This window comes from Hemiscyllium ocellatum, chromosome 1 (assembly GCF_020745735.1).
Source record: "Hemiscyllium ocellatum isolate sHemOce1 chromosome 1, sHemOce1.pat.X.cur, whole genome shotgun sequence".
NCBI lineage: Eukaryota > Metazoa > Chordata > Chondrichthyes > Orectolobiformes > Hemiscylliidae > Hemiscyllium > Hemiscyllium ocellatum.
Window position 1 is genome coordinate 40,078,117 of NC_083401.1, and position 72,089 is coordinate 40,150,205.

At 42.3% G+C, this 72,089-nt stretch overlaps 1 protein-coding gene and 1 non-coding gene across 2 annotated transcripts; both read right to left on the reverse strand.

Annotated features, from left to right (window-relative positions):
- Positions 1-14,674: 14,674 nt before the first annotated feature.
- On the reverse strand, positions 14,675-59,536 carry smad7 (SMAD family member 7). The gene is made up of 4 exons (XM_060849101.1): positions 58,223-59,536; positions 56,971-57,024; positions 47,851-47,925; positions 14,675-15,536 (listed from the first exon to the last, which is right to left on the reverse strand). Exons 1-4 carry the CDS (start codon positions 58,869-58,871, stop codon positions 14,998-15,000), a joined length of 1,317 nt encoding a protein of 438 aa, XP_060705084.1. The 5' UTR covers positions 58,872-59,536; the 3' UTR covers positions 14,675-14,997.
- On the reverse strand, positions 32,072-32,142 carry trnav-cac (transfer RNA valine (anticodon CAC)). Its single transcript has one exon. It is a non-coding gene; the product is annotated as a tRNA-Val (tRNA).
- Positions 59,537-72,089: the final 12,553 nt, after the last annotated feature.

The following is a 72,089-nucleotide window of genomic DNA, read 5'->3' on the forward strand; positions in this document are numbered from 1 at the left end:
GTTTTAAGACATCCAGCACTTCCTCCTCTGTAATCTGGTCATTTTTCAAGATGTCACCAATTATTTCCCTACATTCTATACCTTCCATGTCTTTTTCCACAGTAAATGCTATGCAAAACACTCTTTTAGTATCTCCCCCCAGCTCCTGCGGCCCCCCACATAGGCCGCCTTGCTGATTTTTGACGGGCCCTATTCTCTGCCTAGTTACTCCTTTGCCCTTAATGTATTTTTAAAAACCCTTTGGAGTCTCCTTAATTCTATTTGCCAAAGCTATCTCATGCCCCCCTTTTGCCCTCCTGATTTCTCTCTTAAGTGTTCTCCTACTGCCTTTATACTCTTCTAATGATTCACTCAATCTATCCTGTTATACTGACATATTCTTCCTTCTTTTTCTTAACCAAACCCTCAATTTCTTTAGTCATCCAGCATTCCCTACATCCTAACAGGAATATACTTTCTCTGGATTCTCATTATCTCATTTCTGAAGGCTACCTATTTTCCAGTTGTCCCTTTCTTTACCTGCGAACGTCTGCACCCAATCAGTTTTTGCCCAGAATAATTTTCTAAAGGACCAACACTCACTATGTTATGCCAATCGCATAACTAGGGCTGTGGACAGAGCTTTAAACTAAATGAGGGGAGAGGGTTCAGTTATAGGGGAAATTAGAAAATCCGAATTAAAGGAGGAGGTAAGAGTGCAGAACTCAGGAGAGGTTATTCAGCACAGGCACAAATAGGACAGAGGGTTTGGAAAGTGTTAGCAATCAAATTTCAAGCACACCGAAAATACAAATGACAATATGAAGAGAGATGGTTAATGTGGGACAGAAGCTGATATATCTGAATGCACGCAATATAAGAGAATAAGGTAAATGAGCTTAATCGAAATTGGCAAGTATGATGTGGTGGGCATCACAGAGCTGTGGCTGCAGGAGGATCAGAATTGGGAACCAAATGTTCAAGGATATATACCCTATCGAAAAGATCAGCAGGTGGGCAGAGCAGGTGGGGTTGCCTTAGTAAGAACAAAAATTAAATCAGTGGTAAGAAACAAGGTAGGGTCAGATCGTGTAGAATCTGTTTGGGTAGGATTGACGAACCGCAAAGGTGAAAAAAAAACCATAGTTGGAGTTATGTACAAGCCTCGAAACAGTAGTCATGAGCTGAGACACAAGGTAGACCAGGAGATAGAAAAGATGTGTAGGAAAGGCAAAGTTACAGTGATCACGAGGGATTTCAATATGCAGGTGGACTGGGAAAATCAGGTTGGTACAGGAGTGCCAGAAAAGGAATTTGTGGAGTGTCTGTGAGATGGCTTTCTGGAGCAGCTTGTGGTGGAGCCCACTCGGGAACAGGCAATACTGGATTTTGTGTTGTGCAATGAGACGGACTTGATAAGGGAGCTTAAGGTAAAGGAACCCTTAGGAAGCAGTGATCATAACATGATCGAATTTACTCTACAATTTGAGAAGGAGAAGAGGTAACGGTAGTACAGCTGAATAAAGGCAGTTACAGAGGCATGAGGGAGGAGCTAGGTAGAATTGACTGAGGGAGGAGCCCAGCAGGAAAGGTAGTGGAACAGCAACAGCACAAGGTTCAGGGAGTAATTTAGGAGACAGAGCAGAGATTCATCCTGAGGAAAATGAGGCATGATACAGGAAGGATGAGGCAACCATGGCTGACTAGGGACATCAGGGGTAGCATGAAAGCTAAAGAGAAAGCACATAATGTGATGAAAGGCAATGGAAAACCAGAGGATTGGGAAGCTGACAACAGAGGGCAACAAAGAAAGAAATAAGGAGGAAAAGATTAAATATGAGGGTAAGCTAGCCAGTAATATAAAAGCAGACTGTAAGATTATTTTTAGATGTATGAGGGACAAAAGAAAGGCAAAAGTGGACATTGAGTTGCTGAAAAATGACACTGGAAAGACAGTGGTGGGGAACAAGGTTGAGGTGGCTGAGGAACTGAATAATTTCTTTGCAGCAGTCCTCACAGTGGAAGACACGAGTAATATCCCAAACATTCAAGGGAGTGAGGGGGCAGAGCTGAATATGGCAGCCATCAGCAAGGAGAAGGTGCTAGAAAAACTGAATGGCCTGAAGGTGGATAAATCACCTGAACAAAATGAACTATGGTCCCAAAGTTCTAAGGGAGATAGCTGAAGAGATAGTGAAGGCATTAATGGTAATCTTTCAGGAATCGCTAGAGTCAACGAGGGTCCCAGAGGACTGGAAAATTGCTAACATGACTGAAAAATCACTGAGGAAGTAAGTAAAGATGGAAAATCACACATTGATTAGCCTAACCTTGGTGATGGGTAAGATACTAGAATCCAATATGAAGGATGAGATTTCTGAATACTTGGAAGTGTATGGTAAAATAGGGCGACGTTAGCTAGGTTTCATCAAGAGGAGGTCATGCCTGACAAGCCTTCTAGAATTCTTTGAGGAAGTAATGAGCAGGTTAGACCAAGGAGAGCCAGTGGATGCTATCTCTCTGGACTTTAAGAAGGTTTTTGACAAGGCGCGGACAGGAGTAAGATAAGGGCCCATGGCTTTAGAGGCAAGGTGCTAGCATGGATTGAAGCTTGGCTTCTGGCAGAAAGCAGAGGGTAGGCATAAAAGGGTTCATTTCAGGATGACAATCGGTGACAAGTGGTGTTCTGCAAGACTCTGTTGGGACCACAGATTTTCACTTTATACATTAACAATCTGGATGAAGGAACTGAGGCCATTCTGGCTAGGTTTGCAGATGATACAAAGATTGGTAGAGGGACAGGTAGCATTGAGAAGGCAGGGGGGCTGCAGAATGATTCCTGATGAAGGACTCTGGCCCGAAACGTCGAATTTCCTGCTCCTTGGATGCTGCCTGACCTGCTGTGCTTTAACCAGCAACACATTTTCAGCTCTGATCTCCAGCATCTGCAGACCTCACTTTTTGCTTGCAGAATGATTTAGACAGGTTAGGAGAGTGGGCAAAGAAGTGGCCAAGAGAGTACAGTGTGGGAAAGTGTGAGGTCATGCACTTTGGTAAGGAGGAGAAGCATGGACTGTTTTCTAAATGGGGAGAAAATTCAGAAATCTGAAGGATTCTGGCAAGGTAAACTTTCGGAATGAGTCAGTAGTTAGGAAGACAAATGTGATGATGCCATTTCTTTTGAGAGGATTTGAATGTAAAAGCAGGGATGTACATCTGAGGATATATAAAGCTCTAGTCAGATGATTTTTGGAATACTGTACACAGTTTTGGGCCCCATATCTCAGGAAGGATGTACTGGCCTTGACCGTGTTCAGAGGAGGTTCACAAGAATGGCTCCAGGAATGAAAAGCTTAACATATGAGGAACATTTGAGGACTCTGGGTCTATATTCAATGGAGTTTAGCAGGATGAGTGGGGATCTAATTGAAACTTACAGAATACTGAATGACCTGGACAGGGTGGATATTGGGAAGGAGAGATTAGGACATGAAGGCATGGCCTTAGATAAAGGGAAGACCTCTTAGAATGGAGGTAAGGAGAAACTTCTTCAGCTAGAGAGTGGTGAATCTATGGAATTCATTGCCACAGAAGATTGTGAACTTCAGGCCATTGAGTATATTTAAGGCTGAGATAGAGAGGTTTTTGATTGTTAAGGGCATCAACGATTACGGGGAGAAAGTGGGAGAATGAGGTTGAGAAACTTATCAGCCATGATTAAATGGTGGAGCAGACTCGATGGGCTGAATGGCCTAACTTCTGCTTCTATGTCTTATGGTCTTATGTTACCTTGCTTTTTGATACACGTATAGAAACATGCCATTTTTACGATGTAATTGCAATTCAGGATAATAAGTGTACTTACAGTTGGAGGGAAGCATGGAAGTGTTGGTGTTACCATGTCGCTGTTATCCTTGACCTTCTAGTTGGCTGAATCTGGAAACTGCTTTTGAAGGAGGCATGGTGAGTTGCTGTCGGCCAACTTTTAGGTGTTTCTCACTGCTGCTAATGTGCGGTGATGATGGAGGCAACGGGTGCTCAAGCTTGTGGCTGCACTGTTGATTGTGAGCGTCTGTGTTTTACATGATATCAAGTTCATTGAGTGTTCTTAGAGCTGCTCTTTACCAGGAAAATGGAGAGCATTTCCCTCCCATTCCTGACTTGTGCCTTGCAGTTTAGAAGGATGAGAGTGGATCTGACTGAAACTTTAAATTCTAGCAGAGCTGGACAGACCAGATGCAGAAGTGATGTTTTCCCTGGTTGAGGGGTGTAAAAGCAGGACCAGTCTCAGGACACAGAGTAGAGTGTTTAAGACTGCAATGACGAAATATTTCTTCACTCAAAGGGAAACTATGGAACTCTCAATAGAGCAGTTTGTGGAAGCTAAGTCACTGAATATAGTCAATACATTTTTAAATTTTAAAGATGTCACGGTGTATGGAAAAAAAGTGGGAATATGAAATTGAGATAGAGGATCAGCCACTATCATATTGAAGGGAGGAGCAGGTTAAAAGGGCCAAATGGCCTACTCCCGCTTTCCATGTTTTTTATCAACCTGGCTACAAGAGTGTTACTGCGCAAAAATGAGGACTGCAGATGCTGGAAACCAGAGTTTAGATCAGCGTGGTGCTGGAAAAGCACACCAGGTCAGGCAGCATCTGAGGAGCAGGAAAATCGACATTTAGGGAAAAAGCCCTTCATTATTGTTTACCCAATGGCCAGTGTGAACATCCACTTATTGTTCAATGGAGGACTATCACATACGAGAAAACCTTCAATTGGTTGAACACATTCACCTTTGCTCAGCAACAGCAAAAACAAAGACAAAAAGCAAATCTTAGCAGGATTTATACACTTAATGGTAAGGTCCTAGGGAGTGTTGCTGAATAAAGAGACCTTGGAGTGCAGGTTCATAGCTCCTTGAAAGTGGATTCGCAGGTAGATAGGATAGTGAAGCGTTTGGTATGCTTTCCTTTATTGGTCAGAGTATTGAGTACAGGAGTAGGGTGGTCATGTTGTGGCTGTACAGGACATTGGTTAGGCCACTGTTGGAATATTGCGTGCAATTCTGGTCCCCTTCCTATTGGAAAGATGTTGTGAAACTTGAAAGAGTTCAGAAAAGATTTACAAGGATGTTGCCAGGGTTGGAGGATCTGAGCTACAGGGAGATGTAACGAGGGAAATGGGCCGGGTGCTGGCAGGTGGGACTAGATTGGGTTGGGATATCTGGTCGGCATGGACAGGTTGGACCGAAGGGTCTGTTTCCATGCTGCACATCTCTGTGACCCTATGACTCTAAAAACAAATGGAAGATGCATTTGTACTGGGACTGCCTGCTTTTCGAGCAGCAACAAATTTACGGGCAACGAATGACCACTGCACCCAGCTCATATAGAGTCATAGAGATGTACAGCATGGAAACAGACCCATCAATGCCGACCAGACATCCCAACCCTCCACTCTAGTCCCACCTGCCAGCACCTGGCCCATATCCCTCCAAACCCTTCCTATTCATATACTCATCCAAATGCCTCTTAAATGTTGCAGTTATACCAATTATACCACCACTTCCTCTGGCAGCTCATTGCGTACACATACCACTCTCTGTGTGAAAAAAATTGCCCCACAGGTCTCTTTTATATCTTTCCCCTCTCACCCTAAACCTATGCCCTCTAGTTCTGGACTCCACGACCCCAGGGAAAAGATTTTGCCTATTTACCCTATCCATGCCCCTCATTATTTTGTAAACCTCTATAAGGTCACCCCTCAGCCGTCAACGCTCCAGGGAAAACAGCCCCAGCCAGTTAAGCCTCTCCCTATAGCTGGAACTTGGTGTCAATTAAAGCCTGCCTGGTTTGTAGCAACTGATACTGAAGCCATGTCAAATTAAGAGTGGTGTTCTTCCTGCTCCATGTCCTTATCTTCCCCCTCAGGAGATTGCTGCTGCTCTCCTGGCAGTTCAGGGAAAAAAATCACATCCCCCCACTACCTGCTCCAGTTGTACAGAGCACACTGTGTACGCAGCATACTCTGCCTGGCCTGGACAGCAGGACATATAAACACTAGAAAGAAACATTGCCTCAGTAGGTCAGGCAGCATTTATCAAGAAAACACCAACCAGTTGGATGGTTCAGATCATCAAAGCTTACAAATATCATAGATGAAGAGCATTTAAAAATAAATAGAAACAAAAATAAAGTTAATAACAAGAAATAAATGAAGAAAAAGCACAACTCATTTAGGTCTCTTACACAAATTGAGTGGACTTTTCACCTGCTGATTTGGAGTATTCAAAAAGCTTTATCCCAAACTGATGTACCATCCATCCTTCAAATATTTCCATTCATTTTTAATCTTTTTTCCATCTTTTCTTGTGTGTTATTTGGTGATATGCAATTGATCTAATTTTTATGGCGAAAATAAAGTTACTGTGACTTACACATATAAAAACTGAACAATAGTGAGTTCAATCCCACTTTTCTGAAATAAAATTAAAATATTACTGCTACAAAATTGGATTACGTGCAGGAAAAATAATGTAATCACTAAAGGCTGCTTTTGGCTCAATCACCATGTAGGCCTCGTAACCATGGTTATATCCTAATAAGCTTTGGAAAACCTGAAAAGCAAACTGGATGAATTTCTGACTCTAATTAAGAACAGCTCTAAGTAAGTCTTGGTCAAATACATTGACACTTAACTCAAAGTTGCATCAGCAGTTGCTACCCTGCAGATTTCACATTCCTTTCAGATCAGGACAAGCCCTCAGAGTCTGTTTGCAAAATGCTCTCAGCCATGCTCTGGGGTAATTACTAAATGACCTGCTTAGAATGAGAAATCCAAACTGAATCAAAAGAATTCATTCAGTTTTAATCCCAAACATTTTTTCCCAGTTTCTCTCTCTTCTCCGCCAAATACATTGGACTGCTTTCCTGGCTTTCGTACCAAACAAGTTGATGACTCTCCCCTACACCATGCAATGGGCAAATATTCATGGGTGAACCTTGAGAATGTACACCAAGTCCTTAGAATAACAGGGACATGACAATCAATACCCATTCTGTCCTTGCCAACTGTTCCCAAGGTGATATTGCAAAGTGATCCAGTTTGGGACCAATTATTTCCTCTCAACTCACTAGAATGAATCTACCTTATGTCAATCTTCATTCTGCTTTGGGTCAGCAAGCACAATGGCACATATTTGAGTCTGGGACATCACTTCCACAATTAACCCTTTTGTAATTAGACTTAATTAAAATATCTCGTCAACCCTGGAAGTTGTATCTCTCCCCAAACTTTGACATTCTATTTGAGGATCTCATTTTAGTTCAGTAGGACATTGCAACATTTAGTAAAGCATGGTCATAGCAAAGTGGTCAGTTGTGTTGTCCACCATTTGAATTCTCTCCTACAGCAAGTTCAGTGTCAATGCAGAGATTAGGGAAATTAGTTAAGTAGAATTATTCTGTGCACTTCCGGGTTGAAAGACTAACATTGGTGTTGCCATGACATTTCACTGGATAAAGACACCATTTGATATGTTACCAGTGGGGTAAGAAACCATACACACCAGGGAAATAATATGTCCAAAGTGAAATCCATAGAAGCAGCATCAGAGGTCAATCTTAGATAGGAAAGGATAAATTAACTCGACTCCTTGTTCATGATTCCCTATTCAGATGCCTTTGATGGAAAGCATGTATGGATGTTGAGGGGACAATTTGCTTTATTATGCCTCTGTCAATCATTTGGTCAAATCCACATTAAGTTCTGCTTAATTTAGGTAAATGTGAGGTGCTGCATTTTGGGAAAGCAAATCTTAGTAGGACTTATACACTTAATGGTAAGGTCCTCTGGAGTGCTACTGAACAAACAGATCTTGGAGTGCAAGTTCATAGCTCCTTGAAAGTAGAGTCGCAGGTTGGTAGGATAGTGAAGGCATTTGGTATGCTTTCCTTTATTCGTGAGAGTATTGAGCACAAGAGTTGGGAGGTCATGTTGCGGCTATACAGGATATTGGTTAGGCCACTGTTGGAATATTGCATGCAATTCTGGTCTCCTTCCTATCGGAAAGATGTTGCGATGTTGAAAGTGTTCAGAAAAGATTTACAAGGATGTTGCCAGGATTGGAGGATTTTAGCTATAGGGAGAGGTTGAATAGGCTAGGGCTGTTTTCCCTGGAATGTCGGAGGCTGAGGAGCTGACCTTATAGAGATTTACAAAATCGTGAGGGGCATGGATAGGATAAATAGACAATGTCTTTTCACTGGGGTGGGGGAGTCCAGAATTAGAGGGCATAGATTTAGGGTGAGAGGGGAAAGATATAAAAGAGACCTATGGGGCAACTTTTGCATGCAGAGGGTGGTACGTGTATAAAATGAGCTGCCCGAGGAAGCTGTGGAGGCTAGTACAATTGCAACATTTAAAATGCATCGGGGGGGTGGAATCTAAGATGGCAGCGATCTGAGAAGATCACACTGCAGAGCTTCGCATCACAGCAGGAGCAGGACAGTCCTTTAACCCACCCAGCCCAGGGCATCAGGATTTCTTGGGGTGTTGGAAAGATTGTGGAGCCCCAAGAAACATTTAAAAATTGACTTACCTATATTTTCAGCTGCCTAGAAATGCCTAAAAAGGGAGGAGGAGCATCTGAGGCCTGGCCTGCAGCTCAGCCTGCAGCAGCCTCGGAGCCGATTACTCTCCAGGACCTGGTGAACCAGCTCTCGCAATCTCACGAGATGTTGGGGAAACAGATTGAAGAGAAGCTGGCTCCAGTCTCTCTCATGCTGCAGAAGCATGAACAGCAGCTAGGAGACCTGGAGAAGAGGATGGATGATGTGGAGCACAGGGTCACAGTGGTGGACGCTGATGCCAGTTCATTCAAGGAAGAGATCCAAGCCCTGAAGACGCAGGTTCGTAATTTTCGTGACCAAGTGGATGATCTTGAAAACAGGGGCAGGAGAAAAAACATTTGGATCATCGGTCTACCTGAGGGTAAGGAAGGTGAGCGGCCTGCGGAATTTGTTGAAGATTGGCTTCCGAAATTCCTTGACTTGGAGACTGGCATGAGAGGATTGAAGATAGAGAGGGCTCACCGGGTCGCAGCACGGAGGTCGGGTCTGGGTCAACGTCCTCAGGCTTTCCTAGTGCGGTTCCATCATTACTGGGATAAGGAGAGAGTCCTGTAGGCTTCCAGACTCCAGGGGACGGATCGAAAGGCCCTAATTTACGAGGGGTCTAAGATCATGTTTTTTTCAGGACTTTTCAGCGGCAGTGATCCAGAAACGAAAATCGTATGATGGTGTCAAGAGAAGATTGAAGGAGCTTGGGATTCAGTACTCCCTGAGATATCCGGCAGTGCTTCGGATCACCTTAAATGGATCCATGCATCTCTTTGACACATCAGAGAAGGCAAGAGACTTTGTGGACAAACTAACCTAAGTTAAACAATTGTAGTATGTATAAATATCATTGCTTGGGTATGCGTTTATCATTCTGCAAAAGAAATGGAGGAAATCCGGTTGGAGCTTTGTTTATCCCCTTTTTGTTCCTCTATTGATAAATTTGGTTCAATTTATGTCTGACGGTGGTTAAGATGTACATTTTAAATTTCTAAGTTAGGACATACTAAAGGATGGGTGGGGTATTTATTCCCCTTTTTTTATAAAATAATTTTTTTTATTCATATTGATATTCTATGGGGTGTTTATTCTTTTTAGATTGTGCTTGTGATGCAGCTCTAGCTGGGAGAAGTGAAGGTGGTTGAGATGTTTAGATGCCTATTTATGGGCAGTTCGGGATGGGTAGTTGCCCCCTCTGGGCAGGAGGCGAGTTCCCCTACTCAGCGCTATTGCTGCATTATATGTTGGTTTGTTTTCTGGTTTTTGTTGTTTTTTTATTTTTAATAATTTTGTATGTTTGTTAAATGTAGTGGTTTTAGTTTATATAGTTTTTATATTTGGTGGATCATGTGACACTAAGGCTCAGCAATTTGTGGTTCGGGTTCCTCCTCTCTGGAATTTAAATGTAATTGCAGAAGATTATGGCTAATGATTTGATTAAATAGTGTACCTGGACTATCAAGGGAAGTCACTCACCAATTAAGAGGAAGAAGGTACTCTTGAGTCTTAGAAAAGAGAAGGTGGATATTTCTTTGTTACAGGAGACACATTTGGATGACAAGGAGCATCTGAAATTACAGCAGAATGGCTTTGACTGAGTTTATTTTTCATCATTTAATAACAGAAGTAGGGGAGTGGCTATATTGGTAATAAAAATCTCTCATTTAAATTGTTGGAATGTATTAAAGTCACATACAGGAGGCTTGTAATTCTTAAAACCTTGATAAATGGGGAAGGATATGGTATTTTAAATGTTTATTGTCCCCCAGCTCATCCTCTTAAATTCTTGGTAGATGATTTTTCTAAACTGATAAGTCTCAAGTCTCAGCACATCATTGTAGGGGGAGATTTTAACTGCCTCATGGACCCCACAGTAGACAAGTTGCCTAAAGGTCCCTCGATACCCTCTGCACAAACTAAACAGTTATTAGGTTTGCATGGGGAATTAGAGTTGGTGGACTCCCTACAGGTAGGGATTTCACGTTTTTCTCCAATCCGCACTGATGTCACACGAGGATTGATATTTTTCTGACTCCTGCGGTAACCCTGGATGATTGATAATATTGCCATCTCTGATCATGCTCCAGTGTACCTCATGGTTAAAATTAAGGATGTTACAGTGGATTCAAGGTACTGGCGAATGGACCCCTTTTTTCTCATGGACAGCAAGTTTGTGGAGTATTTCTCTAGGAAATTTCGGGCATTCCTAGACATCAACATGGGCTCAGTTGATAGCTCATCTATTCTCTGGGAAACTGCCAAAGCTTATGCCAGAGGGTTAGTTATTTCATATTCCACAAGTAGGAAGCAGCAGAAGGGTGAGCAGCAATGTCTCCTTGAAGCACGGTTGAAGGCAGCCGAGAAGGCTTATTTTGACAGATCTCGTTGGTCAAACTACAGAGGATTAGGACGCTGCGGTCTGCACTAAATTCCGTGCTCACGCAGACGGCAAAGAAGGAGCTGGCTTTTGCAAAGCAAAGGTTATACGAGCATGGTGACAAGCCAGGCAAATACTTAGCATACCTTGCCAGAAAGAGAAGTGCCCCACAAATCATTACAACGATCAGAGAAGGGTCTGGGAACCTAACATGTGATTCTAAAAAGATTAATGTGGTGTTCCAGAGATTCTACTCTAAATTATATCAGTCTGAGAATTGTGAGGCGGGGGAGGCCAAAATGGAATCCTTTTTTAGAGATCTGAAGCTCCTGGGTGTGACTCCCGAACAACAGTCCTTTCTCAATGCCCCATTATCAGAGCAAGAAGTGCATGAAGCTGTGAGGCAGCTTCAGAGTGGAAAGGCGCCCAGTCCTGATGGACCTCCCAGTGAATTCTAGAAGGAGTTTATAAGTATACTGTCAGGCCCGATGCTGAATATGTTTAATGATTCATACAGTCATGTTTGTCTCCCACCATCTCTGAGAGAGGCCAATATTTCACTTATCCTTAAAAAAAGGGAAGGATCCGGAAGACTGTGATTCATACAGGCCCATCTCGGTCTTAAATATGGATTTTAAGATCCTTTCTAAGGCTCTTGCATTAAGGCTGGAGACTGTTACCTTCTATTATTAAAGACGATCAGACGGGCTTCATAAAGGGTCGCAGATCCTCCAATAACGTTAGGAGGTTGCTTAACGTAATTCAAGCATGCCAACAGCAGTCAATACAGGGATTGGTGATTTCTTTAGATGCAGAGATGGCATTTGACCGAGTTGAGTGGCCATACCTTTTCTATACTCTAGACCGGTTTGGTCTGGGCGAAGTTTTCATAAGATGGGTAAAGGTTTTCTACAGTGTACCTCTCGCTGCGGTCATTACCAACGGGGTACGATCAAGCAATTTTAATATTTCTAGGGGCAGCCGGCAGAGCTGTCCCCTTTCACCATTACTTTTTACGTTGGTGATTGAACCGTTGGCAGAGGCCATTCGTGGGGATCTCAATATATCAGCTCCAGAAGTGGGGTCAAGATTACATAAGATCTCGCTGTATGCAGATGATGTTCTAATTTTCTTGACAAATCCAGCAGTCTCAGTGCCTTGCCTGATACAATGCATTTACACGTTTGGCACTTTTTCAGGGTATAAGATTAATTTTGCTAAATCAGAGGCTATGCCTATGGATGGTCTTACGAAAGAGTTGGCTCTTGAGATTGACTATAGATTCCCATTTAGGTGGTCACAGGGGGGTTTTGTGTATTTGGGCATATTCATTACTCCAGTTCTGGATTGGCTGTTCAAAGCCAATTTTACTCAATTATTTGAAAAAATTAAACAAGATCTCCAAAGATGGGAGGCACTTCCAGTCTCATGATTGGGTCGGATAGCGCTTATTAAGATGAATATTCTCCCTCGTTTGCTATACCCTATACGGATGCTCCCCCTGACTTTCAATAAACAAACACTCAGGAGACTGAACAGTTGGTTCAGCTCCTTTATCTGGCACCATAAATGGCCCCTCATTAAATTAGCCAAACTGCAGTTGCCTCACAAATTGGGGGGAGTATACCTTCCGGACATTAAAAATTACCAATTAAGCTCGCTTTTGATCTACCGAAGTGATTGAGTTTGTGGGAACCCTCTTTCAATATGGCTAGATATCGAGGTCTCCCAGGCAAGGTGACCCCTTACCAGTTTGCTGTTTTTGGACAAGGTGAGGACAGTTTGGGAATATTGCCATAACCCAATAGTCATCAATATTGTTCAAGCATGGCGGGCAATTCGGCAGAGGGAAGGTAATATTGGCAAAAGGTTTTTGTTTACACCTTTAGTGGGTATGCCAAGTTTTCAACCAGGTATGATAGATTCAGGATTTAAACGTTGGGCAGCTAGGGGTATATCTTGCATGGGTGATTTATTTGAAAGAGATGTAATGATGTCCTTCAATCAGTTAGTACGGAAGTACGAGTTACCTAATAGAGACCTCTTTCGTTTCTTTCAAGTTAGGGATTTTATTCAAAAAAAGATCAAATTTCTGACTGATCCCTACAAATCTGACATAGAAAGAGGGGTACTAAGGGCTAAGAGTACACTCTCTGTCAGTACTCTATATCACCAATTGGGGGGTGCCAACTCAGATGAGTCTGATCGACTCTGCAAGATGTGGGAAAGAGAGCTGGATGTTGAAGTTTCTTCAGAGGCATAGGAGGATATTTGGGAGTGCAAGGAAGATATCAATTTGCAATAGGACCCATGCTTTACAGTTGAAGATTCTCCACAGGGTCCACTTAGCCCCAGACCGTTTGTCAAAATTTAAACCAGGGGTATCTTCAGTATGCCCCAAGTGCAAGGTCTGTATGCGTACTCTTACCCATTATCTTTGGTCTTGTGACAGGCTTCTAACATATTGGAGCGTTGTGGTGGGTGCTATGGAGAAGATTTTAGGTGTAGGGGTGAAGGACCCTATTTCGCTCCTTTTGGGCCTACCCATTGTATTTCCTGCAGACTCACATAAGGCAAAACCTTTCAATATTCTTACATTCTGTGCAAGGAAGAATATCTAGGTTGGATATCAGAAAAGCCCCCAGGCCTGTCGGGTTGGCGGAAGATTGTTATGGGGCATATTCCTCTGGATTTTCTCACAAATATGGTACACCACAAAACTGAGAATTTTTACAAGACATGGCAACCCTTTTTGAAGTACCTGGACACAGATTTATCTGCCACACTAACAAGGGCTTTTATATAGCCGTAACGATTGTGTTTCATGAGTCCAATATCCAGGGAGGAGGAACTGTGAATGTATGAGTGTTTTGTTTGGCTGGGCTGAGTTATTACTCTTTATTTGTTTGTTATTAGGTATTTATTTAGTTAGTTAAATAGCTAGTTTAGGTTTTTAAAAAAAATTTTATACTTCTCTATATACGTTTATACATTCGAATAGGAGGGTGGGTTGGGGAATTTTTTTTATTAATTGGGTTTAGTTTTGTACTATTTTTGTACTGTTTTGTATTTGTTGTAATATTTAAAAATCTATTTTTTCTTAATAAAAATATATTATATAAAAAAAGGCACCTGAATGGGTATATGAATAGGAAGGGTTTGGAGGGATATGGGCCAGGTACTGGCAGGTGGGATTAGATTGGGTTGGAATATTTGGTTGGCATGGATGGGTTGGACCGAACGGTCTGTTTCCATGCTGTACATCTCAATGACAGCATGACATGGGAAGTGATGCTTGGATGGAGGTATTGAAAGCCTATCAACGAAAAGGAATTGTGTCCAGCTTGAACTAGCGGTTTCAAGAGGTGGTGAGGAAAAACATTTGATGAACAGCCAGGAATCTTGTCTGTGCCTTTTGGATGAAGGATAGAAGAGGTTTCACTAAACCAAATAATATTTCAAAGACGTGCTGTAACCCAAGTCAGTCTCTCACTCATCACATTCTTAGGAAGTTTATTGACATTCAAAAGGTCACAAATGTTTTTAATTGACACCAGAGGGGGAAATTTTCCTTTGTGCTCTGAATAATGAAATTGTAAATCCATTGACAAGGGAACTCAAAGATGGTCTTCTACTCACACTGCTTCACCTTAAAAAGACACACGAAGCAGTTTTTTTAAATCAGGTGTACAATTTTATTTTTCCACTTGAACATAAACTCCTCTATTTAAAAAAACACATTCTTCTTGGTTTCAGCACCCATAAGAACACCAATTTTGTGTTATTTAAATTTTGGCGTTTTTTTCATCTTATTTGCATTTATATTAAGCAAAGTGCATCTTTATTTGTCTGGTTTACACATTGCACAATACATAAATAATGCTATAAAACGTCTTCATATTTACAAGTAATATAATATATTTATATATAACATAAAATACACTTTTTTCTTTTATTAAATCTCATTACTTTTCATTGAAAGCGCCTCTGCTGAGTCCGAGTCCTTTAATAACACCACTCCTATCGGTTATTGAGGAACACCTCCAGCCAGCAAGGGCAGCTGGTTATGAATTGTCTCGTGTAGCATTGGCCCCAGCCTTTTACAAAACTAATTTGGACGCTGAATCCAGACCATGGTTCGTGCGTGAAATCATGGTCATTGGGTCTTTGCAAGGTGTAAGACTTCTCGTAATCGAAAGCCTTGATGGAATAGCCTGGGAACACTTTGTGAACAAGTAACGTCCTGGAGTCTGGGTTGTCCAGTGTGACTGACTTGATGAAGATCGGGTAGTTGCTGCGGTTGTAGACCCACACCCCGTCCGGCTCCTTACTCAACTGGATGCCGTAGCCGATTTTGCTCCGGACTTTGGTCACCAGCTGGCTCTTGTTGTCCGAGTTTAACTGTCCCAGGCAGAATCCGTTCCCGTGAGGTAGATCGTAAAAGATATCGAGGGAGGCTTCTTGGACAGTATACAGGCGCCCCACTCGAGTCCGCTCCTCCCAGTATGCAACAACACACCAGTGCGACCGACTTCCCAGCTCCTGACTTATTCGGGAATCTATTGGAGGAAATTCGGAGAAAAAAACTTTAGCAAGGCAATAAAATGACAGAAGGATTTGCTGGTTATGTTCAGGATTATAGTCTGAATTTCAGTACATTCACATCAATATACTATCAGGGCTATATTTACTAAATTACCATAGTAACTACATTCCAAAATACTTCAGTGGCTGCAAAACGATGTTGGAACATCATGAGATTAAAAAGGCACTACATAAATGCATGTCTTTCCTTCAGCTTCAACTTCTTCCCACTGCCAAACACAACAATATAGTGGCTGTTCTTCCACAATTCAGTGGATGCTCAAAATGTTTACAAAACCATTGTTTTTTACAACATTATGAACAACTCAGACGGAAACGCAGAGGCAGGAAGAGAAATGTTAAATATTAAATATTTTATATATGTCAGGATCTTTCAATGTAATTAGTAGTTTTATATGACACACACACACACACACACACACACACACACACACACACACACACACACACACACACACGCAAACATTTGTGAGAAAGTCTTCCTATTAACCAGTGGCCTTGACAATCCAGTAATGTTTCCTTTTAATAGATGTGGTTAGGTTACTGTCATCACTGGTGTATGAATGCCCTAATCTCTACCAGTGTGTACTCGTATAGCAAAAGGGTAAAAAACACAAACATGGAAATGACAGCAATATAGAACCACACACACACCCAAAGCCAGATAGCAACAAAGACACGTTTCAGCAATGTGGAGCCACAGAAATGCCAATAGGATCCAAAACCCCTGATCAGCTTAAAAGATATCTAGAGGAGTACTCTACCATTTGAATGGCTGCAACACCGCACCTCACCCCACAGAAATGTAACTGTCAATCACTTCTGCCCCTTTTTCCCAGGAGAGTCCTGCTTCAGGGAATTTGGATATCCAATAGTCCCAGAGCCCCACAAAAATGCCTGCCATTCAGGGTTACTGGGTTGGGGGTGGGGGTGGGGAGAGCAAGGATTAAGAGAGTGAGGAGGCTAACGTTAGGGAAGGGGACACAGAAACAGGAATCCCCTCATCTCCCCAACACTACGCAGGGAGAAACTGAAAAGGTCAGTTGGGATTGAGTAATATTTCGTTGTCCATTTAAGAGCCTCCAAGAGGCTCAAGAATGTATGGGCCACCAATAGGGTGAGGGCAGTCAGGCACAAGCACAGCTACAGGTGAGCAGCTAAAACCAGAAGGATATGATGCTGAGGATTCAACATTATACACACCTCTCCCACTTGGACTTCCCAACTTTTCGCAAAAGCAGAACTGGCCACGTACCCTCTCTCACATGGCTCAAACTCTTGCACAGCTAGCTTCCCACGTGTTAAATTTAGACAGCTACAAACTCAGGTTGTGAACAAAATGCTAATACTATCTATGGCAACCTCCAGGCATGAATTTCCCTCTGGGAATAGGAGGCAGGAGCTGGGACCATTTCCAAGTCCCTTGGAGGAAACAGGCACTCATCAGGATTTTCATTGAGCACCCTTTTAAATTCTCATGGTGCCAGGTTCCCTGCCTATTTGAGGCCAGCAGGTGGGACCTTGAAATTGGGCAGCCAATGAGAGGCTGAGAAGCTGCTGTAGTCAGTAAGAAGCTAAGAGTACATCACAACAAGATGGTGCCCTGTCACTGACTGTGTTAAAACATAAACTAAAAGATGATTCTTGCAGCCAGGTGACCACTACGAAGGATGATCCCTTCACTGGTTGGCCTTTGGCTGCTCCTTTACCCAGGAAGAAAGGGAGGACTCTTGGGCCGACTGCAACGGTGTCTCCAAACCCTCTACCGCCTTCGTGTCTGCCTGCCAATTCCTGGCACTGAAACCATTCCCTGTCCATGCAGACTAGTCGTTCCTCTTTACTTTATCCAGAAGTGCTATTACACCGAGTGACATTACCACCACTAAAATCACCGTGCCAGCTTTTTTGCATCATTTAAAAAATATTTACATGCAAAGCCTGTTAAGGAGAAAGCAAACTGTCAAAGGTGAGGGGGCGAAGGGGTTGGGTAGGGACAGCAGGAAGATGGAGTTGGATGGGGAGGGGGAAATAAAGCACTATATTCCCCACAGTGCTCACCTCTCCCTCTAAAGGCATCAAAAGCATTGATGGACATGCAGAGTAATTTCAGTCAGTTTCTATTAATTGTCCTTAACAAGATTTTTACAAAGCCCCATCAGCCTTGCATCATAGAGGCCCCAAGCCTGCTTTTGGGAAAATGGCTGACATTCTGAATGGTCAAAGGAAATCAATAATTTGAGTCCTGTCCAATTCTTTCTCCCAGCCTCCCCAGGGCCTGAAGTTCCAGCTCACAATTTCGATGGGCCCACCTTGAAGCAGCCCTGCTAACACACAGCAACATAATTTAGGTTATGTTTACTTGGCTACTGGCAGGTTAACTTTCATCAACTCCCCCCTTTCAGACCCAGTAAAGCAGGTCAAGCTAGGAGCTGTGCTGTACAAACATCTCTCCAAACAAAAGACAGTGACCGTGGGTCTATTAAAAAAGGTTGTGTGGATGGTGATTTTTAAACCGGGGGAGATTGGATGCACAATCCTGGTTTTGATGTACAAAAGCAGTCTGGAATTTTTTTTTGTTTAAATTAATATGGCATTCTAGTTTAAGTTGGCTGTGTTGGGAAAGTGGGCATGCCAGAGAGAACTCACAACAACAGAGGTAGTAACACGCCTTTAACTAACCAAAACCTTGTCTGAATTATTAACGTCAAAACAGGGCAGACACATGAACATAAATGTTGTATGAATGTCTGGTTTATTTACAGTTTTGACTGAAGTTTTTTCTTCTGTATCTTTGGTTAATGCAACAGCCCACAGCACTGTCTCTAAATGGATGTCTCTGTGTGTTTGACACGTTGTGCATTTATTTGGCTCCATCCTAGCAGCAGGAGCTAGTCAGCAGGCAACTTTGTTGGCTTGCTCAGATGCCGTGAGGCTAGAATGAGGAAGTGTTTTCCCATTCCCCGCAAACTGTACCCTTTCACCCATCGATCCCCCCATCTCAGCTGCTCCCCACCGCTTACCCCACCCAACCCTTACAGTGCCCCTCATAACCCTCTCTAGCTCAGCCATGTCCAACTGAAATACTGGCAGTGATCAAAGAGCAGGAAAAGGGAAAAAAAAAGAAAGAATCTGTGTCAAATTACTTCAAAACTCTCCTTCAAAAAACACTCCATAAAACATACACTGAAATCAGTGAGGCTCTTTTCACCACCCAACCCCTGCGCAACCCCCACAACCCCCCTCCCCCACCCCCCCCCTCCTCTACATTGCCCCTTAGCACACAAAACAGGAATACATTCATCTCCGAAATGAAACAAGAGAGAAAAGAAAAACAAGGACAAAAATAATCTTAACAAACACCGGGAACTTTATTCCACTCCTGAGACCTGACTGTAACCACCCGTCGCGCCAAAGAAAATCCCAGATTGGCCAGGGCGGTTTTCCTTTCATCTTCACAGCCCTGCAAACCGCCCAGTAATTTTCAGGGAGACGTCAGTGCAGCCAGTTCAGAGATTCCATTATTTGCTCGTCCCAGATGAACTGAGCTATGGTTCTTAAAGTGGCAGTCCAAACCACCCTGTGTGCTGGATTGTAAAAATAACTCCCGCTCTCTCTCCTCCTGCTGTGGTAGGAGTCTGAGGTTTAAACTCTTCAGCATACACTTCAGAGCAGCAGAGTTCCACATAATTATTATTTCAATTCTCACTCAGAGGGAAACTGAGACACAAAGGGATGAGCCAAGTTAGATCGTGGCCCAGTAAATCCCAGTCAGTGGGCCCCACTTTGATTCACCTCCTGTCTCCTTCTCTCAAATGGGGAAGGATTTAAAAAAAAACAGCCTCCCCCCCCTCCCCGCATCTCTTCTAATGGTAATACCCACCTTTACCTTCCTGAATTCCTCAGCCAACAGTCTTGGGATTGGTTTAGTGTCAGTACCATACGCTAAAGGATATATGCAGCATCCTGATACTAACCAGGCTCACACTGACACAGTGGCCCAAGCAAGCTTTCTGTACTGTTGGGAGCTTAGACTGAGAATAGACTTTATTGAAACACACAAGGTTCTTAGGGGACTTGACAGGCTAGATGCAGAGAGATTTCTTTTCCCCCTGTGTGTGGGTGTGTTAGGACAACAGGGCATCATCTCAGAATAAGGGGTCGCACATTTAAGACACAGATGAGGAAGAATTTCTACCCTGAGCATAGTGAATCTGTGGAAATCTTTACCACAAACAGCTACCCAGACTGGGCCATTATGTATCTTCAAGGGGAGTTAGATAGATTTTTAACTCTGTGTGGGAATCAAAGGTTATAAGGACAAGGTAAGAAAGTGGAATTGTGGATTATCAAACCAGTCTTGATCTCAATGAATAGCAGAAAACATTTGATGGGCTGAATGGCCTACTCCTGCTTCTTGTCTTACAGATCATAGCTGAGTGTAAATTGTAACTTTCAGAGAAGGGAGCAAATAAATGTCTATATATCCTGTGAGTCATAGAGTCAGAGATGCACAGCATGGAAGCAAACCTTTCGGTCCAACTTGTCCATGCTGACTAGATATCCCACCCTAATCTAGTCCCATTTGCCAGCACTTGGCCCACATCCCTTAAACCCTTCCTATTCATATATCCTCCAGATTCATATTAAATGCTATAATTACATCAGCCTCCACCACTCCCTCCAGCAGCTCATTCCATAACGGCACCACCCTATGTGAAAATGTTGCACCTTAGTGACTTTTAAATCTTTCCTCTCTCACCCTAAACCTATGTCCTCTAGTTCTGGACTCCCCCACCCCAGGGAAAAGACCTTGCCTATTTATCCTAACCATGCCCCTCATGATTTTATAAACCTCTTTAAAGTTCACCCCTCAGCCTCCAACGCTCCAGGGAAAACAGGCCCAGCCTGTTCAGCCTCTCCCTATAGCTCAAATCCTCCAGCACTGGCAACATCCTTGTAAATCTTTTCTGAACCCTTTCAAGTTTCACAACATCTTTCCGATAGGAAGGAGACTAGGATTCCATGCAATTTTCCAAAAGTGGCCTAAGCAATGTCCTGTACAGCTGCAACATGACCTCCCAATTCCTATACTCAATTCTCTGACCAATAAAAGAAAGCATACCAAACGGCTTCTTCACTATCCTATCTATCTGCAACTCAACTTTCAAAAAGCTATGAACCTGCACTCCAAGGTCTCTTTGTTCAGCAACATCCCTAGGACCTTACCATCAAGTGTATAAGTCCTGCTAAGATTTGCTTTTCCAAAATGCAGCACCTCAGATTTATCTATATTAAACTCCATCTGCCACTTTTCAGCCCATTGGCCCATCTGATCAGGATCCCATTGTAATCTGAGGTAACCTTCTTTGCTGTCTCCAACTTTGGTGTCATCTGCAAACTTACTAACTATACCTCTTGTGCTCACATCCAAATCATTTACATAAATGACGAAAACCAGTGGACCCAGCACTGATCCTTGTGGCACACCACTGGTCACAGGTCTCCAGTCTGAAAAACAACCCTCCACCACCAGCCTCTGTCTTCTATCTTTGAGCCAGTTGTGTATCTAAATGGTTAGTTCCTGCTGTATTCCATGAGATCTTACCTTGCTGATCAGTCTCCCATGGGGAACCTTGTTGAATGCCTTACTGAAGTCTATACAGATTACATCTACTGCTCTGCCCTCATCAATCCTCTTTGTTACTTCTTCAAAAAACTCAATCAAGTTCATGAGACATGATTTCCCGCAGACAAAGCCGTGCTGACTATCACTTTAAGGCAAACAAACAAGGATCTTTTTGAGCGAGTTCTCAAGCAAGACCCTGTGGGGTGTATTTGAATGATTGGTAGATAGGGTTGGTACTGGTCAGCCAACACCAGCCCAACCCTGACACCAGGTGGACATATTGCACTGTACCACACCATACCACTTGGCACCTGGCCTCCCTTGTTCCATAACATAACTGTAAATGGAGTATTTTGGTTCCACTTCAAGTAGACTACTGGGTAAAAGTGGGAACAGTCTCGCAGAATGGAAACTGTGGAGGTAGGAGAGGACAGAGCATGCTCAGCTTATTTTGCAGTGCCAAAGGTCTGGTCAACAGCTTGCTTCAAAACTTAAAACAGCAAGATATTTTATTTCTATTGACTCTGACCTGCTTCATGGGACCTGCTAATATTATCAGGTAACATATAAAGCTGGGAGGGGTTGGTGGGGGTTGGTTGCACTTTGTTAAGCACTATCAATAAAAGAGAGGAACCACACAAAGGTCATTCTGCATGCCTGACTGCGAGAGCCCGCTCATTCATTTCAAGAGCTGGGGGCTGGAGCTGGAACAATAAAACAAGGGGAAAGAAAGCAGGCACTGCTCCTTTTGTCTGCAAGAGCCTGTCTGCAGTGAATGAGGCAGACAGCTGATTGCTGCTTCCTGCTCACATTCTTTATCCATAGGCGTATGCTACTCATCAGCCATGCAAATTACAGAGTGCAACTCTGTCCTCAGGGCAACTGCTGCACACACTTCACTCAAGTAAGTTAAACCCTTAAAGGGAGGGTGGGGGATTTACAGTTTGAGACAATTTATTTCCAGACAGAGTATAATTGTCTTAGGAGTCTTCTTGTCCCATTTTTTTTCCTTATATTATACGGTAAATATAGATAATTATTTTGTGCAATTAAAGATATAGGCATAAATTTAGTGAAGGAGCCATCCATAATTTTCATGCAAATACATTTTGCACACTTTAAAATTATTGTGCCAAAGATGACAATTATACCTGACTACTTATCTAATAGAAACTGACAGTGAACAAAATAAATAAAATGCTCTCACACGTCTCAGCCAGGAAGCAGCTCTTGATCACACTGTAGCAGAGAAAGACGGAGCTGTGTGAATGATGTATAAGCAAGATCAGGCAGCCCTGTAGTGCTCTTAATAGTCAAATTGCCTACTAAATAATCAATGTTTAACAGTTCAAAGGTTAAAAAATGGCCCCTTCTGGACATGGCACTGGGGGCAACCAGCATTCACTGCGTGACAGTGCCAACTGAGAGTGAGGAAGGGTGGTACCAGATTAAGAGGAAAGTAAGATGTAAATATTTTGAATACATTTCTTTTATCACTAACTATTATGTTCTATGTTACAGGATATTTGTCTGCAGCTGTCAGTTCTACCATCATGGTATTAACCCAGCCCTGTTATATAAAAGGCTCTCAGACAAATACCTTCAGCCTCTTTGGCAAGGGTGTTCCTTTGCTCTTTAGAGCTAACAGATTAACTGAGATATATTCCAGTTAAGCATTTGAACCTAGAAATTACTGTTGCCGATATTAGCATCTGAATAGTGTGACTAAATAGAACTCCCATCTCCTCCCCAACTTTAACTCAGGCAACAATCCATTAATTTGAAATGGGTTAAAGCCTTCATTAAAATACCAGACAACTATTGCTAACTGAGGCAGGGCAGGAGGCAAGATTAAACATTTTAAATCCTCTGCTGTTGCCAACAAAATGGCAAAAGGTATTGAGATGGGTGGCGGGGTGCATGACTGCTGTTCCCATAACAGACTTATGGCAAAGACAAAAATCATTTGTTTTTCGTAAAAATAAATGTATTAGAAATGTAATAATGCTAACATCACTGCATTCCAAAGCAGTTCATGGTATGGTAAATAAACACTTGGGAGATGTGAAGAGGTCTTAGATAAACCTTCACTTGTTATAGAAGTGCAACATACAAGAAAACTCAAAGAACAGTTTTTACTGGGCTGGGAAGGCAGAGATACATCTATGGAACAGAACCCTATATAGAAAAGAACAATTGGCTTTCTATCACATGGTAATAAAGCCTTCACATGAGGGATTGTGATACCATAACCCAGCTTGATTCAACTACATGTGAAAAACATAATCAGTACCTCTCTCCAATTCATACATGATTTTTTAAAATCATAACCAAGCATGGAGATGGGAAAAGCCTTTCTGCCAAGTTTCAATGACTGAATCCATTGATATGTCTCAAGCATGTAAAATATTAAAGGGGAGGGGCAATGAAAAATAAATAACCAACGTATGATTTTTTTTAAAAAACATCTTCTACAGCCAAATATTATTGCGTTCCGTGAGAGTAGATGAGGTAATTGAAATGGACCGAAGAGAAGTCACACAGAAAGGGAAAAGACTGGTAATCATTTCAGTTTTGAGCATGCGATCATTTTAGTGCTCACTGGTTTTAACTGAACATCTATGTTAGCACCCGCTTTGTAACCAGTTCAAGGCCTTCAGTAGAACGGATTCTTCCTTATTTGGGAATGTGTGTCTGCAGCTAGTGTTCTTGGTGGTAGCTTTTTGTCTTTTCCAAGATTGTACACCTAGATAATTCGCTGGGTATCATAAAGGGCCTTGATTTATAATTGTACGTATAGCATGTGCCAAAACGCCAGTACACTCTCCACAACAACAACAGGCCAATTGCATGATTTTAGATGATATTTAACCAATAAAAATCAAAATTTCTCTGTATATTAACATCACAAAAACATTTATTTTACCAATAGTTGTCTGGTACTAGAGAACTTAGGATTACCAAAGAAAGTATACGTTTTGGTGAAGCTTTTCATCTTGAACTCAAAGGGATGAAGCGATACAAAGTAAAGAGAAAATAACATTTACACTACATGAGAGGGGAGTGCGGAGTGGTTGGCATGTACTTTGATAAAGGTGTTACCATAGAGTATGGTGTTTGCCACTAACAGGACATTACCATCAAGCCAAAACGGTGTTCTGTCTATTTACACAAATGAGCAATTTGTTGTTTGAATTTGGTGTGTTGTCCGGTATGTTGGCCACATGTTCCAAAACCTGGTGGATTGTATTAAACAAACAACATATCCCTTCGGCCAACCAACCCACCCTTGCAAAACTCACAGTGTCCAACATTAGATGACTGGACAATGTGTGCTGCATATTCCAGATGGTACAGTTGATTATCTTGACAATTGATTTAGGATTGTCAGTTGGGTTTGTGTGCACTGGACGCTACACATATTAATACAAAAGGGCTCTTTCCTTTGCCAACAGAAGGAACATGCACACTCACTGTGCCTGTTTCAATCTAACAAAATAGGTGGCAGCAATTTTCAGGTTCATTTCTCAGGGCAATGACTTGACAAATCTGAATCAAATGGTCTTGCTTAAAATTTAAGCAAAGTTAGGCAGTTAACTGTCATTATTTGTTAACTGGTGCGTTCGCCATGGGAACACGTCCACCAATCAGGGTCCAGCTGCAAAACAATCAGCATTCTCCTCTCATACGAATGCTGTTTTACCTTCACTGTGGTGGTATTTGCTATTAGCTCTTTGCTGGTTGTGGAATTTTCTGCAAGTCTTTCTTCTATAATATTTCATTTTTTATACTGGAGACCCAATTCTACAATGTAATCTGGAAGCCCAACCCCTCACTCCTGTCCCAACCGAAGTTCCTTTTGTTAGGGATGATATAATTCAGTCAATGGGCTTTCACTAATATCAACAGCCCAACTATTTGAAAATGGCACTGTGGCTTATATAGATCGATGTACAATTCTATTAAAAGCACTTTTCCTGATAAATTATATGCAGTCTACAATAGAAGTAGGGTATAAATGTTTCATAAACACAGTATAAAATCTGTAATTGTGTGCTGTTATCATAGCTGAAGTGAACATTGCATAAATATATCGCATACCCAACGTCACACTTTTATTGAAAACTGTTGTGGTTGTAAAGGCCAGGAAATTCTGTAGATTCCAAATTCTCCTTTTCCCCATCCTCCCCCCACCTCCCATTCCCTGCCCCTTCAAACTCTCCAACCATTGGCCAACTTTACAGTTTTTAACAACCTGCAGACTGTGTCCCCGTGGCATCCAAAGGGGAAAACAACACCATCCGGCAGACTGGAGACAGACAGCAGCCTGGAGAAGTTAATGATTACTTCTGTCTGGCTTTATAATCAAATCATTTCTATTCCTGATCACAAGGCTTTTTCTTCCCAGACGCACCACATAGACAGACGGAGGTTGCTGCTCGTGATACAGATCACCCACTGCTGGCATTCTCCTACTTTTAAAAGGGTGTTAATTTGCAAACAAATTAGTCAATCTCCAACCCCACTGCCAGATCCCCACCCACCTCCACCCCCAATCCACCCCTGCTGTATACACTCTCTGAGCTATTCTGACCCAAATAGCAGATTGCGAAGTAAGAACAGACAACTGTCTGTACTGTACAAGCTGAAATGAAAGCTCAGCAGGTCAGTCTGAAGGACGAAAGCACAGCTTTATTCTCCCTCAGTCTGGCTGGAGCCTCCCCTACTGCTTTTTGATCATTATTTCAGTGGCTCTCCGAACCTTAAAATATGTAGGAGATGTGATTTATCAAAATTAGAAATTTGGGATAAAGAAGAAGTTCCGTCAAATTCATTTCAAACAACAAGTTAATTGACATTATATAATGTTTTCAACATTATTCAGCCAATGGATTCATTACATATTTTCCACTTTCGCAAAAGGGTTCAAGCACCAGGGACACCAGTTAAAAATTAAAAGATCCAGAACTAAGAAATAAAGATCTTCTGTTTATCTGAAACCTTGTTATATCCCTCAGGACATTTCACTGTGCTTCCCATTGGACTGTTTGCTGATAATGCTGGCTGCATTGTTCGTTCAGTAAAATGTGGCAGAAAGTTTTCATACTGCCAAGTCGTACAAGCAGCTGAACAAGTTTAGGTGTTTTTGGAAGGGCAGAAGGGTATGCAAGTGGAATCTTTATATTCAAGACTGCAGAATAAGTTACCAGCAAATCGGACAGTATAGCAATTCAAAGGGCAATGTGGTGAGCTCTTGGAGAGAAGTTTCTGGTGGGAAGGTGGAAAAGTGAGATGAATCCATGTCAAAGCAGCTACCAGACCAGTTGCTCCGTCCCTCAGGTGTCCACCTCTATCTCAACATCCCATTTCAGATCCTTTAGTTGAATTTAAATTCTCCTGCTTCTCAGTGTATCAAGTCTATCAGGGAACTTTTCACCATGTCCCCTGTAGGTAAAAACAATGACTTTGCAGATGCTGGAAACCAGAGTCTAGATTAGAGTGGTGCTGAAAAAGCATTCCTCAGATGCTGCCTGAATTGCTGTGCTTTTCCAGCACCACTCTAATCTAGACCATGTCCCCTGTGCCAAAGCTGCCCAGAAACCAAAAAAGGAATCACTGGTTTGTGCCACACAATCTTTAGAATATTTCCACAACTACACTGAACTTCTTCTCCAGCTGGGCACTGAGCTCAGCAGATCCACCAATCGTACATACTGATCCATCCTACTCAGGACGTGTCACAGCACACCTTTCAATTAAAAATCTCAGTAAGTAAATTCCAGATTGACAACCACTTCGCACACCTTCCTGCCTCCCTCTTTACTCTTACAGATTCCTGGTCTAGATCTTTAGGACCTGGGTCCACTGTCATTGAGATTGAGGGGCTGCTGTCACAGTTGTGCATCAGAATATCATCGACACACCACCGTGCACTTGATCTGCTCCTTGGTTTATAGCTCAGGTCTGATTTCCCACACCTCAGCCAGTACAACAAGAGGATCATGCCAGAGGTTCCAAAACTGAGCTAGGCCCAGAACACATCACTCTTTCCTGCACTTCAAAAAAATGCCACTCATCAGATCATCACATCCTTGCAAGAGTTTACTAACTGATTGAGTTTATCCCAATCTTTCATCTCAAGAATTCCTAACCATATGTCACTTTCCAACTGGAGAAGTCTTCAGTTGCTATTGCTCTGACGGTTTCACTTGACTTTTCATGACTCTCTGAATTACTGCAGGGGATGCTGGGATACATTCTGTTTCCCCTTCTGTTACTGAGGTAGTGTTTGTGATCTGTTTGAACCCATTCGTAGACAACATTGGGAGTTTAAGCAGGGCAAGAAATATATCCTCTCCAAAAACAAACCTCCCCATCGAGACCTTGTTCAGCCTACTTGACAAAATGCCAGCTGTTTCCTTGCCATTAACTCAAAGTAAATGATGACATTAATGACAGCACCCCACCCACCAGAACTTTTAACCAGCAGCAGACGAGAGGAACACAATGCGTGACTCAGGCTGAGTGTTTTGGCTCGTCTGAAACCGGAATAGCATCAGCCTTGTAGGATGTTAGTATGTCAATGTAATCTAATTGAGGAAATAGCAAAGAAACCTGAAAAGAAAGAGAGTGCAAACGAGGAATAGAGAAATGTATTATGTAACTGGTTCATTCTTGTGTACACCAACGGGACTCAGATATATTTTAGAAAATTTAAATGATATGCAGAACCGAACCAACAAAGTTAAACCCCATCAGGAAAAACCAACTATGAGTTTTCATTTCAGTGTCTGGTAAACGAATTCAGAAAAGGGAAGGTCAGCAGTCCTAGCAGAAGAGTACTTCTATTGATAAAATCAAAGCTGAGAGGGAACGTGTAATGATGACTGCAATACTTTTAACAACCCCAAGCAGAAGTTCAAGGTCGATGCACAGAAGAGCTACACCAGACTCCAGAACACAAAATTGATAAAGGTTTCCTGCACTTACTAACACAAATGACAGGCTCCAGGGTGGGGGCTCAGGGTTCTGCGCGCAGCAACATTTTAAGCCCAGTGAAGTGGCCAGCTTGCTGCTCTATTATTGTAGTACTAGAATACCTAAGCAGCAATCACCATTGGTGATCACAGTGTATAAGGGCCCTGACAATTGAACCCAGGGTCCAAGAATTGGCACTGGGCCTTTTAAGATCATGGAGGTGAGAACAGTGAGCAGCACACAGCAGCATTAGCAGCTGGTTTTACACTACACCAATTTTCCATTGACTTGTAAAATATTGCCAAGGTTTTAAATATTGAATAAAGTGAAAGCCACTGTGGAACTACGCAACAAGTCTCCAAACATAGAGTTTGACCTGTCGTTCTCTGAACCTCAGTGGTCAGCCATAGCGAATAATCAGCCATTCTGTACTACTGATGTACGATTAATTTCAACCTCCGAATCTCAACATAGGACAATTAAACAAGGCTTTTTGTCACTTCAAATGACAAAGCAACAAGAAATATTCAGTAATTACTGAAACCCTTGCACAAGATCTGACAAATATTATAGGAAGTAACAAGTTACGTGACAATCTGGAATGACTGCGTGGAGTCAAGCATGCCCGTGATGTCAATTTCCCCTCCTGCTCTTTTCCAGGAGTAATCACATCAGAGCAGTGGCACAGAGCAAGCAGACAAATTCCTTCCAAAATATCCTGCACAGCAAGGGGGTCCCTTAACTCTTCTTATTCTGCCACAGGCTTTCAAAACCCCAAAGGCAGATTTTCACAACATTGTGCCCCACTCTCCTCACTATAACCATTTCCAAAGCACAAAGGTCATTGGAGACCCACTTGGCACATCTTTGCTGCTTTTACACTGTGCCCAGGATTCCCAGAGTGGTTCCCCACAGCCAGGGCGCATGCACCAGCCCGATATATTTGCAACTGAGTAAAGTGGAAAAGAGGCCAGGGTTTGGGGGCTGGCGGTAAGGAAGATTCCTGGCCTTCTGACCTATTTCCTGTTTATATAAGGCCAAGACTACCCAGACAGAATGCTGGCACTTGAATTTTCCATCAGGATCGTGTTCGGATCGGAGGCCCTGAGGCTGTCTAACTGCACACCAAAGGATAAAAACAATTACATAAAGAGGCACACAACCAGGTATGCAGCTGCTGAGCTTTCCCAGCCCACAGTTATTATCCATTTTCCTCCCCTCTTTACTGATGCTATACTAAGCCAAGGTGCAAGTCTGTGTCAGGGATGGATTGGAGTTATGTTAATGGCTTGAAATACCAACATTCACCAGGGCCAGTACCAATTCTACATAAAGGCCAATAAAATCTTTTGGCAAAAAAGCAACCTATGGGGAGCCAACTGGGAAGCAAAAAGGAGAAATGAAGGTCCCCTTCACAACCTCCCCCATAAACATTCCAACAACAGAGCAGGAGCAACTCAGAATTCCAGGCCACAGCATTTCACAGCTATTTCATAAAAGTAGTGAGTTTATGAATAATCATTTCAAAACCATTCAAAGATAGTCATTGAAATGTTATTTATAAAATAAATATCATTTGCCCCTCACCACCTAACCGTTCATAAGCAGTTGACACATCATTGATTTTTCTTGCTAAACTGATACTTCTTCTTTTAAACTAATTGTTTTTCTGTTCAGCATGCTATAACTTGCCTACATCTGAGCCAGTTTTGACAATTCAACCTCCAGTGCTCTCCGCACTTACTGCTATTTGCAACTTCAGCGCAACAACAAAAGAAAACAATGATTAAAAGCAAATTGTTGTCCGCAACATCCGGAATTAATAAATTATTGATAACTAACGTGTCCAAACTTCAAGAAGTGCTCCAGGCAAGCTTAAACCTTTCATCATTGTTCCACATCACTCAACTTATTCTAATTTGTTGGGAGACACATTCCTTGCAAACTTTCGCTCATGATTTACATACAGATACAATTCAGGTAACAATGTTACAGGACAGTGGAATTTTACTTAACTGTACATCAAAGCAATACAAACGAGTCATATACAAAAGGTTTAAATAAATTTTAGTACGTAGTTTTCAAGGGAAAAAGTGCGCCTTACATAACTCACTGGACTTCTACCCCTAAACTAGTTGAGATCCTGTGCCATTGCTAATGACAAGTCAGACAAAAGTGCGTTTTCTAAGGAGGGTAGTAACTCCCAATGTAGCATTGTTACTAAGGTGGGGCTGTTTTTGAGATGTGCTATCTCTCTTTAAGGCCAGAAAGGCTGATTGCTGTAAATGCTAAGGTCAATTAAAGGTTTACTGTTGATGACGTCTGCAAGTTAGCAAATGCTTGTACATTCCCAGCTCCAGGCCAGAAGAAAGCAGTTAGAAAGGATGGCATTTCTTATTGCCTATTTAAATTAATTCCACACAATTGGAATGGGACAAGAGGCTAAAAGCAGCACTCATACGTTTCAGAGTCAAACAAGCTCTTTCAGAGGACCCAGAAATTGCAAAAAAGCACAAACTCAAGAACAGAAATTGCTGAAAAAACTCAGGTCTGGCAGCACCTGTGCAGAGAAAAAGCAGAGTTCATGTTTTGGGTCCAGAGACTCTTCTTCAGAATTGCATGTTTTATGCTGCTTGAGTATTAACAGGAGCATAGTTCTATAGTGAGTCGAGGTTTGTTATGGTTGGTGTGGGTGAGAAATTCTAACGTAAAAAGGAGAATGCCCTTTTTGTCTCTAATTATTAATGAATCACAGGAGCACTTAATTTTGAAACTTCTGATGCTCTGAAATCATCAATTACAATACTTTGACTTGAGTAAGTTCTTACATCAGTTACAGTTTTATTTTATATCACAACTACTGTTCTCCCTCATGAAGGCAGTTGGGTTTTTGTAATGTTTACAAAACTTTCATTTCAATATTACAGGCAGAAAAAAAGTCAACTGAGATATTGAACAGTACATTTTACATATTTTCAGGATTTCAAAACACCACTGACTTCCCTCCGACAATCTATAATGGCTTTGAAAACCCAAACCAGGCCTCAGCAAACCATAAATTTCAGACACGATTTTTCTCAACAGGAATATAGCCCTTTGCCCCATAGTTGTAAAATGTTAGGATTGGGGATCAATTCAACAAAACAAACTTTCTGTTCAAGCAGAATAATAATTTATTTGGGAGCAGGAGTACGACAAAGTGGTCCGAGCAAAGGTGTAATTCCTTTGCTAGTTTGTGAGATGAGGCTGGGTGGAGCGCAGTATGCAAAGCCCAGAGGACTGGGACCAAACCCAAGTGCAAATCAAAACCAGCTCTTCAGCCAAGAGCTTCCTTGGCTTCACAGCAGGGAAGGAAACTGGGAAAGGAATGAAATATCCATAAACAAGAAGCAGACGACCACATCCCTCTGGGTAATGATCAAGGCCGTATTTAAATTAAAGAGAAACGTTACCATCCTACCAACAGGAGAAGAAAATATTAAATAAATAGAACACAGTACTTTCATTGTCTGTCTTCCCCTCTTCAATTTTGCCTTGTAAAGGTCTCTTGTCAATCCCGTCCTGTGTACATTGAATAAGAACACATATTAACCAGTTCATCTCAGTGTTGTTTTTCAGAACTTCACAGGGCCTCAATGTGGACTGCCTGCAAACCAAAGCCAATCTTTGGGATTTGGCCGTCAATGTTAGGTGCCATTTCCTCTGGGGCAACCTGATTTCCTGCCTGTCGCCAAGCGATAGGAATGTGCAAGAGGCAGAAATGTGCCTTGCTCTGATTTACAAAATATTTTAAATAGTTAGTGAGTGTGAGTCAAATTAGTTGAAGTAACCTCTGCTGAAAAGAGCTTGTGTGGACATTGGAAACTTCACAATAATGCAACACAATGTTCCCACCCAGGATCGAACTGGGGACCTTTCGCATGTGAGGCGAACGTGATAACCGCTACACTATGGACATTGCGTTTGGCTATGAGGCCTCACACAGTCAAATTTCCACTAATATTCACAATCTAGGTGTACACGTGAAGAACGTGGGAAAAAGAGCTAGTTAGCAGTATGTCCTGGCAGTGCGAGAAAAGAGGGCAGAATAATGAAAAAGATTGCATTCAAGCCAATTATATATGCAAATTAGGGAGAAGCAGGAAATATTCTATTTTGTTAACTGCACAGTTAAGAGCTTGATAATAAAATTGTCATTAAAACCTAGGCTAAAAGAAATTATGAATTACTTATTGAAAGATTGTCATCATGTTTGGATGAAGAAGAACCTTCTGGCAACACTAGTTACTCTGACAACACCTCCTCTTCAGCTGACAGGAAGTCGTAACTGATAGAACCATAACTTACTGAATGTATTGGTTCCAATGTGCTACAGGAAAATTCACACTTCAAGTAGTTAACAGCCTTTAATATTGTGCAACATAGATTTTGTGTGATGCATTACGTTAATCCACTACCAACAGCAGTGAATAGACCTGTCGTCAACAGTACCACAGCTATAAGGGTGTAGTGCCAGGAAATCACATTTAACATTTCAGAATTACTTAGAAGAACACTTGAAATGCCATAGCATACAAGGCTACAGGCCAAGTGCTGGAAATTGGGTTAAGCAAAGTTAGGTATTTGATGACCAGTAAGGATATGATAGGCCTAAGGACCTATCTTGGTGCTGTAAAACGCCATGCCTCTATGAATCTAAGTGAAAAAAATCTGCTGAACACTTGGCAATAATAGGCAGGTTGAAATATTTCGTGTCTACCTCTCTCTTGCTCCTCCTGCCCTGAAGTGGATCACTCCTATAGGTTACAGGTCCTCACCAAGTGGTCTCTCCCTTTCTCTATGCAAGTCAGTCCAGCAGCAACTTTTGCAGACAATTTTGATTGCTTTGCAGAAGGAGCCATTTTGATCTCATTTAAAGGGGTTGCTTCTTTCATTTCCCAGTTCACACAACAATTGTGAATTGTCTCACCCCCACTGCCAAGGTAATTGAGTTAACTAACTATGCACGGGTTTGGGACTTTCTGGTTTGGGCCAGTATCTTTACTTACTAGATCTTCAAAGAGCAGAAATAACATAGAAATAATCAGTGCTTTAATAGAGGTCCCCTACAGTGGTGATTATACATAATCTCCTTCTCCTCAATCTAAGTGGGGGTAAAACTGAGCTCCTACTTGGATTAAACCAACTGCCAGGAAAAAATTATGATCTGGGGATAACCTGAGAGTTAGATGTTTTGCTCAGAAGGTAAGAAATACACACACACACACACACACACACACACATGCAAGAGGAAACATCTCTATGACAGCAGGCAGGCAGCCAAGTCAGTGCCTGTGGGTCATTCAATCCTGACTCCAGAGTGATGCCAGTGTTAGTACGAGGTTTCAGCACTCTTTCTTACAGCAGAACGCAAAAGGTCAGTACAAGACGGCACCAGCAGGTATTCCATGTCCTCTCAGTGGAAGGCAATGTGACATGCAGCTGATAAGACCCTCTGGCGTCCCCTTACCCTTCCGCAAATAGTTCTGAATCAAGAGGTCAGCCTCTACATGTGACCAAGGCCTCAGCCAAAGGCAGAAAGCCAACAGGGTCACCCTATCAACTGCTGCAGCAACAGGATTTCTGTTGGCTACAAGTTCAGCACAACGCTAAAAAATGTCCTTGCTTGTCAAATGCCTCTCTTGACCTTTCTGCCACTTGGCAATGGCCTGTGGTCAAGAAAGACAGAAGGGTAGACATGCCCTCTCACAATCTGAGTTAATAATAAAAAAAATGTTTTGTAAGAATACTGCATTTCCTTGGCAAGTTGCAGACAAGTTGGCAGCAATATCCAGAACAAACAATAAGATGGCAAACTGTGCCTGCAGTGACTGCTTAAAGGGGACATGTTAAGCTAACAAATACCCCATAACACTAAACATTGTGAAATGCTGACGTATGTGCACTTTCTGATGTCTATCAAAGTGCACTGCTGGTACAGATTTACTGGTCACATCCAGAAAAAGTTGGATTTGCTTCTGGCCTGCTCCATCTCTGCTGTTGTAATATTGTTGGAAGCGGGATTGTGGATGAAGAGATAGAGAGAGGGGGAAGTAATGGTGGGAGGGGTCCACTGGGCATGCAGTTGCAATGGGGACAGCTCTGAGGAAGCTCCAGCCCATTTTAAGCAAAGCTCCTCTGACACGCGATGACATGAATTGTTCTCTAATGCTCATAAATCCAGCACACAGCACTGCCCACTCACACTGCTGCTGGGGAATGTTACAGTCTCCGAAGAAACCAATAAGGATTTAAAGCAAAATTTGAGCTTTCAGTTATGAGCTGAAAGAGGGACACACAGCAAGATTTCACATTCTGAAATTCTTCTTGTATCAAATGAGTAAACGATAGGAATATGATGAACTAAACACTATTATCTTTTCGTAGGCAACTGATACTGGAAGCTAACTAACAGGATTTGTCACCATTCAATTTTAATGACAATCAGAACCCCAGTTTTTACCTTATTTGGTCTTGTAAACATTCACTTCTCCTGGAACCAATTAAAAAGTGTTTTGCATTTCCAAAGTGTTTTACTTCTGTTCATTTTTCTTTCCCAATAATATCTATCATGGTAAGAGCTTTCTAGGGATTCTCTCTTAGTTTCAGTTAACTGAGGCTTTCAACCTTGATTTAGTTCCTCACAAATTTGGTTTTTAAACTGAGCGTTAGCTTCCCTTTGCACTGTGAATGATACAGTTCGTGTTTTCTCTGCTTATGGTGCAGCTCCACTTAACATTTATTTTTGCTCTCTCCCCCAAATGGCTACAGATCACACAAAATCAAAACATTGCAACTGGCCTTCTATCTATGATACCTCTGGGTTTATAAGGAAACCTATAATCAGATCTCAAAATGGCTTCCTCTATCCCCTCTTCCCATTGGCAATAAAAAACACATCAGCCATGAATTCAAGTAGAAATGCCAATCAACTGTCACTAATCCCCACAGATTTAGAAACAGAGGGACAGATTCCAGGTCAACAATTGATAATACTATTTGAGTTTTAGGTAGACCAACTGTCATCATCCGAAGATAATAACAGTTTACACCTTTGTTTCAATAATACAACATGACTCTCCCTTTAATGTGTAATAATCAAACCACTGAGGTTTACAAACAAGCAAACACTAGCTTAGGTCACATGAATTGTCATTTAACCTACACTTAATATTCTCGGTCTATGATCATTTAAACTGAAAGTGTATTGGTACTAGCCTTCTTAACATGTAGAAATATCAAGTTAACTCATTTCTTCGGGGACAGGTTGTGAGGTTACTACTGTTTTTGGTAGCTTTGTGCTAGTGAGATGGAAAAGCAGTAGGGATCCTCATCACTGTTGTATTGACCAGTCCTTGAAATGTGTACGTATAGGGTGAGGACAGGACCTTGCTCATTTGTCTTGTCCTTCAATCCTCTTCCATTCATGTCACAGCTCAGGCAGGAAGAATGACCTCTTCTCTGAGGTACAAGTAGCCTGCTGGGATCCATGAAAGGAAGACCCCAAATTAACATTGAAAAGTGAGGAGGAAGACAGAAAATCAAATCATTTAGGCCATGATGTGAAACTTCTAAACAATGCGTTTCTCTTTTAATTTCACGGGAATCCAGCCATTGCAAAACCTATTGATTTCTATGATATAAATAGGATTTCAAGGGTCAGAGATAGGCGAAAGTTTGATTTGAGAAGTCTCCCAGGCCGCAGCTGAGAGTTCAATCTCAACTCAAACACTGCCTCTGGATAGGTTATGGAATTGAACACTAGTTACAGCAGCATTCTGTGGTTCTTGTGAGGTGGATTTGGTGGGATTGCGGGGGAATGAACGGTGTTTGAAAAAAAGCAAGAAGGCACAAAGGTGACTCTAAGCTGGAGCAAGGAGGAGGTATACCTTACTCCCCCTTTAAAAGGTAGGTATCGAGGCTATGTTAATTTATGGGAAAAATCTACAGTATGAACTATTTTTCAATTTAGGTATTTTTCTTGAAACATGAGCCTTTTTTGGGCCTCTTCAAATGTCAGACCCCTGCCCTCCTTACCACATCCTGCTGCTGCAGAGAGAGTACAGAAAAGTCCCACCCTGTCTGTAGTAGATGGGAACTAGGGTGGGAGGGGCAAGAGAGCAGGGGATGTGGGTGCGGGGCTTTTCAGGGGTGGTGGTGGGGAAACGTTAAAGACTAATAACTACAGGCAGACAGTGCCAAATCCTAGTCTCCACACTTTACTAGCCGACTGCATTTTTGTTCTAGTCATGTGATGTGATGTGTGAGAGGCTAGTTGCAAGGCTCTCCCAGTCTGGCAGACAGCCTAGAGAGCAATAAAGGCATTTCATAGCTGAGTTAACCCTTCAGTAACTTCATTCAGTCTCCTTTCTGTTAAGCATTGAACCTAACACCAATAAAAATAAGCATATAGTCAAAAGGACTAAATTCACAGCAAATGGAGGGGCACAGTTTTTTTTATACGTTTAAAGCTATTTTACCATGTTCTTTCAGAAGATACTCAAACCCATATTTTTACTTCTCTAATGCCCCATACAGTTTAGTATCACACAGCAAGTCTATAAAGTCAGCGCACATTGCATCTATTTAAACCATAGCAAAGGGGCCCATGTGGCGATACAGCGTCTTGAGACATAGTCCCTTTACCTGACAAGTACGATACAAATGAACTATTGCAGATTTCCATTATGATTGTGTCTTGTCTCTACTTTCCCTCCCCCAGCCCCAGCAGACCCAAGTTGATTGAAGTGTTTGTGAGGGAAACTTCCAGTTACTTGCACCCAATTTGCAGGATTCACCCATCAAGTCTTCTCTTTCAACTTTTTATACATTTATTCAAATGGTACAGGTGTCGCTGGCTACGCCAACATTTAGAGCCTTTGCCTGATTCCATTTGAGGAAATGGAATCTTCTTGAACTGTTACAGTTCATCTGCTGTAGGTACAGAGTACAGTGACAGTGACAGTGACAGTGAAGTAAAAACGTCGTTGCAAGTGAGAATGTTGAATTTCTTGGAAGGAAATTTGAAGGTGGTGGTATCTTCTACTCATGAACATCTAGGTGGTAGAGGTGGGTTTATGACAGATGCTGGTCCATGCATCCTTGGTGAATTGTTGCAGTGCATCTTGTAAATGATACACACTGCAGCTACTGAGCATCACTGGTGAAGGGAAAGAACGTTAAATGTGGTCAGTGGGGTACCAGAGGGGAATTATTTGCTACAGGAATCCCAGGTTCTGACCAACTCTTGTAAACACAGGAGTGTTTATATGGCTGACCCAGTTCTGTTTCTGATAAATAGAGTGGAAACTCGATTATCCAAACAAGATGGGCGGGCACTATTTCGTTCGGATAATCAATTATTCGGAAAAACGATTAAATGTCTGTCCACTAGGGCTTGGAGATTTAAAGTCTGCTCCCCGTTCAGGAGACTGCAGCAGCACACAGAACGCGAGCCCCCACCCCTCAACCTGTGCAACACTGTCTCCGGCCCCAACACTCTTCACCTGACCCCAACACTGCTCTGCCCCCGTCCAACACTGGCCCCCAACCTGGTCCAACACCGCCTTCCCCCCGTCCCCAATACTGGCCCCAACCCCATCCAACCCCTCCCATCCTCCCCAACACCTCCCTCTGTCCCCAACCCCGTTTAACCCTCCACCGCACTCAAACCTCTGTCTGCCCCCAACCCTGTTTAAACTCCTCCCCGCCAGCACAAAGCGCCAGCCTCCATCCCCTCTCCGGGGCATTTGTTGCCTTTGTGGGGTAAGTCTCCAGATAGCGCACAGACACAGCCACAGCCACACACAACTTTTTACTACACAGTTTTGACAGGTTCCATCTTTGCTCTGCACGGGACAATGTTGAAGGGGAGGGTGGGGGGCACGGGGTTAGGATACACACCCCTGTAGAACTCCAGGGAAAGTGTGGGGAGAGAGAGAGGGCGGGAGGTCAGTAATTTGGAGACAGCGCCTGTATAATCACTGTAAACAAAAGACCGATCATTGTTGGAAACACATCTTTGATGTAATGTTTCCATCAGGAGATCTCCTTCGGATAATCTGATTTTTGGATAATTGGTGTTCGGATAATCGAGATTCCCCTGTAGTAATTCCCAGAACGTTGACGATTGGGGGATTTTGCAAAAATTGATGTCATTGTAGTCAATGGGCAGAGAGATCTGGGTGTCCTAATGAATGTCTAACAAATGGTTAGTATGCAGGTGTGGTAGGAATTTTAAAAGTTGTAATTTATCATATATTTTGAGAGGGACTGAATACAAAAGTAGACAGTTATGCTTTCGTTATACAGGCCATTGGTGAGACAACATCTGCAATGTTGTGTACAATAATAATCTCCTTCAGGAAGTATATAAATACACTGAAAGCAATTCAGAGAAGCTTTACCAGACTGATACATGGAATGAACAGCTTTTGTTATATGGAAAATTTGGGGCAGGTCAGGCTTGTATTTGGAGGAGCTTGGAATCGGATTGTGGCTGATCCAATTGTAATCTCCAGTCCCCATACCCTGAGAGATATGGTGAATATTGAAAAGGATATATTTTCCTCATAGGAGAATCTGGAAATCAGAGATCACTTATTTAAACAGAGATGAGGTGACATTTTCTCTCAGAGGGTCATTCGTTTTTGGAACTATCATCCTGAAATGGTGGAAGCAGAGTCTTTGAATAGTTTTGAGGGTTGGTATACAAGGATGAAAGGTTATGTGGGGTAGGCAGGAGTGTGGACTGGAGATTTCAGTTGGATCGACCACAATCCTGTTGAAAGGTGGAGATGTCTTGAGGGGCCAAATCGTGCTCCTTGTTTGCAAGTTTGATAACAGTTGAATTTTCTCTTATCAGTGATGGTCATTGCCTGGCATGTATCTGGCCCAAATGTTACTTGCCAGCCTGGATATTGTCCAGATCTTGTTACATTTGAACATGGACTGCTTCAGAATCAGGTGAGTTCCTAATGATGCTGAACTCTGCAGTCATCAATGTATATCCCCACTTCTCACCTTATCGAGGGTAGAAGGAAGGTCTTGATGAAGCAGCTGAAGATGGTTGGACCTAGGACACTATCCTGAGAACCTCTTGACCTCCAACGGCCAAAACTGTCTTCCTATATGTCAGGGTTGACTCCAACTGCTGGAGCTTTCATCTTTATTCCCACTGATTCCAGCTTTTTTGGGGGTCCTTGATGCCCTGCGTCAAGGGCAGTCACGCTCACTCTTTCTCGAGTTTAGCTCAATTACTTATTTTTGGATCCAGGCTGTAATGAGACCAGGAACAAGTGGGCCTGGCAAACTGAATGTCAGTGAGAAGATTGTTCCTCAGTAAATGCTGTTTTGTTGGCTTTGTTGATGACAGAGTCACAAGGATGTACAGCACGGAAACAGATCCTTTGGTCCAACTTGTCCATGCCGACCAGATATCCTAACCTAATCTACTCCCATTGCCAACAGTTGGCCACATCCCACTAAACCCTTCCTAGTCATATACCGATCCAGATGTCTTTTGTACATTGTAATTGTATCGGCTCCACCACTTCCTCTGGTGGCTTATTCCATACACTCACCACCCTCTGAAAAAATTGCCCTTTAGGTCTCTCTTAAATCTTTCCCCTCTCATCCCAAACCTATGCCCTTTGGTTCTGTACTCTTTCCCCTCCCCCCCCCAGAGAAAAGTCTTGTCTACACCTTATCCATGCCCCTCACGATTTAATAAACCTCTATAAGGTCACTCCTCAGCCTCCGACACTTCAGGGAAAACAGTCCCAGCCTATTCAACCTCTCCCTATAGCTCAGACCCTCCAACCCTGGGAACATTCTTGTAAACCTTTTCTGAACCCTTTCAAGTTTCACAACATCCTTCTGATAGGAGGGAGACCAGAATTGCATGCAATATTCCAAAAGTGGCCTAACCAATGTCCTGTACAGCTGCAACATGACCTCCCAGCTCCTATACTAAATGCTTTGACCAATAAAGGAAAGCATACCAAATGCCTTCTTCACTATCCTCTCTACCTTAGACTCCATCTTTCATTACTTTGCTGATGGTTGAAAGTAGACTGATGAGATGGTAAATGACCAGATTGCATTTGTTCTGTTTTTGCGGCTGAACTGGAACAGCTTGGTTAGAGTGCAGCTCATTCTGAAGCATGCTTTCAGTGTTATTGCCAGAATGTGTCAAAGCCCATGACATTCGCAGTACCCAGTATCTTCAGTCATTTCTTGATATCACATGGAGTGAAGCAAAGGCTGAAGAGATGTTGAGGATGACAAGATCATCCACTTGATACGGGTGATCCAAGATAGATGCAAATGCCTTATCATTGGCACTAATGTGCTGTGTTCCCCCATCATTGAAGATGCGGAGATTTGTGGAGACTCAACCTCATGTAAGATTTTTAATTGTGCAAACACACAAGGAAAGCTAGGGTACATATCACAATATCTTGCTATTTAATAAATTGGATTGTACAAACGATGGAAATATATAAAATATTGCTAAAATATTTTTTTTAAATAAAGTCAACAAAAGGTGTTGTGCTTGCATTCCTTTTCTTAAACTGTGTTTAATAGTCTTCAAAGTCTCTTCAGTGTTGAACCTAGACTCAAATTCTAACACAGGACTTGGGAAATAAGCCATTCAATTCAAGTCTTCCAAGCCTGTTCTGCCATTCATTCAGTAAGACCATTGCTGAAATGGTTGTGATCTCAACTCCACTTTCCTGTCTGCACCTGATAACACAAAAATTTTATAAACACGAAAGGGGAATTCAAGGTCATTGTTGTGCTTCCAGGAGGAGCCAGTTCTTCATCAACGCTCTGGGGATTAAGCTCAAGTGGTCAGCTTTATTCTTCCTGTGGATTCCAGAGGGACCCGAGTCAGTCCCCGGCTCCAGTCTCCAGACCTTCCTCCTGTCCTGAACTGAGCCTCATTCATTACTCTAGCTGACAAGTTTGACAGGAAGAAACAGACATACCAGAAAGAAGGAGTAAGGGTGGGGTGACTGGGGAGATGGTGGAGGAGAGAGGAAAGATAGTTGCAGAGGAAAAAAAAAGTTAGAGATACTGGTGAAGACGGGAGATTGAAAGCTCCAAGGAGTTTAGGCTGGAAAAGACTAAGATAAGAGAAATTACAAAGTACACAGACAAGTTCAGAACAAAACAAAACTGTGCAGAGACGGAGCGAGAGATCAACAATTACTGAGAAGGTGAAAACAGACTTGCATTTGCCCTTTCACAATAACCAACAAAATGCTTGGATAGGCCAGGTTAACAACATACTTGGATAGGCCAGGTTAACAAAGTCTCTCTGAAAGGCACAATGTTGTAATGTAGGAGACATGAGAGCCAATTAGCACATAGAAAAGCAGCAATATGATATTATTGAATGGTCTGTTTATTTGTGTGATGATGTCTAAAAGATAAAAAAAAGATCAGAACACAAGACTCCCGGCCCATGGATTGGTGAAATGAAGTGGAACTTAGTACATCTCATTAACTGGTCAGTTGTTTGAACAAGTCAGGAATCACTCCTAGCCCAGTCTCCAATCTGTGCTCAGGGAGCATGCTGAATGAGCATTTTGTAAAGGAAAATACTGAGACACTTCCCTCCCAGTTTGCATAAACAAGTCTGAAAAAGAGATCATGAATATGGAAAGAAACCCAGAAGCTGAGACAAAGCTGGAGACAGAAAATTTAAATTTTCCAATTCAGCTTATAAAATATTTCAGACAGAAAATAACTCATAAGGGCTACAATGTGCAGATTTTTTTTTAGAAGAGCTGCGCAAATCCCTTTGATAACTTTAAAGGGTTCCTAGCACCTTCCATAGACAAGTGGAATTTTGTATCAGACCCAGGTAAAACTTTGGATTGTTATCTCTCAGCTCACATCAATGTTTTAAATCGGTTTTGAGCATGTCCTGAGAATCAGAGAGAGGTGACTGCAAACAGAGAATTTCAGAACAAGATCTTGGCCTGACCAATGGATTGGTCACTTGTATGTGTGTGTGTGCGCGCGCAAGTGTGTGAAATTTGAGAGAGAAAGGGACTTGAGACAAAAACAAAACGAACTAAGAGAAAAAGAGTGGAATAAATGCTGATAGCTCACTGGGGAAAACAAGTTGGCTGATTTGCTGCAAGTTAAATCACAGCTTTAATTCTTAGAATACGTTAATATATCTCACTGTAAGACAAGTTATATTTCATTCTGAACTAGGAATGGAGGGAAGTTGAGACAAACAGAATAGGCATCGCTGCACTTTTGATTGATATCTGACAACACAAGTGTGCATGCATACGCACTACAGCTCACCGTCAAAAGTCATACAACAAAATACAGGACAGCAAATAGCAGCCACTAAACCTTCCCTATCAACACCTTCAGGGAGGAAGTGAGCAAGGTGAGGGTGGGGGAGGGGAGAAGGAGGTACTGTGGAAAGAAGCAGGAAGCAATAGATTGAACATATCACCCACTCACTTCCTGCTCTTTGAAAGCAGTAGATGGAGAGAGAAAAAAAAAAGTGTTTTTCAAGAGTTCGCTCCAGCGACAACAAACTGTAAAGTTGATTAAAAACATTTTTATTTTCAAAAATAAAAAAGCAGCCTTCCTTTGTGGTTTTTAACTATCAAAAGAATCTAGCTATGAGTAGCAAGAAAGCTAAGCACAATCCACACCACCCTGCGGTCTCTGCTGGCACAGTCTAAGGGAAGCAGATCCAGCAAGTCTCCTACTCCACAAACAGCATGCACAACATTTAACAAATACTGGTGCATCAAAGGCAGGAAGACCCTTAACAAACTGAGTGGTCTTATATATTCACAGACAAGACATCAATTTTAACAAAATCAAGTCTGGGTGGACTCAGACAGACTTATAAAAGCCATACATGTTTCAGTAACTGAAGAGATGGGAGAAGGAAACAATAATTTGTTTTTAATTAATATTCCATTTTGTTAATTTTTTTTAAAAAAATTGATAGTCATCAACATCCAAAGAAATTCAACACATTTGCAGGTCTGAGTCAATCACCATTAATTCTTTATTCCCTATTTTTCTTTGTTTCTACGTTACATGTCACAAGAATTTCAAAAGCTGTAAAGTGCATCTGGAGGTTGTGGAAGGTGCTATATAAATGAAAGTCTTTCTTTCTTTCCCTACTTGGCAAAAATATTCCTCTCACTCTGTCTACTCTTGCACCTGTGTTGAGTTGGTGATAGTTGTGTTCCAAATTGCCTTGGTATCTCTGGGCTAGAGAGAGAGGTGAAATTCAGCAATGTTCCCAATCCTACTCATGATCCAGCAACCTAAACAGAATGTATACAGGCTGCTTGCTCCCATTCATAAATAAAGTCTGCACACTTGTAACCCTTGAAGCTTCATGTCCCAGTGATGGCCCAATCCACCTTTATTGCGCAGGCTGAGATAGCTCATTGCTAAGGGTATATTATCAAAAGGTGTCACCCTGTCTCACTTTCACTCCAAGTACAGGAAGGTGCTAGGATCTGAGGAACTGTCTTCTGCTGTGTGAGTTAGTACCTTTGAAAGAACACAAAAAAAAAGATGGGTGGCCTTTGTAATAGATGCTGCCTATACTCATTTATTGTGCACTCACCTCATTAAAGTGGCCAAATCCCAACAAGACAATCATGTCTTCTTGTCAGATGCAAGAGTGAGAGGTGAATTAGAGGCCTGTAACAATTGGCCTGTGTATTGGTGCTGTGCTCCATTAGACACTGTGGAGCCAGATTTTTTTGCATTAAGCTAACCAACATTACAAACGTACAGCCATCCATTTTTACAAAACCACGTTGCTATGAAGTAAACATCTGCACATCTATCACTGACCCAACACAGCAGCACTCTCTCCATGTGGCCAATGTTACTAGTGGTGGCAAGCAGAAAATTATGGAGGCTTGTTCAACTCATGCCTCCCCCGCTGGCATCTGTATGCAGTAGGTAAAAGAAAGGATAGGTGTTGACCTTCCAGTTAGGGAAAGGAGGCTTGAGGTTAGGCTGAAATCTAAAAGTGGGCATCATCCTTTGATCAGTCTCTCATTTTCCTACAGTATCCCATCAGGTCTAAAAGGAAAATCAGTCCATTGTGTCCATGATAACAGCATTTCATCAATAGTCTTGGGACTAGGAGACATTCGTATGAAGGTGAAGTCACAATGGAACCTTAACATGCAGCCAAATGAAATTCCACCTTCTTAAACCACCCATTATTAGTCACTGGGCCTACACGGGCAAGATAGCTCATGTTGCAATAGGATATTGCTGGCTCACTGATGGGCTGAATGGTTTCTTTCTGTGGTGTAACTATAAACATATTGCTGCAGGAGGCTCATCACCTTATCAAGCTCTTTTGAATAACAGAAGTGCACCCAAAACTTCTCCCACTCAGACTTCATTGGTTTGTTTTTGTCTCTGAAATCAGGAATCATTGTTGTTTTAAACTGAAGTTATAACTACTTATGCTGATTTACTTGGGCTCAGTGTGACAAATTTTAAGGATTAAGACCTGGTTAACAAGGTGTGCTAATTTTGTTTTCAAATATCAAATCACAGAGGGACCAATCTCAAGTGAAGTGTTGATAAAATGTCTATTCTGACTCCTGGCATACGCATTCACCATTACTAACTCAATTTCAATCTCCCTGTTGATACAGATTGCCCTCACTGAATAGACATACAGCATATGGCCCAGTCTCTATTTCAGTGCCAGGATTATTGTGATTATTGGTGCCAATCTGCTGTTTACAAATCTTGCAGGATGACTGAAATCAGTGCTCTTAAAAGCTACTGTCCATTCAATCAGTGACACTCGATTGATTGCAGCAACAAGATCTGCAATTATCAGCAATTCACCTTAACGCTGTACAGCCCAAAATAACCACTCCAGACACAATTTACGTACCACAAAACATCATCCTCATTTCAACTGAACGAAGCACTGAAGACTCTGCATGCCCACTTCCACAAACTCCAACAAACATGACAGCGTTCTTCTGCATCACTGCTGTCCTGCACAGGTTAATGGCTATAAGTGGGGCTGATTGTTAGTTTGAGTTCCAACAACTTCCTATAACGTAGCACCACAGTCTAAAATTAACTTGTTGGATCCTGACCAGAATGTTAGTCACTGAAACATCAACTCATAACACTTTATTTGAGAGAGAGAAAGACACGAGGTGGGGTGAAAAATCACTGGCTTGGCTTGGCTTGGCTTGGGGGGGGGGGGGGGGGGGGGGGTGTCTTCATTCATTTCCTATTGTCAGATATTTCATTTGGTTTCAGACTTTTAAAAATCTTCCCACATACCAACACTTAGTCAAACACTTGGTGAGAGATTCAACTAAGACTCGCAAAGGAGATACACCATTGACCAAGTCTGTTGATGCATTAGCACAATGTAAACAGAGGACAAGAGCTAATTCTGCACCCCCACATCCACCTCTGTCAAACCCCCACCATAATTCACCACATGATATATTGCAATCATTGGAATGTAGAAGTAAGAAAGATTTCATGAAGCACTGTCCCTTTAAAATTGGAGGGATTTAGTCTCCACTGACATACTTCCATCGCTTGCATCTAATATAAAGCCAGCTCTAACTTTCACAAACAACCTTCGAGAAATGTTTTTCTACCAGTCAAAGCCACCTTACATAAATCCATAGACTCAACTTCACTTCTCAAGAGCCCAAACACATACGTATAGTCTGAATGAGACATAAAGCTCTGCAGAAAACGCAGACCTTGCCCCAGGCCTGTAATGCTTGTGGATTTGCAATTTAATATCAGCTGCTGCTATAATGATACAGTTGCAGCTTACAAACATTTGAAGGATGAAACTAACAAATCAATTTAGCTTTCTTTCAGCAGCACAGGTCAGTGAAGGGAACGGTCATTTTGTCTGTCCAAGCCATTGCCTTACTGATTTTATCCCATTCGACATCACAAGATGACACCACTGTAAATTAGCGTCAGGAAAGCATAAACCCTTACCCCCTCCCAGCAAAACTGCTGCCCAAACGGTGGATCCCTTCCAAATCGCTAAGGACAACACACCACATGCAAAGCAGGATCTTTCTGTAACTATAGTGGATGAAGCAGTAGAATATCATAACACAGTTCAGAGTACCACCCTATAATGTAACGTCTAGAATATAAATATGCCTATCTACAATACCACACTGAAAACATAATAATATGCTGCACACTTTGAATACCAAGTTACACTATGCAGTTTCAATGCCACAATCTCTAGAATACTGCAGTATAATATACATTTGGGATACTATACAGCATTGTGCATCTAGAATCACATAGCATACTACACACCCAGAATAATCAAGCCATATTTTGATACTGATCCATGAAACAATGTCCTTTCCTCTCAATGTGTGTAGTGCAGATTGGTGCTGTTTGGACAGTTATTTGGCAGAACAGCTTGGCCACTCAGTAAAAAGAACCAGCCTGAGTTTCACTGCATTGATATAAATGGACTGAAAACTATACAGGCAATCAGCTCTGCCAGAACACAGACAATGAAGACATTCACTCTGATTTCAAACTGTCTTACTCCTCAACAATAAAAAGGTGGAATTTAATGAGGCCATTGAAAATGGGAATCATGGTGGGTCAGGTAACTTAACCTCAGCTTTCCAACAGTGGGTTATGTTGAAGGGATTAAGACTTTTCAGCAACAAAGCTCAAGACACACAGCAGCCAGTGGTCAGAACCTAGTTTCCCTGCATTTGTACGTCATGAATAACAATGCAACAGTAGTAGATTCACTAACTTTAAGAGCATTTAAATGGTCATTGGACAGGCATATGAACGAAAAGGGAATAATGTAGGTTAGATGGGCTTCAGATTGGTTCTACAGGTTGGCGCAACATAAAGGGGAGGGCGGGAGGGCCTGAACTGCTCTATGTAATGTTCTATGTTTCTATAATTGCAATCATTAAAACATGGTTCTTCCAAATCAAAATAGGCCTTCAAGATTAATCAGCAACATACAGGAAACTTGCACCACTTGGTTTTCAACTGGTTAAAAGGTAGTGTGCATCAAACATAGGGGTTTATTGGAACCATAAGGGAGCAGTTATCATTGCTGAACACTGAGGGAAAGAGAAGGGGAGCAGGGAAATGGTCATGGAGCTGGACTTGTCAGGAGTGGCACCAACACTGGTGACCAGGGTAAACTGGAGGTTAGGTGCAGCCATGATGGATCCCAGGAGATGAAGAAGAGTTAAGGGGAAATGATGAGGGTGAAAAATTGTGACCTACACAAGAGAGATGAGGAGGACTCCCAGATTACCGCTCCAACCTACTGAAGCGCTGCAGTTACCCAGAGGAGGGTGCAACTACTTTCTGACCACCTGTGATCATCTGTGGCCCACATGGCAGCTTCATGCCCTTCAATATTATCATTAAATGCACCCACTCAATTTGCTGCACACTTCCACTGACATGACCTGCACCTCACTGATTAAATTCCACCTAAAGTCGTTAACAAAACTACATTTTTAAAAACATTGTGACAGTTCCATTTCAGCACTTAAGAGTCATTAACTTGTCGAGAATACAACAGTGTCTCTTACCTGAAAGCCCCCCAGGGGCCATATAATGAGTTCCCCCAGTTTCAGTTGAGGGAGGCACAGAATCTGGTGAGTCTGCTATAAGAAATAAAAAAGGAAAAGCATTTATTGAAATATTTCAGGATATACTTCTCTGACACCATTTGAATCACTATACGCAAACATCACATCTAATTACTTTCTCTCTATAGCTAAAAAAGTTATTGACAGTCACTGACAACAGATTCTCATATGAAGGACAGGTTCATGAAAGAAACAGTTTGGAGCGATATGGGTCAAGTGCAGGCCAGTGGGACTAGTTTAGTTTGGGAAGATGGTCAGGGTGGCTTAGTTGAACCGAAAGGGCTGTTTCCATGCTGTACAGCTCTTGATTCTATGACTGGGAATGGACTTGGGAAACTTGCTCACCTAAGGACATTGGTATTTTCAAATCCCAACTTCCTTTGTTCCTGCCTTCGCGAGGAACAAAATCCCATGATAATTCCTGTAGGAGTCTAACTGCCACTTTATTGCTCCATTCTTCTGACTCATTGTCTGATTCAGGAACTCCGTAGATAGGCAATCGGAAAGTGACACAGGGTGTGCAGCAGACAGACAGACAGTCACAGAGTTACAGTTGCATAGTTTATTAGGGAGATTGTGGAGAGGGAAACATAATGTACAGTGAACCTAACAAAAATCTATCCAGCTCTCAGAGGGTTAACCTTCATTTTCCTGTTCCAACAGCCATTTTTGACTAAGCTGATGAAAGCCATCTCCTAAGAAGCTTCAGCCTTGTTTTCATGCCACAGTTCCACATTAAGAGCCGAACAGTGAGGGAGCAATGTGGATCCATTTTCTTTGGCTCTTCTCCAAGCTATCTCCATTTCCCAGCCAGCCACACTGAAATACCTCAAATACTAAAACCTAGAGGCTTTGAGAAGCCCAACCCCTGATAAAGATTAGGCACAATTACAAACTGTCTCTCTCTTTACAGTCTCTTGCTTCAAAATAGGACTTTCAAATGAACCTGTAAGTGAATCTGTTCAGACTTCAACTGAAAAGCCTGTCAACAGATCTGCAAAAAAAAAGTACCTTTAACCCACATCATTCTCCACCCACCCTGGCTCCAAATTCCACTGAGCTCATATCACAAGAAATTTTTCAAAGTCAGCCCCTGATATTTTACAGCCAGGGGTATCTCTTAACAAGCATGGGGCCTTTCCATGCTCTAAACGAGGTACACTTCAAAGAATGGCTTGTGCAAAGTAACACATTACCTGAGCTGTTCAGGCAAGCTCTGCTCCTAAGGCAGCCTAGGCCAAACTATTCATGCTCACCAGAGGGGAATTTATTTTCTTCAACACATTGGCCTTCAGTTTTAAAAAAAAATTGTTTTGTCTCCTTCTCTTTCCCAGAAGCTAACAGTTGCTGCAGGGTAGAGGTCAAAATGCTGAACTGTAACATAACTGTATGAGAGGAGTTCAATAAAACAGCTAGTTGTTTTGAGTCTGACATTTTCATACATTTATAAGGCCACAAGCATATCTGCCACACTATCCCATCTTAGCGTTATACAATATGGAGCTTAGTTTTCCTCTCCCATCCTAAAGACACGTATTCAAACTGGGACACAGTTCCTCAGGTACCAGAAACCCTCTGGAATGTCCACCTATTACAAATGTTAGATAGCAGCTGATCTATTTTCTTTGGTGTGGGAAGTGTTGAAATTGTAAACAATGCCTGAGCATGTTGTCACCCAATAAACTGCACACATGCAAGAGCGACAAAAAGGACCCCTCCCTGACCTAGGGGCATCGACATCAGCCAGAACACCTTCGACACCATGTCTGATAACAGTGAAGGTGGCAGTGGTTTGTGTGTGACTTAGTTCCTCACATTCATATTTTACCTTCCCATTGTTCAGAATCCTTCAGAAATAAATATTACTTCATGCTGTGAGCAAATTAAGTTCTAAGTGCCCAAGTGTTGTACAACAACACTTCCGCCGCCTTCGCCTCCGTGCCTACTTTCACAACCAAGACTCCCGCCCACCCTCTGACGACCCCTTCTCCCGCCTCCAACACACCCCATCCACCTGGACACTCCGTGCAGGCCTCCTACCCGCCCTCGACCTCTTTATAGCCAACTGCCGCCGTGACATCAACCGACTCAACCTGTCCACCCCTCTCACCCACTCCAACCTCTCACCCTCAGAACGTGCAGCCCTCCACTCCCTCCGCTCCAATCCCAACCTCACCATCAAACCCGCAGACAAGGGAGGCGCGGTGGTAGTTTGGCGCACTGACCTGTACACCGCTGAAGCCAAACGCCAGCTCGCGGACGCCTCCTCTTATCGCCCCCTTGACCACGACCCCACCTCCCACCACCAAACCATCATCTCCCAGACCATCCAGGACCTCATCACCTCAGGGGATCTCCCATCCACCGCCTCCAACCTCATAGTCCCACAACCCCGCACCGCCCGTTTCTACCTCCTGCCCAAAATCCACAAACCTGCCTGCCCCGGCCGACCCATTGTCTCAGCCTGCTCCTGCCCCACCGAACTCATCTCCCAATACCTCGACACGGTCCTGTCCCCTTTAGTCCAAGAACTCCCCACCTACGTTCGGGACACCACCCACGCCCTCCACCTCCTCCAGGATTTTCGCTTCCCCGGTCCCCAACGCCTTATTTTCACTATGGACATCCAGTCCCTGTACACCTCCATCCCCCATCACGAAGGACTCAAAGCCCTCCGCTTCTTCCTTTCCCGCCGCACCAACCAGTACCCTTCCACTGACACCCTCCTTCGACTGACTGAACTGGTCCTCACCCTGAATAACTTCTCTTTTCAATCCTCCCACTTCCTCCAAACTAAAGGAGTTGCCATGGGCACCCGCATGGGCCCCAGCTATGCCTGCCTCTTCGTAGGATATGTGGAACAGTCCATCTTCCGCAACTACACTGGCACCACCCCCCACCTTTTCCTCCGCTACATCGATGACTGTATCGGCGCTGCCTCGTGCTCCCACGAGGAGGTTGAACAGTTCATCAACTTTACTAACACCTTCCATCCCGACCTGAAATTCACCTGGACTGTCTCAGACTCCTCCCTCCCCTTCCTAGACCTTTCCATTTCTATCTCGGGCGACCGACTCAACACAGACATCTATTATAAACCGACTGACTCCCACAGCTACCTGGACTACACCTCCTCCCACCCTGCCCCCTGTAAAAACGCCATCCCATATTCCCAATTCCTTCGTCTCCGCCGCATCTGCTCCCAGGAGGACCAATTCCAACACCGCACAACCCAGATGGCCTCCTTCTTCAAGGACCGCAGATTCCCCCCAGACGTGATCGACGATGCCCTCCACCGCATCTCCTCCACTTCCCGCTCCTCCGCCCTTGAGCCCCGCTCCTCCAACCGCCACCAAGACAGAACCCCACTGGTTCTCACCTACCACCCCACCAACCTGCGCATACAACGTATTATCCGCCGCCATTTCCGCCACCTCCAAACGGACCCCACCACCAAGGATATATTTCCCTCCCCTCCCCTATCAGCGTTCCGCAAGGACCACTCCCTTCGTGACTCCCTTGTCAGATCCACACCCCCCACCAACCCAACCTCCACCCCCGGCACCTTCCCCTGCAACCGCAGGAAATGTAAAACTTGCGCCCACACCTCCACACTCACTTCCCTCCAAGGCCCCACGGGATCCTTCCATATCCGCCACAAGTTCACCTGTACCTCCACACACATCATCTATTGCATCCGCTGCACCCGATGTGGCCTCCTCTATATTGGTGAGACAGGCCGCTTACTTGCGGAACGCTTCAGAGAACACCTCTGGGCCGCCCGAACCAACCAACCCAATCACCCCGTGGCTCAACACTTTAACTCCCCTCCCACTCCACCGAGGACATGCAGGTCCTTGGACTCCTCCACCGGCAGAACACAACTACACGACGGCTGGAGGAGGAGCGCCTCATCTTCCGCCTGGGAACCCTCCAACCACAAGGTATGAATTCAGATTTCTCCAGCTTCCTCATTTCCCCTCCCCCCACCTTGTCTCAGTCGGTTCCCTCAACTCAGCACCGCCCTCCTAACCTGCAATCCTCTTCCTGACCTCTCCGCCCCCACCCCACTCCGGCCTATCACCCTCACCTTGACCTCCTTCCACCTATCCCACCTCCATCGCCCCTCCCCCTAGTCCCTCCTCCCTACCTTTTATCTCAGCCTGCTTGGCTCTCTCTCTCTTATTCCTGATGAAGGGCTTATGCTCGAAACGTCGAATTCTCTATTCCTGAGATGCTGCCTAACCTGCTGTGCTTTGACCAGCAACACATTTGCAGTTGTACAACAACACAGCCTTCCTTGGGATTGGAGCTCAGCCACACTGACTGGTCACACTGGCTGGCAGAGGACATGGAACAAAAAACAAAACTGATGTTGCCAATGTTGATTGTTTGACTAATTACATGCTTATTTATGGCCCACACGTTGAAATTTGACTTTTTAAAAAATAAAAACACGTTGCTAAAGTTGACAAGCAAGTACACAGAAATGGGATTTAAAACCTTATATTTGTTTTCACTCCAAACCAGAAGGGAAGCCTTTCTGCAGCTTCCAAATACTAAACTCGGCACGACTTCCTCGAAAGTTATTGGGTTTTCCCTTCCATTAGTGCAGCTTCAGATTGTGGCTTTCTGTTTACATACATAATGTTAACCTTTATGTCAACACCTCACAGGACGTTGTTCCACTCAACTAATGGGACACATCAGGTGCATGTATGTCTAATTTACTTGAGGGCCCAAATTGTTTAGCTAAGCCTCCAGTCTGTTCAAGCCGCTGTGTACAGCCTCCACACCACTCCCGCCACACACCCTTCCCACCCCATAGGTTAGATTCTGTGATTGCTGACCAATACATCATTTAAATTTGTCTGGAAATTTAGCAATTGGTAACAATATACAAATTTACTAAGTGATATTTTTTCCTTCCAGACAGAAATCTGATTAGTTGCAAGTAGAGACACTCCATAAGAGGGAATGAATGCATATAAAACTTGGATATATCAGTAAACACATGCTTGGTTTTATAGTGTTCCTTTGCTTCATACACATCATGGTCCCACATTTGTACTGATCAATAAGAATGCTCCTATCATTCTTCTCTCTGCTCACAAAACATCTACAAGCCTAAGTTACAGTACATAAAATACCAGAAACTAATGAACCATGTTTATGAATGGAAAGTGGTAGGCCATTTTGCTCCTCCAGCCTATTCAAATGAACCCATGCCTGAGTCGTATTAACTTTGCTATTTGCCCAAGATCCATTGCCTTTAAAGCCCTTCAACTGGGATTGCAATGATGATACTAAAGACTCGGTCTCTCCTACTGGGGTTTGGAAGAGATAAAAAAAAAGAAAAGAATCACAAAACCTCCTGCTGCACCTTGCTGCTGGAAATGATGCGTATAGGTATTAGATGTATTAGGCTCAGCTATAATGTCCCTACAGTCAAATAACTTACTAACACTTTCTAAGTTCACAAATAAAATAGGTACATTATTTAGCAATGCAGGTGCTTTGTACCAGAGTTTGATAGATGATGATAATACTTTAAAGCCGTCCTGAATCATTAATAAAATCAAAATCAATTTAAAAGATTTTAAAATTTCTTCCCTCCTCAAATCAAAAGTTTGTTGATAATCCAGCAGGATTTTCACACAGAAATCAATTTTGAACTATTACTTCTTCAAATCCCAGGGTAAATACCCAGTACAGATGTCCCACAGTCCAGGCATAATCCCTCAATGGACTGCTAGGTCCTCATCTCACTTAAGAAAATAAAAATATATGAACAAACATTACAATTTACACAACTACATGTGACAGGAACATATGCAAAGAACTTGAACATGAAGGTCAGTAGCAATTTGTAGCTGTTATAATTTTCTGCCCATAGGTGTGAAATTCCTCAGGTCAATAAGAACTTTACTGCAAGTCAGCTTAAGAGCTAGAGAAAATTGGACTGGGAAGTTAGCTTTGTTACCAACAGTATAAGCATGTAGTCAGTTCTCATGGAATTACACACCAACCTATCCAGAGCCTTTAGAAGGTGGGTGTAAAGAGAAAAAAGGCATACGTTATGGGTCTGTGGCTGCAATGCACTTCATTGGAAAAGAAATCATGCATCAATGATGCGTATAAATTCTCACATTGATACAGTACATTCAATCTAGGAAATGTCACACCAGTTTATAATGAAATCTCAACAAGTACAAACATTGTTGTTACATAGAAAATATGACATGTACAGCACGATCCCACAAAAAGTAATGAAATCATGTTCAGATAATCCATTTCAGTGGTGACAATCAAGGATTAAATATTGGTCATGACATGGAGAACTCCCTTACTCATTGAAATCACCCTATGGTTTACTGTCTCATGTAACGATGGTACACCCAATAATACAGTACTCCCTCAGCACTGCACCGAAGTGTCTATCTGGATCTTTGTGCTCAAGTCTCTAGAGTCAAACTTAAACCCACAATGTCTGCCTCCAACAAGAAAATACTACACTGCTAACTTAAAACAAATTTCTCTGTCTAAAATATATGGTGACTATTTCCACAGATACTCTTCTCAGCTCACCTTACACAAAGCCAATTTTCCTACCTCTTTTTCTGAAGGTTTACTTTCATGATTGAAAACCTCTTCTACATGACTTAGTACCACACACAAGGCAGTGCATTTTCATTTTTGTCTTTTAGCGAATACCTTACAGTTCATAAATAATTGCACTTACAAAGAGGCTTAGGGGTGGACTCAGTGGTCTAGCTCATGTGATTTCCAGCTTAGTCACCTGGGACGACAATGGGATCATTACATGTGAGTTAATCATCAGTAGCAAAAACATAAAAATGTTGAAACTCAGACATGATGGACTGGTGTAAATAGATGAGTTTGGAGAACTATTGGAGATGCAATCCTGATGCTTCCATCTCAAAAAGACCATAGAAGAAACCTTTCTTCTAGTGTTCAGATCACATAAACAATTAGCATACATTGCCACACTCTACTCAGTGCTGTATGACAACAGGACTTGCACTGCATGAAGTCCAATCTCTAAAGGAAGAAACTTGTGTAAAGGAATGCAATGTTCCATTCAACATGAAAGTCTACTGAGTAGACATTATGCTTTTCATGTCATGGTAACAGTTGGGAGCTGGGTATGGTTGAAGATGTGGTCAATTCCACATACACACAAATAGCCAGGCAAATTTGAAGTGTGAGTCATACAGCCTTTCCTGAATCGGTATTCTATTTGCATGCACCATAAAGAATAGCTTCAAGTGGCATTAACAGGTCACACCCAAGGGATACTGTCCAACTCTTGGAGATCATAAAGAAGAATGGTCTCTTGGGAGATGGAAACATCAGGATTGCATCTCCAATAGTTCTGCAAACTCATCTATTTACACCAGTCCATCATGTCTGAGTTTCAACATTTTTATGTTTTTGCTACTGATGATTAACCCACATGTAATGATCCCATTGTCCTCCCAGGTGACTAAGCTGGAACTCACATGAGCTAGACCACTGAGTCCACCCCTAAGCCTCTTGTAAGTGCAATTATTTATGAACTGTAAGGTATTCGCTAGAAGACAAAAATGAAAATGCACTGCCTTGTGTGTGGTACTAAGTCATGTAGAAGAGGTTTTCAATCATGATCCCCTAAATATTGAGTTACTTTATGCAAATTGATATCCTAGTGAGACTATGCAATTGCCCTCAGCAGTTATGAGCTAGTTGGGGTGAGGGGGCAACCAGGCACAATTCCTACTATTTATCATTCAACCATAGCAATACGACAGCTGGAAGAAGAGCGCCTCATCTTCCGCCTAGGAACCCTCCAACCACAAGGGATGAACTCAGATTTCTCCAGTTTCCTCATTTCCCCTCCCCCCACCTTGTCTCAGTCAAATCCCTCGAACTCAGCACCACCTTCCTAACCTGCAATCTTCTTCCTGACCTCTCCGCCCCCACCCCACTCCGGCCTATCACCCTCACCTTGACCTCCTTCCACCTATTGCATTTCCAACACCCCTCCCCCAAGTCCCTCCTCCCTACCTTTTATCTTAGCCTCCTGGACACACTTTCCCTGTTCCTGAAGAAGGGCTCATGCCCGAAACGTCAATTCTCCTGCTCCTTGGATGCTGCCTGACCTGCTGCGCTTTTCCAGCAACACATTTTCAGCATCATTCAACCAATACCATGATGATCTGGTCATTACCACATGATCAACATGGGAGCTTGGTGTGTGCAAATCAGCTGTCATACTGCCTGCATTGCAACAGTAACTACACACAACCTCTGAGCTTACAAAGAGTGTTTTCTTTCCTTCATTTATCATTTTTCAATTTTTGATTTTTATTGGAAAGTGAGAGAAATGGGTGTAAGAGGTTAATACCAAGTTGATCAGTCACTGGATCCTCCCCAACAAATAGATGGCTAACCATCAGTGTTTTAATCTCTGAAAAAACATTGTACCATATGGGGAAAAAACCCTGTAAAGTGACAAGCAGGCAGCTATGGGGCAAAACCCAAGAATTTGGTAATAACTTTTTCACTGGCTCCAGAACCCCTAATAAACTCAATGCATCAAAATTTCCATCCGTTCAGATAAACAACAATTTCATAGCAATTTGTGTGAAAACTCGACATGTTATGTCTTGGGCTGTATATGGAGGTGTATTTATTACTCCATGGTACACTGTGAAAATTCTAATATTCACCAAAAATGAGAAACCAGCCCAAATTTCCCCTGGAGGATCAACTTTCTAGCTATGCCCCAGATTAGTTCTGAATCATGCTCCTTTCCTGATAAAAGCTGCTATCAACTTGCCAGTGTTCAAGGTTTCACTCATTGTTAATGCTTTTCAAAATGTAATAAATCAAAATATTTTAGAACTTACAAAAAACACAACTTTTCTCCTCTACACACATAGTAAAATCTATTAAACAGATGGGGAGGTGGGGTGGGACGTTTTAAGGAAATCGTTTTCAATTTACATACAAAAACATCTGGATTACTATGAGAAATAACGCGAAAACACCACTTACCAGGCTGCTTGAATGAGTCCATTGGAAATCTAGAATAAGGAGGCGGGGGTGACTCTGGAAACATAAAAAGAGAGAAAAAAAAGTCAAAGCCATGAGAAGAGAGATAGAAATTGATGATAACGCTGGCAGGAGAGCCGGCATTCTTTCGCAAACTATTTGTCTTAGCTCTGGGGGCTGGAGGCAGCGTAGCGAAGGCGGCGATTGCCTTGATAGTTAACAGTCACATAAACAAAAGAGTCAGCCTGGCGCCAGTCTCACTGATATGCAACTTGTGTGTCTAATCGCCCCTCCTTGGCTCACGTAAACCACTTCTGCTCTGGAAATTACACTGAATCAGTCTGGCTGAAGATCTGACCGCGCCATCTAACTGGAAAATCACCCATTTACCGCGGCGACAAGCCTTCTAGACAAACTTTTAAAACAAAACTTTTAGTTATTTGATTGATACATCTGACAGGTTTTATAGGGCATTTAAAACAACTTGCCTCCTGTTCCCTTGTAAGAGCAATGTGAATTTAAACAGCAAGCTTTTCATGTTCAACCAATTCCCAGAAATACTTTAACGCAATTACTTTTTTAAAAAACTCTTAATTTATCACCCCCCCGCCTCCGTTGTCGATCTAACTCAAGTTTCACTTTACATCATTATCCTGAATGAGAATCTATGCAAATATAGAGAATTGATTATTATTAGACAACACTTTGAATTCGCAACAAAATTTACATAATTGAGTAGGGACAATATTGCCCAGTAATATATAGATTGATAGGGCTGTTTAAATTAGCGCATGTTCTTTTTTTTAATAACTCTAACGCTGAATTAGTATGGAATAAAATTCAGTTGTAAACCGGATCGCTCGGAGTTAATACTAATCCGGGATCAATCTCAGATGTTAGCAGAACGTTGTGACATGACCCCAGTTTTTCATTTTAAAAAGCCATTTGTCCATGAAATCCCACTATGAAACTTCCAGATCAAATCTACTGTGGTGAGTGTTTATTTTAAATGTTAGATTCACAGAGTTCTTATAAAACAAAAGCAACGGCTGGTTAAAATTTGCAGAACTTCAGTTGGGATCCCAATTACTGTAAACTGTGGTGGGATTGTTTTTCCAACAAATGGAGGCGCCGAGGTGGCCCCAGTTGGACTAGAACAGCCACAAGGAAAGTCCCGCAACTCGGTTTTCCTGTTAAAGGCATACTTTTCAGTAACACAAAAAAGGTGCATTCAGATAATTGAGAAAGCCCTTACCGAGTTCACACACTCTGCTAAGGTGGTGCGGGTTGCAACAGACGGAATCCGGATTATTCGTTCCGTACGATTGACAGCAATAAAGTCTCTTCAGTTCTGAAGAGTTCCTCAGGTCAGCCCAGCGGAAGACTTTACATATTAGTACCGGCAAGGAGTAAGTTTGTTTGCTTAGTTTGGGCTCAATCATCTTGGGTAAAAGGAGGCATCCAGTGCGGGCTCCTCCTTTACTCTCCACGGATCGCAGCAATAATTCCAACTGTTTCTCTTTCAGCTTCTTCAGCAGCGAGTGCGTGAGGGCTTTCAGTTCGGGGTCCGAGGTACTCGCTTTGGATGCTTTCGCCCCGCAACATCCCCCGGCACCGCCGCCGCTGCTGCTACTGCCTCCGTCACCCCCACCCCCTCCTCTTCCCCCTCCTCGACTTGCATCGCCCTCCTTATCCGTCTGGCCGTCTGCTTCTCCCAATGCACGGCTTCGCCAAAGTCGCCGCACCAGACCCGACCGTTTCGTCCTGAACATACGAGACGAAGATCCGCCGGAGAGAAATCCGCTAAAACCCAGCCAGGTACAGAAAAACCATATCCGCAAAACATGAATCCAGGCTGTCCTCGATGGCAACGACACAGTAACAGCCGCACAAATCTGTAGCATACGCCAGCCCCTTATCTTTCGGCAGGTTAAAAAATAAAAGATCCGGTTAAATTGGTTTTAACAATACTACAATTAAATACAGGAGGATGGGTCACAGATACAGTCATGCATTGTAACCCACCGGCATAAAGTAGGGAAAATGTAGCCAAGAATATGTATCCATTAAAATGTAACCCAAGCGTTCGCTTGTTGTTCCTTCCTTGGCTTTTGGGGAGCCACAGTTTAATCCAAGCCGGCGGTTCTGATGATTGTCGAGATCGCTCTCTCCCTTCGTTTACCCTTCTTCCTTTCGGCGGTTATAGATACACATGCAGTGTCTCTAATCCGTACCAGTCTCCTCTCTCTTTCTTTCTCCTTTGCTTTGACTTGGACGTGCGTATGCTTGTCTCTGTCCCTCTTTCCCAGTTGCCTTTCACTAACTTAATGCCTCCCTCCAACAATAATTTAAAACACAGCACAGCGGCCTTTAAAAGGGAGGGGAGGGGGGAGTGAGGAAAAGAAAATTTGAAAAATATATATAAGACCGAGAAAGTTGTCTCCGTTTCCAGCTCTGCGTGTGGATTTCCTGAGTGTTCCGGACTCCGGGCTGAAACTGACACAAGGCTTGAAATTTACAAGCTCTAGCCTTTGGCTGCGCATTGGCGCGGTCGGTCACGTGTGTGTCTAGACACTTAGTCGCGGCCCCCGGTTTAAAGTGATTGTTACGCAAACAAGCGATCACATTACGAACAGCCCCTTTTACTTAGAAACCTCTAAATCTCCCCCCCCCCCCCATAACACACAAACTACAGGCAACATTCATCAGGCAACAATGCAGTCTCGATTTTTTTTTGGCGGGGGGAGGGAGTGGGGGTTGCAGAGAAAATCAATGGGGAATTTTTGGGAACTGAAACTTGCTCTATCCGGATTCTCCTATGAACATTTCTGTCATTTTTTTTTCTCTCTCTCTCAGTTTTGCCTCTTCTGTCAAACCAGCAGGGAACCAGGTAAACGGTCTGTTCAAGCAAGACTGTCTTGTAGATGTTGTTGCCGGGCGATATGATGCACGGAGAAACAGAGAGGGGAGGGGGGTGGGGGGGGGAATAGATCTGAGTCGGATTTCTAGGTTTGCCTTGAAGGTTTGAAACTATTGATCTTAATGCGATTCCACAGACCAACGAGAATAATTTCCGTTTTCTTAAGGTTGCAAATCAAGTCTCATGTGTGCTCGCTGGTATCCCAAGTTCACTGGGTAGCAGGGAAGGTAATTGGACTGTTGGCTTTTATTACACAGAGAATGGAGGTCTTGTTAAAATATACAAGGCACTAGTCAGACCACAGCTGGCACACTATGAACAGTTTTGGTCCCTTATCTAAGGAAAGATAATCTGGCAGTGCAGAGAAGGTTCACTAGGCACTGGGTACAGGTGGATTTATCATGAGTAAAAAGTGAGGTCTGCAGATGCTGGAGATCAGAGCTGAAAATGTGTTGCTGGTTAAAGCGCAGCAGGTCAGGCAGCATCCAAGGAACAGGAAATTCGACATTTCGGGCATAAGCCCTTCATCAGGAATGATTCCTGATGAAGGGCTTATGCCCGAAACATCGAATTTATCATGAGTAGTTTGGGCTTTAGTAATCTTTAGTGCTTAGAATGAGAAGTGACCTTATTAAAATACCAAAGATTCTGTGGGGGCTTAACAGTGGAGAGGTTCTTCCTGGGAGGACCAGAGGGCTTAATTTCGGAGTTAGAAATCATCTGTTTAAAAGAGAGACGAGAAGGTTTTCTTTCCTTCTCAGGGGGTGGAAAAGGCCTTGTCTATTTACCTTATCAATGCCCCTCATGATTTACAAACTTCTATAAAGTCACCCCTCAGCCTCTGATGCTCTAGGGAAAATAGCCCCAGTCTATTCAGTATCACCCAACAGCTCATTCTCCCCCCCCCCCCCCCCCAAAACGTGGCAACATCTTTGGAAGTCTTTTCAGAACCCTTTCAAGTTTCACAACATTGTTCCTATAGCAGGGAGACCAGAATTGCACACAAAGCAGCCTAACCAATTACCTGTACACCTGCAACACGACCTCAGACCTCATATACTCAATGCTCTGATCAATAAAGGCAAGCATACCAAACACTACCTTCACTATCCTATCTACCTGCAACTCTACTTTCAAGGAACTATTGTCCTTGGGGACTCCAAAGTCTCTTTGTTCAGCAACACTCCCCAGGACCTTACCATTAAGTGTATAAGTCCTGCCTTGGTTTGTCTTTCCAAAATACAGCAACTCATATTTATCTAAATTAAACTCCATCTGCCACTCCTTGGCCTCTATGGTCCATCTGATTAAGATCAAGATGAATAATGTAAGATCATTTCCTTCACATATGGACAAATCATGGTATATCTGAGAGATATCATGTGGCTTGGAAAATTAGAAAATAGTTCACTTTTCCAGTACTGGTATTCTTTGTCTTAATGAGAACAAAACCCACAACTATGAATTGAGCATTTAATATGCATAGGAAGACAGTGTAGCAGCAATGTAGGATACAACAGAAATGCATCAACTGTGGGTTACCTTGGTAGTCCAATAAAAAGATGATAAGGGGAATGGTGGGGTTGATTAGGGGCCAAGGTGGAAACTTGTTTTTGATAAAAAGGAGGAGTACCATTTCAGCATTCACATCTTTCATAATCAAGGAAAGTTTAAGTTAAACAGAAAGTATGCTGAAAATTAATAAAGCAAATACATAGAAAGACTGAGTGCACTTAACAACAACTTATGTTTCTGTCACATCATTACTATCATAAAACCTCCCAATGCACTTCACAAGACCATTATAAAATAAGATATGGCACCAAGCCACTTAAGAGAATATTAGATCAGACGATCAAATGATGAAGCAATTAAAATTAGAGATTCTCAAGGAGTCAGAATTTAATGATCAGAAATATCTTGAGGCATGGAATTTGATAGAATTACAGAGATAGGGAAGGGTAAGACAATGGAAGGATTTGAAAACAAGGATAAGAATTGCAACATCAGGAGATTGCTTGTTTCACCTGCCAGTGGAAACATCCTCTCTACCTTTATGTTATCTATTCACTTCATAATTTTATATGTGTCTATAAGATCCCCCCCTTTCTTCTAAATGCCAATGAATAAAATCCCAGTCTAATCAGTCTTTCCTGATAAGCCAACCCTCTCAACTCCAGAATCAACCTAGTGAACCTCCTCTGCACCCCCTTCAGTGCCAGTACATCCTTTCTCAAGTAAGGAGAGCAAAACTGAACACAGTACTCCAGGTGTGGCCTCACCAGCAGCCTATACAGCTGCAACATAGCCTCAAAATTAGGGAGAGCAGATTTAGCACTGAATTGAGGAGGAACTTCTTCACCCAAAGGGTTGTGAATCTATGGAATTCCCTGCCCAGTAAATTGGCTGCGACTTCCTCAGTAAATGCTTTCAAAGCTAACATGGATTTTTTTTTTGAACAGTAAAGTTATTAAGGATTATGGTGAGCGGGCAGGTAAATGGAGCTGAGGTCATGAAAAGATTAGCCATGATCTTATTGAATGGGAGAGCAGGCTCAAATGCCAAATGGCCTACTCCTGCTCCCAGTTCTTATATTGATCAGGAGTAAATGTACTTCAGTGATCACCCTGTCATGAAAGGTTGTTGGGACTTGCTTCAAGTTAAGACATAGATAGCAGCATATTAGTCTACCTGAAGTTCACAGAGGTTAGAGGATGAGAGACCAACTAGGACTGCATAGAAATAATCAAATCTAGTGTTTACAAATGTATGAAGGAAAGTTTCAGCATCAGTTAACTGAGACTGGACAGAATCAAACAAAGTTATAGAAGCAGAATAAGCAATCTCAATATTGATGTGAGTATGTAATTGAAAGTTCAACTTGGGGTTAAATTTGACACCAAGATTGTGAACAGACTGATTTAGTCTGAGATTGTGGTGAGTGAGAAGGAATGAGTGGGGAACTGGGAATGGGAATCAAAACTAATGATTTCAGTCTTCCCAAGATTTTAACTGGAGAGAATTTCTGCACATTCAGTACTGGAGTATTAGATAAGCAATTTGATAGTTTAGCAACAGTGGAGGAGCTGGGAGGTGCAGTGGCTGGATAGAGCTGAATGTCATCAGTGTACACATGAAAGCTAACAATGTGCTTTCAGACAATGTGACTAAGAGGTAGCATGTAAATGAGAAATAGAACTGGGCCAAGGGCACTGGGGTACATCAGAGGCACAGTATCAGGAAGATAAATTATTTCCAATTATCCGTTGGCTTCAATAAGATTGGTAAGAATGTAACCAAGTAATTCCACCTAACTAAACATCAGTGGAAAGCCCTTTCAGGAGGGTAATGCAGTCAATGAATCAAGAAGGATGACTTTTGTCATTGGCATATAAAATGTAAGTTGTAACTTTGATTACAACTGTTTCAGTATTATGGCAGAGGCTGAAACCTATAGGAAGGATTCAAACAGAAGTTTGGGAGAGTTTATTTTGCCAAGGTATTTGGTTTAAGTGTTAGGCTTTTTTTGAGAAGAGGGTTGATGAGGATAGATTTTAAAGGTGTGAGGTGCAATGCCTGAAGAGAGGAAGTTGTTAATGCTGTCTAACATCAGAATTAGGAGGGAAGTTGGGTAATTCACAGTTTAATGGGAATGTGATTGGTGCAGAAATGGATATAGAGGACAAGATGAGTTGGGAGAGGACATTAATGGGAGATAGGAGAGAAACTAGAGAAAGATGTGAGTACAGGGTTAGAGCAGGGAGTGGAATTAAATAATGTTTGGTTTGTTGGGCTCCTGGAAGGGCAATAGATGTAGCTGATCAGATAGTCTCAGTCCTAGTGACAAAAAAAACCCATGAGCTTCTGGCATTTATTGTTGGATGTGAGGATGGAGGAAAGAGGGGAAAGGGGTTTAAGAAGGAAAAACAGAGGGATAGAAAAGAAGCAGGGCTTACCATCCCATTTACAATTGTGAAATGATGAGTAGTTTGTGCAGACAAGGCAGGACCAATAATGATTCAAATAGTCCAGCCATGTCTGATGGCAAATGACATTCACCATATCCTTTTGTGTCTGTATCTCTTAAGCGAGAAGACATGAGGGCCTTGGTAGAGGTTATGGCCAAGAAAGGAGAGAATAATTATTTTGGTGGGGGGGGGGGGGGGGGGGGGGGGTAGGGGCTTACTAAATAGAAGTGAGGGTACAGTTATAGGGTGAGTGCAGGGCAATAGTCAAGACATTTCAGACTTTAATTGAATTGGAGGATAGTTTTCTCCAGAGATAGACACACTAAGTGGTGTGCAGCAATGTGGAAGGGGGCTATAGGTAGAGAATGATACAACAAACCAATCTAAGATGGCATTAACTGCAATTGATGTAGAGTCGTAGAGTGTAGAAAAGGCCTTTTGGCCCATCAAGTCTGCACCAACCTAATTACAACTGATAATCTCAATTTCCTGCATTTGTCCCATATTTCAGAATCTTATGATATTTTGAGTGCTCATCCTAATAAGTTTTAAAGGTTGTAAGGTTTCTGGCCTCCACTACCTTCCCAAGCAGTGCATTCCAGATTACTACTATCTTCTGAATGTAAGGATTTTTTTCTCAAATCCCCACTGAGTCTCCTGCTCATTACTCTAAAACAATGCCCTCATTAAAAGACCCCTCAAACCAAGGCTAAAAGCTTCTCTCTATTCATCCTTTCCATACCCTTCATAATCACATGCACCTCAATCATGTCCACACTCAGCCTTCTCAACCAAGCCAATCTAGGCTCTCATTGTAGATCAATCGCTCCATCCCAAGCAACATCCTGGTGAATCCCCTCTACTCCTACCACATCCTTCCTGTAGTGAGGTGACCAGAACTGCACACAGTACTCTAGCTGTGGCCTGACCAACGTACTGTGAGAGTCCAACGTTACCTGCTTGCTCTTATATTCTATGCCACGACTGATGGAAAGCAAGTGGCCTATATGCCTTCTTCACTATCCTATTCACATTCTCTGCTGATTTCAAGGGTCTGTGACTAATTACCCTCAAAATCCCTCTGTTCCTTTAAGCTACCCAGTAACCTGGGTTGTATTCATTGAATATTCCCTCCTCTTGTTTCTTCTTCGAAAGTGCATCTCCTCACTTATCAGGGTTAAATACCACCCAATTATATACTGGGACTAGTGATAGCATGTGGTGTGGCAAGGTCAAGGGAGTAGCTGTGAGGTGAAGCAAATTCTGAGTTTTTGCTACCATTTCTATGAAAATGTGTTTCCTGATTGCTTTGATAAATAGTTCACTCCACATTGTTACCTCATCTTTGATTCCTCAGCAAAGGAAATCATTTCTAAGTATTGATCCCATCAAATCCATGTGACAGCACACAGATCAGATCACCTAATATTTATATCTTCATGGATAGAAATGTCTTCAAAAGGATTTGTCAATGTCTTCAATCGACAGTAAAGAATATTCAGAACAATTACACCAACATTGTCACCAGAGACTGGCCACAGACACACCTCTATGGAAGTCCTCCTGGCTGGTGACATTGAAGATCACTTCCCAGGTTACCCTGGGGGCATGCAAGTGAGATGAAAGTCTCTCTCAGAATGATGAATTTACCAGTACATTCAATTCAAGTAAGTGCATTTCTAATCCAAGTAAAGCAGTGAATTCCAATGGGCCAGCCCCATGTCCTATTCACACCTATTGTGTATAGTTCATGATCCATGCATAATACTTGAAGGGGCATATGCATTCCTTATATGTAAAGAATTGTCACTACAAAATGCTTGAAGCAATTACAGCATTCACAGTATGAGCATACATATGGCTCAATGCATATGTACCTCAGAGAAAAAAATACAAAGCTGTTTTAATACTGAATTTTGTCTTCTAGTTCTGGTAGATATGCACCTGTGATTGGCGTATTGCCGAATTCACCTCCCTTATGCACACAACAAACTAGTAGGCCCAGTTATTTAAAGTATTTTGAGTTTGCTACCCTTAGGTTGAATGGTTGTAAACACAGAAGCCACTTACAGCTTCCAATTGCCTGCATTCTGAGGTAAAATATTACTGGTGTACTATAAATATCACATCTGATGCAAAATCATAGATTGAAATATCAACACTCCTTCTTTAGAGATGCTGCCAGACCTGCTGTGTATTACCAGCATTTTCTGTTCTTGGCCTGAATTGTATGAGGCACAGAATTCCCTCGAATCCCTCTCCTCTCCCCAACTTTGGGCAATAAAGTCAGTGGGGGTACAGCCTGTCAAGGGAACTATATGCTGCCTTTAAAGAGTAATTGGCCATTAGTGATTTTCACACCTGAGAAACAAGACCCCCTGGCTCAGGGCCTGCAGGTCTGCAGTATTTGGGACAGAGATGTGTGACATGAGATTGGAATTTAGGTGAGTGTTTGGGGATCTATATTGAATGCTGAGCTTCCAGGCCCTGGAGAGGGGTGTCATGGGAGGTGAGCCGGTGGCAGCACGATGAGGCCCTTAAGTGAGAATTAATTGCCCTCTTAAGGGCCTCAAGGGGTGCATTGGCAGATGGTTGTCCCAATACCATTCCCAGCACTTTGGGCAAGGGCGGATGAGTAACCAGTGGACAGGCCACCTGCTGGGTTGAATAAACACCCTCCATCAGCGATGTGTGTGTGTGTGTAAAATCCAACCCTTCATTTTCAGGCCTGGCACCCAGAGTATTTTGCTTTCCTTTCAGTATAGAAGTGCCGCTGCCATTTTGCATCATTGACAGTCAATAGGGACTCCTTTGGTAGCAGTTCAGTGGATAAATGATATGACCCTTGTCATTATCAATGTCATATTTACTGTGATAACACTCCTGGGAAACATCTTGGATGTTTTACTATGTCTAAGGTGCTGGATAAATACAAATTGTTATCGACGAATAATACAAGTCAAGTGTCTGTGTTCTGTTGTGGTACTGTGTTGTGTAGATTTGGTGACTGATGCATCAGAAATACTTGGACTCTACCACATTGATTGGGTGGTAGTTAAGCTGCCCTTTGGCATGTCCAATTCGTTATTCCGATTATTACCTGGTGTCTGGACAACATATATTGATAGATGGGAAGAGGAATGGATGTGCTCAATACAGCACCCTTCCCATTTGAACAGGCTACCAGTGAAAAGCATAGCCATTTGGCAGAGATGGTGCTCATAGAGCTTTATCTAAAACGGACAAAGATATTTTGAAGAAAAAATGAGAGCTCCAAGGAATTAAAACAAAACTAGGCAGCTCCTAACCTGGTTGATTAACTAACTAATATTCATTGGTTTAGTATTGAAGGATGTGGTGATTATATTAGAATACTTACAGTGTGGAAACAGGCCCTTCGGCCCAACAAGTCCACACTGACCCTCTGAAGAGCAACCTACCCAGACCCATTCCCCCATATTTACTCCTTCACCTAACACTATGGGCAATTTAGCATGGCCAACCCACCTAACCTGCACATCCCTGGACCATGGGAGGAAACCCATGCAGAAACGGGGAGAATGTGCAAACTCCACACAGACAGTTACCTGAGGCGGAAATCAAACCCAGGTCTCTGGCGCTGTGAGGCAGCAGTGCTAACCACTGAGCCACTGTACCACCCACACTACACCCAGGTAGATCATATTTACGACAAGATCCTTGATTGGGGTTAAACACTGGATAAAAGCAAATTACTGCGGATGCTGGAATCTGAAACCAAAAGAGAAAATGCTGGAAAATCTCAGCAGGTCTGGCAGCATCTGTAAGGAGAGAAAAGAGCTGACGTTTCGAGTCTAACTGACTCTTTGTCAAAGCTAGCTTGATTGGCCCAGGTTAACAACCCCAATCAGGAATGCCCTGACTGACCAAAATAATCAGGGAATTTAGAATTGCCTCAGTGCAGGGGACTGACTCCACCCTGGCAGACCACAGCCAGTGTATTGTGCACAAGTAAATAAAGGGTGACTTGGTAATGGGATACTGGTCTCTGTGCAGGTATTTCAAAGCTCCTGCTTTGACCTAGTCTTATCTTAGTGAGATCGTGTTGGGATGAAGTGAGGCCAGACCCTTGCTTAGCAGAACGCTGTGGCTATGATTGCATGACAAAGATTTATCGATCCAGTGAAAGATGCTCCTTGGACTGTCAGAAACATGCTGGCCTCCCACTAAAAAGAGCTGTCCAAAATCAAGTGTCACAGGTCTAAACCTTGGAATGGTCTTGCTGTGACCTGAGCGGTGCACTAAGGCATGGGGCAGCTGCCAGAAAGCCTTATTTATCACCGAGAAGCTGGAGCCTGTGGAAAACTGTACGCAGCAAAGAATGTCTGTCATAAAATGTAAATGTAAATTATGAATATTCTAATTAGAAATGTAGTGAGGCACCTCAGAGGATCATGGACTGTATTGAAAGAAATTAAACTGTATTGCATGTTAGGTAATGTTAAATTTGAACTGCTATTGCAATGTACATTAGAAATTTATGAATAAGTTTACACTTTGAAAAACTGTGTGAAGAACTTTGTTGCGACTGAAACCATTCTACAAAACAAGCCACCTCCTCATTGAAAGTGGGGTCCGGTGGTAAACAGAATGAATTTCAACCTGGAGATAACTAGTCGTCAGGAAACGAAGTGCATTTCCAAACATTTCTAATTGTACTGGGTTGAGTTGTTAAGCCTCAGTGACATTGATTAAACAGATTAGTTTGATTTGCTTACCTGATTTGAATCTATTCAGTGTTTTCCATGAAAATGCAGAGTATGACTGCAGTGCTAAACTCTCCAAGCTAACCATTGTGTCTTCGGCTCCCGTGGAATTGAGATAGAGATTGACGGAAGTTATGTCCTTGCTGTTTGCATTAGATCATTAATGTTTGTGAAAACTTCTTGTGCATGAAATGAATGTCACATTTGCCAATATGACAATAACTACTATGCTCGAAACATTTTTGACAGATGTGGTAAGGTCTTACGTAGCTGCTAATCTTTTCTTGTTTGTGATCAGAAAAATTTTAGAAAAACAAAATGCAAAAATTATTCAAAGCTGTATCATTAGTTTCTATGTATCAGAGCTAACTTGGAAGCAAGAGTGTGAGTCTCCCAGATGGCTACCACACAACTTCACATAACCTTGAGGACAGACAAAATATTTGCAACTTTTATTGCACCAACATAAGAGCTGATCAAATAAAAGGTATCAAAATGTTGAGTCTACATTGATTACAGGGGACTAATACAGGCTTAAAATAGTTTTAAAAGAAATAGCTGCAAAGAAATATTTGCAGAAGATAAAATGGAGACATTGCATTTTTCCAATTATTGTAAAATGAATTCTTAAGACTTGGTGTAGAAAGTCAGAAGCTGTGTATTAGGTATATGCTTGTAATCCAGACATCACAATAAAATTGCAGTGCTTTGAAAAACAAGATTATAATATTATTTTCTTTGCGCTTTCTCCTTCTTCCAGTTTTTGCTTTATTTTCTTCTCTCCCTTCTCTCTGTCACTCAACTGTTAGGCTCAGTTCCTCCATTCTGTAGAAAACTTTATTTTTAAGAAACACATTTTTCGGTCACTCTATAGTAAATAGGACAATTTGTATTGATTGTCAACAGAGTTCCTGCATTTCAGGGGATTGCCTTACCAAAATACAAAATACCAAAATACATACTTGTATAAGTGGTTCTGTCAAAAATTGAAGTACTTTCATTAAATTAAATCTCACAACTTGCACTATGTTTTTACATGACTCCATTTCCCAAAAGGATTTGAGGAAATCATGTAGGTTTTATGTTTAGTATACCTCTTTAGACCCACAAAGTATTTTAATGACTGTTTATTTTAAATGACCATAATCTCATTAACTTTGGAGGGTTTACTGGATTAGAACAAGATGCTACCTGTTACAAAAAACAAAACAAAAGGTAATGTGCACAAACATACATACAGGCAAATAGCAGGTAAATAGCTGCCTTCCCAACACAGAAAACATCACATTCTAAGCAATGCAGGGGAGGATTTATCGACACTGCCATTAAAATTCTCTAATTACTCTATCACTTGTGGCTCTTTACTCCTTGATCCTCTGAAATGTTTGCATGAATTTTGTGCTTCCATCATATTTGAACAACAACTATTTTTACAGGTGATGGGATAGAAAGACACATATTTAAATTTGTTAATGACACAACGTTAAGTGGTATCGTTAGTAATGTCAATAGAAGCAATTCAAAAATTGAAAAACACCAAGGTTTTCAGAGCAGTTGGAAGCTTTGCTACAATTCTGAAACAGCAGAGATACACTCTTTGGCACAACCTCCATGTCCCTCATCTAGGAAGAAGGAGCATATATCGAGGATCTTAGGGACGTTGTGATCATGATTATGTTTGAGCAGGGAGACAGGTCCTATTGCAGCAATACAGAGGAGTCTCCTACTGTCTGCCACTTAACCAGGTGTGTTATTTTTAACTTTGCCACAGGAAGATCACTGCAAGTTCCTCCTTAACTGCCTCCCCCCAAAGGATGCCTCCCAAAGCCAAAGTGAGTTTTCACCCATCTAAAGGCCCATAGATATGATTTTCACTGCATGACAAATTAAAGAAACAGCACCAGCTGCTATATATGACCATTTTAAACCTCACAGATACCTTTGAACTCTGTCAGCTGTGAAGTCTTTCAGAATACCTTCCTCAAATTGAACTGCCCTCAGAAATACATCACTACCCTTCTCATAGTCCATTTTGACATGCAAGCTGAAATCTTCATCAACAGAGCCAACACAGACCCTATCTGAGTGAAAGTTGGGCTCAAACAAGGCTGTGCCACTGTCCCATTCTCCGTTTTCCTCCCTATGCTACACCTCACCTACAGCTAATTGCTCATAAGCAATACTGGAAATATTACATAATCTAAAGGTGTGTTAATCAAAGCACAGCTGAATACTGTAGTGACGGTAGAGAGTTACCACATTTGTATTAGTGATGGTTGTGTGACAGACAGTTTGGAGCCAGGGCTTAATTGTTTTACAAACAGTATAGGGACAGGTTTAAAAACTCTGGTGTAAAGCAACAAAAGGCTACATAAAATGCATCATGGAAATGACTGGATTTCTGTAATTGTTCGAGAAAGAGCCACAGAGTCAAATCTGCTAAGGTGATTTATCCATAGACTGTTTTAGCACCTGATATTTGATCTACATTGCTGCAGGTGATTGCCTGACCTTTCACATTGGTGCTATATCAAGATGATTCAGTCTAGAGCTCAAGATTCAATTACAGTGTATGCCCAGTAATGTGAACAATTTTTATATCAATCTATCTATCTAGAAAAAAAGATACACATATACACCCATATATACATGATACAGACCTTTGACCTACGCTAGATTCAGTTGAGGAATAACAGTCAGACTGGTGAGCTTCACCTGTATTTTTGTATGTAAACATGTGAGATGTATAAAATCAAGAGTGGCATAGATGGGTAGACAAGAAGAAACTTTTCCCCTTGACGGAGGAATCAGTGACTGGGGCATAGGTTTAAGGGATGGGGCAGAAAGTCTAAAGATGTGAGTAAAATCTTTTCACCCAGAGGGTGGTGGGAATGTGGAACACACTGCCTGTAAGGATGATAAATGCAAACACTCTCATAACATTTTGAGAAGTATTTTAATGTGCATTTGTGACACCAAGGCATACAAGGCTATCAGCCAAGTGCTGGGAAGTGGGATTAGAATAGGTGGTTGGTTTTGACCTGTGCAGACTCAATAGGCCAAAGGGCCTTTTTCTGTGCTGTGGACCTCAATGATTCTATGGGAAAAAACTTTATCGTGTTTCATTGTTCTTCTAATCTCACTCTTGCTATGTATTTATGATGCCACCCTTCTCTCTGTGAATGATTAGTCTTTAGCAAAGATTTGTCTTTATTCCATTATGTCCCAGCTTAATACATTTCAGGTTTGGCATGATGCTGGTCTTTTCTTCCATTCTTGTACATGGAGTACAAGAACACTCAATGTATTCTTCTTTGGCCAGCGATCCTCTGCCCTGTTAAACAACCCTTTTCATCACCTCCTGTAATCCGCCTCCACTTAGACACCTCATTCTAGTCTCATACTCTTTTGAGATCTTCTTATTGAGAAATGCCAGTGGGATATTTGTCGATTTAAATTCTCCTCCTATGATCTTCCATCTCAGAATCT

Bases quoted from the DNA above. Each gene is read 5' to 3' on its own strand.
- smad7 (XM_060849101.1), bottom strand. From the start codon at position 58,871: ATGCTACAGATTTGTGCGGCTGTTACTGTGTCGTTGCCATCGAGGACA. The intron at 57,025-58,222 runs GTAAGGGCTTTC...TTATGTTTCCAG, and splicing joins TAGCAGAGTGTGTGAACTCG to AGTCACCCCCGCCTCCTTAT. The intron at 15,537-47,850 runs GTAAGAGACACT...TTCCTCCAATAG, and splicing joins GGCCCCTGGGGGGCTTTCAG to ATTCCCGAATAAGTCAGGAG.